The sequence below is a fragment of the Papaver somniferum genome, chromosome 11 (assembly GCF_003573695.1).
Source record: "Papaver somniferum cultivar HN1 chromosome 11, ASM357369v1, whole genome shotgun sequence".
NCBI classification, from domain to species: Eukaryota; Viridiplantae; Streptophyta; class Magnoliopsida; order Ranunculales; family Papaveraceae; genus Papaver; species Papaver somniferum.
The window spans coordinates 80,981,351-81,053,439 of NC_039368.1; the positions used below are offsets into that span (position 1 = coordinate 80,981,351).

The 72,089-nt window shown below is 35.9% G+C and overlaps 3 protein-coding genes, 1 non-coding gene and 2 pseudogenes across 4 annotated transcripts; 1 reads left to right on the forward strand and 5 right to left on the reverse strand.

Moving 5' to 3' along the window:
- Positions 1-17,526: 17,526 nt before the first annotated feature.
- LOC113325654 lies at positions 17,527-17,662 on the reverse strand (annotated as a pseudogene).
- Positions 17,663-18,359: 697 nt separating this feature from the next.
- On the forward strand, positions 18,360-19,248 carry LOC113324660 (F-box protein At1g67340-like). The gene is made up of 2 exons (XM_026572958.1): positions 18,360-18,538; positions 18,666-19,248. The coding sequence occupies exons 1-2, from the start codon at positions 18,360-18,362 to the stop codon at positions 19,246-19,248; spliced, it is 762 nt and encodes a 253-aa protein (XP_026428743.1).
- Positions 19,249-20,055: 807 nt separating this feature from the next.
- Positions 20,056-20,993, reverse strand: LOC113323611. Its single transcript, XM_026571929.1, has 3 exons — positions 20,654-20,993; positions 20,398-20,488; positions 20,056-20,296 (listed from the first exon to the last, which is right to left on the reverse strand). Exons 1-3 carry the CDS (start codon positions 20,859-20,861, stop codon positions 20,293-20,295), a joined length of 303 nt encoding a protein of 100 aa, XP_026427714.1. The 5' UTR covers positions 20,862-20,993; the 3' UTR covers positions 20,056-20,292.
- A 3,651-nt stretch (positions 20,994-24,644) lies between these two features.
- LOC113325577 lies at positions 24,645-24,779 on the reverse strand (annotated as a pseudogene).
- Positions 24,780-36,859: 12,080 nt separating this feature from the next.
- Positions 36,860-37,051, reverse strand: LOC113325650. Its single transcript, XR_003348103.1, has one exon. It is a non-coding gene; the product is annotated as a U2 spliceosomal RNA (small nuclear RNA).
- Positions 37,052-37,685: 634 nt separating this feature from the next.
- Positions 37,686-44,560, reverse strand: LOC113321691 (V-type proton ATPase subunit a1-like). Its single transcript, XM_026569597.1, has 18 exons — positions 44,221-44,560; positions 43,361-43,405; positions 43,007-43,129; positions 42,704-42,811; positions 42,218-42,331; positions 41,959-42,132; positions 41,720-41,857; positions 41,325-41,432; positions 41,089-41,196; positions 40,852-41,000; positions 40,469-40,622; positions 40,191-40,351; positions 39,672-39,878; positions 39,393-39,576; positions 39,217-39,300; positions 38,702-38,895; positions 38,562-38,621; positions 37,686-38,340 (listed from the first exon to the last, which is right to left on the reverse strand). The coding sequence occupies exons 1-18, from the start codon at positions 44,359-44,361 to the stop codon at positions 38,136-38,138; spliced, it is 2,457 nt and encodes an 818-aa protein (XP_026425382.1). The 5' UTR covers positions 44,362-44,560; the 3' UTR covers positions 37,686-38,135.
- Positions 44,561-72,089: the final 27,529 nt, after the last annotated feature.

The window sequence follows — 72,089 nt, forward strand, 5'->3', positions numbered from 1 at the left end:
CTAAACTTTATATTAGGTATTCTCAACGCCATAAGCACCATTCTCATTAACATTTCTGATAATTAGTGTAACCAGTTTAAGTGATCACCAGGTAAAAAATCAAAAGCCGTGTATCACTTGTTTATGCATCTGGTAGATATTTTTGGTAACATAAAATGGAGAGAAACGGTCTTGTGTGGCTTATAGTATCTTAGCCAAGATTGATTTCAGCGTATTTGCTTTCCAACGATTTTGCGATTATGATCTCGTGGTATTAATTCGATTATCTATTTTCTTTGAAGAAAACGAACAAAGGGTCTCACTATTTACCAATATTAAGCACTAGTCAGTTTCCACTTACCAATTGATTGTGATTCTAAAATCTACTTAAGACTGATCGATTTCGTAAGATTGATCAACAAAATTACTTCAGCAGAAAGAATCAGATTTACGGTTTTCGGGATCAAGGGTAAAATTAAAACATAATAAAAAAGAGAAGATGGGGAGGTTAATTTGGTTTACCCACGTTAACGAGGTGTAATATATTATAATAGGGTTATACGTAGTTATAGTATAAGTTGCATTTAGTCACTTCCTTACCCCGTATACTAATAGTTTAACTACTGCTAACTTCTACAAATTTTGGATTTGTATACCTATTCAAAGAATTTTTTTATCAACCCTTGAAAGTTGTTCTCCCCAAAATCGGTTGGATAACGAAGCTATCATAAAATCAAAGTTATGATAAATTACCGAATTTAGCATTTTTAAAACATTTTGCAAGTTACATTGTATTTTGATTACATTTTTTTAAGCAACTACGAAAAAAAAATGTTAAAGAGTATAAGCGGCCTTCGGATGATACATTTTCTAAACTGTTGTTAGCTAACAAAGTACTATTTTTGATTAAATTTTTCAATTACTTTTGATTACTTATTAGAGTTTTATCTACACGAACAATTTGAATTGTTATCTTTTCGTGTATGATTTATATTTCTTCACATATATATATATTTTCTTTAAAGTCCATTTTTCGAAAGTTCGTCCCAAGTCTCCGAGCATGGTGCATCCCAATAGTTGCATAAGATGAAGAGCAAGCGGAATCAATAACTTCATTTGAAGAAATTAAAATAATAAGGAATATGCATATCAAAAATCTTGTTTCCTCTAATATTCAGTGAACCCTAAACCTCTCTAACACAACATTTTTTTTTCTTTTTCTTCCATGGGTTCTTCCACTTCTTCTTCGATTATCACTAGTAAAACCAAGATCCAACACCTTGTATCAACCAAACTTGATTTTGGTAACTACCTCATATGGCGTGCCCAATTCGTTTATATTTTTCGCAATCATAAACTCATGAATTTTTCGATGAAACTCATCCATGCCCTTCAGAATTCTTAATAGTACCGGTATAATTACAAATGAAAAATACGATACTTAAAAGGAAGAACATAGCTTACGTATGGTCATATGGATTTCTCCACTTTTTCCGACCCCATTTAGCATTGGTAACTCGTCTTTAAATATCTGGAACAATTTGTAATCCTAACGAAGGTAGTGTTAAAATCACAAAGACATACTATACAAAGATACACAATAAGGGGAAAATTTGGTCTTGGAGATAATTAACGTGTGAGCATTTCCATGCTCACCAAAGTTGAAAATTATAGAGCATATTTATATGGTGTGATCCTATTGTTGGATGTTCTACTGGGCATTCGAAAAGCACAATTGGGAGGCGATGGACTTTTTCTAAATCCTTCAACGGGTTATGTTATTTTCATGAAGTTCACTTCCCCAAACATGTATTTTCCATGGTTATCTATTTCTTCTATTTTTTTTTGTTAAACTTTGAATGATTGGAACTCATTAATTTTTTTTCAGTTGAGTCTGATTGTTTTCTTATTCATTTGTATTCATTAGGGGTGTGCAACGGACGGACGGTTGCGGATTAGGGGTCACCCGTAACCAAACCGTCAAAGTTGCGGATTTGGAAAATTGAACCGTGACCGGCCCAATCACCCGCGGATTTGACCTTTGTGGATCAGCGGATTCTACGGACCGGTTGCGGATTAACCGCGGACTAGGGGTAAAAAAAAAGTAAAAGAAACAAAAATACCAAGTTTATAAACTAAGTTAGTGCAGCGGATGATCAATGTGCTGGCCAAAATACACATTCTAGGGACTTTGCAGCGGATGATCAATGTGTTGTGTAGTGTGTTCGACGCTACATTGCAGTTTGTAGAAAGCCCATTGGTGTGTCCAGGTAGCATGCTTCAACTGCCAATGCCAATATCTCGATGAAGCTTGTCCAACAGCATGGTTCGACTGCCGATTTGTCAATGAAGCTTACCAGGGAGAAGAGTCTGTCTCAAAATTCACCATATGAAGCTTACTGACACATGGGCTTTTCTTTGTACTTGATCTTTATACCCGAGCATGAAGATATAACTTAGTTGGGTTTAGTGATCATCTCGGGCTTATCTTACTCAAATGCGGTGCGGGTGAATCCGCGGTTTTCAATATTCAACCGCATCCAAACCGCTAAAACGTGCGGATTTGAGAATCACATCCGTGTCCGTCACATACGTCTTGCGGTTTGGACGAAATCCGTAATTTTGCGGACTGGTACGGGTTAAATCCGCGGTTCCGGTTTTTATGCTCACCCCTAATATTCATACTCTCTTGCATTTGTGATTCTGATTATTTTCTCCTTATTATTTTTCCATCTGCATTTTCAGTTTGCTCCAAATAAAGTTCCTTAATGCTAGTGGAAATGAATATTGAGAATCATAAATCATATATTCTATACCAAATGAGAAACTTATCTTACGGTTAACCGCCTATAGATTTTGTTCTTTATATGAATTATAATGTGTTGTATGTTTTAAAAATCATCCATTTCATTCATACTCTGTCAAGGTTCCCGCGTTCTAAAAGCGTTCACGTTGTCTCATATTTGGTTTCATAAAATTGATATTGTCATGTAGGGAAAGCAGCAGTTGAGCATAATAACACTTTCAAATACTTTATTCTTTTGTCATATCAATCAGGTAGGGGACTCATCGTCTTCGGATAACTAATTTGTTAGTGCGATTCTGCGCATTTTTTCCTCGGTATCAAACATAGATTCTACAAAAAAAAAATCCCAATATTCATGTGCTTAGAAACATCCCTTTCTCCATTCGGCCGTGTGTATTTTAGATGCTTAAATAGTTCAGTTTTATATTGACCTTCTAAGTTACATGGCTTGGTAACCACCCAGATATAATCTATGGCTCATAGTTTTTCTTTCTATTTAATTTCATTTCACCACAAGAATCACAAGCTAACCTTCTCATTTTTAGTCTTTGACCTCTTACTAATTTTTATCCTTGAATGAGTTACATTTTATTCGTTATATTCTCAAACTTTGATCACATTGCTAAATATCTTATCTCAACTTTGCTGTTGTGAATTTTTAGAATTTTAGTCTTTTGTGGATCAGTGAAAACAATACCGTGGTTTTCAAACAGTACTATTATAAATGAAAAAAAGAAGATGTTTCTTTTGCGCACATGTCTACTGTTGTAAGGTAGAACAAAGAAGATATTGATAATAAGCACATTTTCACCGTTATAATTTTTTCATCAAGACTCTTTTCCTACCTTACTAAGAGGTTTTCTTGGGTATGCTTATATGATTTTAAATTTTCTGGTAACAAACGCAAAAATTATGTCAATTGATGAGTCACAATATTATAATCAACATAAATTAAAATATGACAAAATTTGATTGTAAGAATCATTACATATAAGAGATTCTAATGTTATCAGGTTAAGTGGTTAACCATTTGACGGACTAGCTAACCATGGTTTCATCATTTTTATGTAGCGAATAACCTCACATTTGGAAGGTAAAGACCGTAGAATGTCTAAGAGTTTTGATGTACTGAAGATACATCTTATGTGAGTATTATAGATTTCCATCTGAAATGGTTTAACATTATATAATATAATGGCTTAACTAAGTAAATTAGAAACCATAAATTAACATTTGTTGTGTTATTGAATTCGTAAGATCATAGAATGTGATATTTATTATTCAGTTCATACCGGGTTTTAATCTTTTTGGAACATTCTTAAAGAGAAAAAAGTCAACAAGGATATGGACATTTTTAATGCATACCCAACTATCCCGGATGAAACTAAAATAGTTCCATATTTTGGTTTTGAACGGTCACTTAAATAAGGGAAATTCAGAAGGACGGTATCAATTTAAATAATCCATTAGAACCTTTGTAAACTATAAAACACATAACATTGTTTTGTTTTGTTTTTTGGAAAGAGAGTGTGAAAATTAATTATGATAAATTCGCGGATTGAGGATATAACTTTAACATATTTGGAAAGATATGAAAGTATCAAGCATACTAGAAATAAATCAAATGTGGCTATATGAGAAAGGATTTGTAGACTGAAGATCGGAAATATCAATCTATTTTTTCTTCGGTTTTGATAAGGAGGGTAATACGATAAATAATAACTATTGAATCTAATATCCAAACATCGTAAAATTCATATTCAAATAAAAATTATGGTACAGATTAAGCCTTATTTCTTTATATAAAGAAGACATAAAGTGTAAGGTGTTAAAAAAAAGTGTCCAAGAATTTTCTTTGGCTCCGCTCACAAACTTGATATTTGAGAACCATGTGATTCTCAAAGTGATAGGAAGTCGATTGATGAATAAAGTAATAAAATCGAACGAAAGGGAATTTTGAGAAGCATGTGATCTTCCCAGAGGAGTGATAGTAACTCCATAATTCCATGTGATTCTCCATAATCTGTTAAAATAATCAGTTCATTTTATCTGAACACCGGTGATGAGTCAGTAGTTCGAGTTGTTATTGTAACTTCATCCCAAAGCATATTTTTTCTCATGCTATCATCATCTAAATTAGGTCATTGTAATTGAAGGTTAGTGCTTTAACTTTTGAACTTACAAGGTTTTAGAATTTCTTGAATTTTCCAAAATTAGGTTCTTTTTACTTTTTTTGATTTTTATGCAACTAAGTTTTATTTTTTATGCTTAGCAAGACAAGTATTATACTGATTTTAATACATAAAACAATTTAAGCAAAAGTCATGATATGTAGAGCTTGAAAATGTATTCTATCTTGATGTAAATATACTGTGTGCATTAATATCAACCTAAATACCAAATTGTATCTCATGAGTTATAAACATAACGCCGCACAATGTGATTTTTTTTTTCTCTGCGAATAATTACAAATGAATGGCATTTTTATTGATCATTTTACATAATTTCGGAGTTTCCATTCAAATTCTCATCGAATAAGCTCTCACGTAGTAGCAAGCGCAAGCAAGTTTCTGTAGTATGTTATGCAATTAATTGACTTGTCTACATTTTTTTTTAATTTGTTATTTTATAGAAAAATATTGTTACAGATCTAGCATATCAATTCTGCTTTCACGAGGTATTCGATAGTTTTGATGAAATAAAAGATTCCAATGATAAGGGTAAACTGCTTTGAACTGAATATTGACATTCTTAAGTATAACTTTTGTCTAAAGTATCCTCAATTGAGTACCATGATATAATAAATACATATATCAATATTTTAAAGGTAATTTAAGTGATATTAACAATAACTAATGTACGGGGAATTTTCCAATTTTTCGTACCATATATAAATTATCATTAATAAGAGATAAAACAACTTAAGGATTACAAAGAGTCCTTTCGAAACACAACATACTACTACAATACTAAGGTTGGAAACATAATATATATATCAAAATAATAACAAAAAAAGAACTACTGATTTGGCAAAGGATAAAGAGTATTTTAATGGAGGGAAGTCTATGATTTTTATGTATATGCAGAGAGGGTGGAATTTCATGATTGAAAAATTATCTAGATTAGGTTTACATGAACCTAAACCTATTCATAATTTCAAGGATCTATGGATGACGATACACTTCAATTGTTTCTAGAAATTATTTACAGAATATATTTGATAAACATCTCGAAGTTTATATTTTCATATTTTACTTTTGGTATTTCACAAGACACTGTTATTGTGGATTTTATACAACTATTTAATAAACATGGCATTAATTCGTCATTCGAATGCTAATTTTCACAATGATTTTACCTTTCACTTTACATATTTGTCTTCCTTACCAAAAAAATCCTGACTTTATCCTTAAAACAGGAGACTTTTGGTCAATTTCATAAAATTACTCGTAACCGAACACAGAACAAAATTCAATAATAAAACAAAGATTGGAAATCAATGAACCAAAATTTTGAGAACTAAGAAAAATTATGTTAGAGCATAGCTAGGTTGAACCCAGCAAGCGTTGGTATGTCAAGTTTGGTTGTCATATTTTAGTATCAAAACTTGTCTAGACTCGCTTGATTAATTAAATACCAGAGTCAACTTCGTTTAGGTTAGAATAGAAAGTCTAGGAATGTTGAGACATACAAGTATTTCTCCGAAGACCTGAAGAATGAGAAGAAGTAACGACTGCAACAATGATATCATCCTTCCACTTGAGGTTAGTAATACTGACTTGACTTGTTTCCATTCCTAACTTATCTTTCAAGTCGTATAATATTGAAAACATAACATGTGAAGCTGTATATATATAATATTCTAGTGATTATACTTGGTCATATCATTATGATAAAAGTGTCAAGGAATCTATTGAATTACGAAGTATAAACGCTTATCTTTTTGAACTTCTTAAATACGACATCAACATAATCTTTGTATTTAGTTACTTGATTATATGTAATCTATAGGCGTTGATTTCATCATAGGAAACAATGTTTTATAACATCTTTTTTAAAGGAAGTACATATACGAACTTGTTTTGTAATCGAAAGGAAATCAGGATTGGTCTAGTTCTTTATTGAATTTTTGAATGATCAATACAAGATGACAAGGTAGAACCCATCTTAACTTATGTTGAGAATTGAGGTACCGGTCATAGCCTATAGTGTGTAGCAAGTTGTAATCGGCCACAAGCTACTTTGTGGAGAAAGGTGTAACCGGTCACAAGCTACATTAGGAAGTTAGTTATAATCGGTCACAAGCTACTTTTTTGAAGCAACGTGTAACCGGTCACAAGCTAACTTGGGAAGTAAGGTGTACCCGATCACAAGCTACCTTTGGGAAGCATGGTATAACCGGACACAACCTAGTTTGGGAAGCATGGTATAACCAATCACAACTTATATTGTGAGTCATGGTACAACCGATCCTAAGGAGAAAAACCGAGTTTCCAATATTCAGATATCCCTCTATGTTTTATGTGATCTTGGAATTAGGGTTTGTTGAGAGAAACTTCTAGATGTCGACACATGTACATACCTATTATCATTAATTGTTCAAAGATATTCCTTGATGCTCTAGGAGATCTCATACTGAAATATTGCAAAACATTTAAAATAATTTTCGTAATATATGTTTTAATTACCAGCAATTAAAGCATATCCTCTGGAAAATATTATTAGCTAATATGCAACACTAATAATATAAGTTTTTTATGAGAGATTTTGGAAATATGGTTTGTCATTTAAGTGGAAATAGGAAAACCGAAATCAGGTACTTTAATGTTAATATTTTGAGAATATTTTCGGTTTTGGAATTTCCTTGTTGTCTAAACAACCTTGGTCTATAAATACTTGACTTTGCATTTCTTGCGAACTATCCTAAGATCCAGGAAAACTTCATTCTTGCTGGATCCATCTATCCAGAGATGAAAGTACCCTAATTAGGAGAAATCTCTTACGACCGCTCGTTTAACGATTTCTGTGGGATCAAGAAGCTCTACGAGTACCGTAGGTGGGAAACTAAAGTGCAGTGTTATTTTTGTTTTCAATTATTGATTTGATTGATTAACGGTTGTTGAAACTTTGATTGCACCTAGTTTGTGTATTCTTGAGAACATTCTCTTCTGATATAAGGATCACTCAAACTAGATCAAAGTATCGACGTGATCTTTAGAAACATTTTCATATATAAAGACATCTTGTGATAATACATTGTTAGCAGACTTCGTTCTGTGTGTGGTTGATCACAAGAAAAATCAAGTTGTATTGTGCATGTTATTGACGGAAATAGAAGATTTGAAAATGAAAAAGAGTTTCTTATTAGTTCTCGTATCTTATGGATTTAGTGCACAAACCTTGATCGGATGGGATCCAACTAGAATCATGTTTGTCTTTGATAGACTTGATTGTCTAGTTGTGTAAGACCGACATCGCTTTATAGTTATTCTTTGAGTTCTATGTTGATTGATTGCGAATCTAGATATTGGTTATCTCGGTAATCAAATTTTAGATTGATCTAACTAGACAAAGAAGTTTATTAGTTTAAAGGGAAGAGCCTTTGTCAACAACTCAATAATATATTTTAGCAAAGATTGATTAAAATGGTTACCAAACAGATTCTTCCTTTACTATTTGGAATACGATCCAAAGGACTTGATATTCACGTGCGTGACTTTAGAAATCAAAGGCGCAGGGATACTAAGGAAACTAAGTATCTAGGGGTAAGTCTACTTGGTCTCAACTATATGAAGTTGGTATTAGATTTTGTATAACGGATTCATTCTAAGAGTATTCAAAACTGGATAAGGTCCCGGGGGTTTTCTGCATTTGCGGTTTACTCGTTAACAAAATCTTGTTGTGTCATTTACTTTACTTTCGCATTATAATTTGTTTATTATAATAAAGTAAATTACACTTGTACATTAATCTGAATTACTTGATATTGATCCTAATAGTCAATCAGTTTTATTACCGTAACTAATGTCAAGTAAATATCTTGTTCTCGTATTGTCTCAACCTCGTCCGCAGAAAATCACACTAGGTATAGGACTTAAGTTGTATTGTCTCGACTCAGTCCATAAACGGTCACTTAAAATATAAGACTCATATATTGATATATAAAAGATTATGGTGTATTTGGGTACCCTCGTCTTTTTAATTGGTATCAGAGCAGGCAAACACGAAAAAGATCTAACAATCTGTGTTTGGTGCGATCCAACCTGTAAGACTGGAATCTAAAAATGGTTTTGAAAATGACTCAATTAACGTAAAACAAGATATCAAGAGTTTTGAATTAACACTTGATGATGGCATCTACGAATTAATATCTGAAAAAGCTCATGGAATCATCTCAAAAAAATTTATTAGACAAGTTAATCTTGTTAATGATGTAGAAATTGATGACAACTGGGGAAAACGCCTACAAGAAAAGTTGGACGAAATTTCTGATGGTGGTGACTCAGATATTGATCGAGATGTAGAAAATGATATCTCAGAATACTCTAAACTATTGTCCTTTGACAAATAAAAAACTGAGAACTTCGGATTTTGTTGGTTTTATGACTCCTCTTTGTCGTGAGAACAAGAAACTAAAGTATTTAATAGAAGGATATTATAGTGGTTATCGCCTCACTGAAACTCTTCTTAGAGATCGTACAAAAGATCTAAATTCAAAGAAACTTGAATGTAAAAATCTTCGGAGAGATCACTTTTTGTCGAAAAATAAACTTGTTAAATATCAAGAAAGGATTAACTCTCAACAAAAGAGTTTTGAAGAGAAGGAAGGTGAATATCTCTCACGAGAAAAACACCTTGAGGTTGACCTAACTGGTGCTCTTAATAAAATCAAGATGTGGGAAGAAGAAAATTTGGACCTGAAAAAGCTCAATGATAGCTCAAAAATTTAAACTCAATATTATAAGAAAGTGGAAATCATCGTGATACACGAGGATTAGGATACAAGGGAATAAATGCTTCAAACATTAGCAAATAGGTAAAATTTGTCAAAGCTATAAATTGTTCTCAATCAGAGGCTTCCAATGATATCAAAGATGCTCTTATTTCTTGTAAAGAAGTAAAATCTATCATCCTCAGATTCATGTTCAACCATATTCTTCAAGTGCATCCGTCAAAGAAAGCACTTCTGCTAATGTCAAGAAAGCAACAATCTTGATCAAAGATAAGAAGAAGAAGAAATATCGTCGATCTCAAATGCAAGTGGATCCACAAAAAGGTAACATTAAAAATCACACTTCTTATGTTACTAAGACTGGTCATTATGTATATGGGGTTTCAGTTTGTGACATCAAATTAATAAACCCTAGCGGAGAATATATTGGGATAAATGCAGATTCCCATTTTGTAAATTTAATTTATTAGACAATGGATGTTTAACTGGGATTACCAGTATTACATAAAATCAATTTGATTGAAATAATAAAATTTTCGAATGAACAAGATACAGATGATAACAAAAAAAGGCCAAGCGGTTGAATGTGTAACATGCTATGAAACTTGAATGTATAACATGCATGTATTAATTGATATATGATAGAAGTTTTCTCAATAGATGATTATTGAAATCAACAAGTTCATTGGAAAAAGATATGACTATGGGACATGGAGATAACATAGTTCCTTATAAGATGATAAAGTTATCAGCTGTACATATGATATGATGTTATGAACGGGAAATTCTTCACACTTCACTCTATTCACAGATCACATGATGAATATATTATCTCATGAAAACTCAAGCGTAATAACAATGAGATTTTGTTGACAAAGATGAGTTTGATTAAGTCATTTGACAACTAACTGAAAATCAAGATTTAATTACATTAAGGATATGATATCCAGTTATAATAGAGATTAGTGAGATAAATAATGGGGATTACCCGTTTCATAGAGATGTGAATCCAAGAACATAATATGGAGATTTTCTGTGGATCTTGCCGTGAACAATGGCAAGAAATTTGTTTTGGTTTCTTCTATGAAAGATCTAGAAGATAATAATTGTCGACAACTGTCGGCAGAGAAAAAATTCTTGGATGTGAAGAAAATCAAGAAAATAAAAAAAATAAAACAAAATTAGGAAAATTTATTCGACTATAACTATGATGGAGAATAAAAAAATTATGCATTGGGAAAAACAGACTACTATTGATGATTAGCCTGAACAAAATTGATAAAAATGATAACCCAAAAAATAGAAACCGGAAGCAATTGAGCGAATCTCCCCGCTCTGATATCATAATAAATTATAGGTATCGAGGTATCATCGATTAGACAAAATGAATCGAACATAAATAAAGAAGACATGAGAATTAAAGTGGTTCGGCACTGACACCTACATCCACTGAGAAACCCGGAAGGATGAAATGTTATTGATGTTCAACACATACTGAAATTACATTTATAGAGTTAGGAGGATGAAAATATATTACTAATTAATATTAGAATATGCTTATTTAGGAAGTTAAAAGATTACATGCAATATTGTTTTTTTGTAAATTAGGAATTCATTAAAAGAGACTAACTTAAGGCGTTAGCAGCCATGATTACCTCAAAAGTATAGCCATCAAATAAGAATGGTATACAAGAAGAAACAAACAAATTAAAGGTATTAAAAGAAAAGTAAAAGGGGACGGTTGAAAGTAAATGATAAAACCACCAAAAGGTGTTGGACACGCATATATTGCCTCGTTAAAAACCTTGACGAGGAAAACCCATAACCAAAAGGATAAAATCTCGACGAAGGAAAAGAGCACAGCGCGATAAGTCCTAAAAACTTTCCTAGAACTAAAAATGCAAAGACAACCAAAACCTTTATAATTCTTCAGGAGACTAGGAAACATGCATTCTCCATCGATACCCAATGAGTAGTCTTCTAATACTGACGATGTGTAAGGATCCGCAAACAAGTTGTGAAAATTGAGCATCTTTGCTCGAGATAATACTATCAAGATGGATTCCTGAGCCATTCTATCACGAACATGTATGATAAAAGTGTCACTACGGCCTATACAGGAAAGAGATCTCTTCTTAATGATTGAGGATGACGGTTTATCCTTTTCCGCAATCGAAGATTTTGTTGGTGAAGGTAGTATCTTCGACAAAATGTAACCAAGTTGAACACAGCCAGTATTGATTTCAGCATCATGTTGTTTCACAAGAGTCTTCAATTTCCTATTCCAAGATGCACAAAGGTAGGTTAAAGTGCACACTAACATTACACAATCACAATTCATCTTAAAGGGAAAAGCTAATAAACAGAAATAACTAATAGATAAGGCTAACACCATCAAGAAAATTTGACCTAGTTAAAAAAACCTATTATGAAAGGGAAGATGAAACTGTACAAGATGAGTGCAAGTTAAAAAGATTAGTCTAATGTCCAGTGTCAACTAATCCAGGGTAAAAATTGCACACATAGAAAAGGAGAGAGCAAATAATACAAAGTAAAATTAGAGACGATTAACAACTTAATGTTAAGAAAAGCTAAGGAAATTAACAGATATTACATCACTGTAAAAGCTAGTGAATCTGAATGACATGCATCATAAACAAATAAGATTAAATTGACAATTTAAAGAAAAAAACAAAGAGAAGAGTGGAAGAAATAGGCCCCTGAATAGCCAAACCAACTTGTGACTCTGGCCAAACACTTGATTCCTGCACTTGGTCACAAAAAATTAGAAAAACACAAGAATAGTAGAACACTGGAAACAAAAACGCAGATGTCAAGGTTATTAAGGATGGACTTACCTGGGGGCTTAGTCATATCAGTGGGGCTAGGATTAGAGACTGAGATTAAGTTCTTCATTCTAACCATTATTTTTCAGGCATAACAAATCACAAAATCTTCAAGAAAAACTTAAAATCATAGGAAAAACTAAAATCCTAACAAGAAAACAGAGACAGAAAGGAGGGAGTTGCAAACAGGCCAACGAAAAGAAAAAAAAAAAGAAAAAACTAGAATAGACTCGCTAAGATAGAGCCAAAACGATGTTAGATCGCATCGAGACAAGAGAGGAAGACTTGGGCAGCATTCAGAACAACCAACAGACAATCAATCCCACTGAAATCCCATGACTAACTTTGAAACATGGAGCACAAATTTAAGAACAAAGGATAAAAGAAAAAAAGAGGGAGATTAAAGCAGAAGATATTGAGCCGCTCCAAAGACTATAAGACAGAGATAAAGATATACAAAACAAGCCAATAACATACTAAGGGGATAAGAAGACAGAGAACCATTATAGAGAAACAGAAGGAAGAAATTTTCAGAGTATCAAAACAAGAGCAAGGGATTAAGAAAGGAACTTTTGCAACAGAATCGAAATAATATGACTTAATCGACTAGCAATAAGCCAAAAAACACAGAAGAAATCAAGCAGGAGAGAAGAAGCAGGACAGGGAAAGAGAACCCATATAACTAAATACGCCGGACAAGAATCAGAGAGAAATAAACAATAAAAGGATTATCTAAGGATTTTCATTTTCATTTGGGGTTCAAAACCCTATTTTTACCCTATTTTAAGGGTCTCAATTTTGAAGACATCTTATCAAACACCAAGATACATAACCCAAATTCACATACCACAAGCAAAAGGAAAAAGGAAGGAGAAAGAGAGAAAGAATAAGAAGCAAGATCTAAAGAGAGAATCATCACAATTTCCAAATGAACAGGAATCAATACAGAAATTAAAGATTAAAGATTCAACTGACAAACAACAGCATCAAAGACCTTAGATATTTCGATTAAGCAAGCAAACAACAGAGGAAAGGAGAAAAAATACCCCAGAAGACTCGATTCCAGAAAGATACAAAGAGAAAAGACAACCATAGAAGCCAAGAAGACTACACCAACAAGTAGAGATCACGATGAAATGATTAAGAACACGATGAACAAAACCCAAACAAGAAAAAGACTAATTATGCCATCAAAATAATAGTGTTTTACATCAGATTTCTCAGATCCATAACTCCTACTCTTGATCTAACTTTCACCCCCAAGCTGTCCTAAAATTTACTCTCTAATGGAGTTAGCCGCCATGGAAGAAAAATTTTCTTCTAGGATTTTTCTGGAGAGCAAGAGGAGAAAAAGAGGAGAGAGGAGGCAACGTTTTCTTATTTACATGCAATATTGTTGTCTTGCAATCTTTAATTATCATCTTGTCACCGGTCATTTGACTTCTATCTACCTCTACGGTCACCTCGGCTCAATGCACGATTATACACGGACGCAATATTCTAATAGTGGGTTTATTGAATTATGAGGCGTCCAATCTAGTTACTGTGATGTTGAGTCCTTGTTTATGTTGCCGAATTCGAGGAAATTGAAGCTGCTGGAGAAGCACTTCAAAAAAGAAATCTAAACATTTTGGAATCCAGGTTTTGCTCGGCATTTGAGTTTTATGCTCTCATAACATTACTAATTTAGCACAAGGTGATGTTTAACACATTGAAACAAACCACACAATCAAGAAAACATCTACATGAAGCAAATAAAGAAATTTAGTTCATTCAAACTCTAACCAATGTATCAAATGTATATGAATTTTTGGCTGATCCCATCCCTTGTCATATCAATTCATTTTATGAATCAAAATTAGGAAGGTAACCTTTTCTTTCACATCTCATTGTAAACCAAATGAGTAAAAATTTATAAGCCATTTTCCTTCCGTTGGTTGGCTGGCACTGGCAGGCCCTGAAACTAGCGACTGCAAGTCTCAGTTGAGAGTAGAAATGATAATGAATTAGTCTCACAGGGATTAGAAACCACAACTCTACTCAAATTGCTGTGTCTAAAACTAGCACTTCACTCTCCCAAATAACTCACGCAGACGTGCGGTAAGCCTTTCGCCTTTTACTAAAGAATACCGTGTGCTTGCCGTTTCTAAGCGGCATACGCCTATTTTTGAAGGGTTTCTCTTTCCCGAGAGGGACCCACCAATCCTCCAAATCCAAGTTTTCTATCCCAAGGCTTAATTCCTGGAACCAAACATCGAGTTTTTTTTTCTCAACCGAGGAGAGATTTCAATTGGGAATTGGTAGGCAGAAGACTTCAGTTTTTGTTTCTATGATGATAGCTTCAGGTGGTTTACCCTTGAGCTTGAAAGTTCTCTCATATCTCCTCGAGCCATAAGGTCCAAAAGACAGCCGCATAGAGACGAATCCATAGCTCCTTTGCAGCTCCATGTAGATGATTTGACTTCCAGTTAGAGATAAAGGCAGGCAAAGCAGGAGTAAAGACAATTCCAGATTTTTTGAGAATAAGAACAATTGAGAAACAAATGATTGCTAGTTTCTTCATGCGTTCGACAAAGAACACAGATATTGGCTACACAGTTCCGTTTGTGCCACCATGACTTTCATACCTCTGATTCTCAACAGAAACTGTAAAAACTGTTGAGCCACTGCCATAGTATGTCACTGTTCGTAGAACTGTTGGAGTCCCGTTCATATTGGTCACACCAATTGTAAGGGGAGTTGGTGGGTTTTTGCAAGCGATTGATTTTGTAGTGAGATTCCAGGATTGTGCAGGGGCATTGTGGTACCATAAGTACATATGGAATCGATTATGTCGTTGGAGCTGAAATCTTGGGATCTAGAGCTGCTTGAGAATTTACGTTTATAGTCGAATGGTGCCGTGGGAGAACCAATCTGATCTTTTACCATGGGTCTCCAAGTAATATCCATCACAGAAAACATAAGATGATGTATATTTTTGCAAATTGAGGTACCAGTGAGATAATCTTGTGTTGGAATATTTTCAACGCCGCTAACCAAAGGGGGGTCCTGGGGGGCAACGCCCCCGGAAGAATTTTTTGAACTGAAGGTTTTATTTGGCCGATAAAAGCCTGTTCGAAAATTTCGAATCCAAAAGACACCATTGATGTCTGTTGATGAAGGAACCTGACGGTTCGTGAATAGAAACCTGTTGGCGAATAAAAAAAAAACCTATTCCCAACAGGTGCAAAACCCTTTATAAATAGCTTCTCCCAGTTTCGTTTAACATATAAGAAAAATCAATTTGTTTTCTCTGTTTCAAAAAGCATCATCAGAAATCAGAAATCTCTTTGTGTGTTCTTGATTGAATCAAGGGGTACAAACCTTGAATTCAGTTTTCGTTGCAGGGCTTTCATTGTATCCTGAAGGCAATATTTCGCATACCTGTTGTAATCGCCAATTGTTATTGGGAGGGTAGAAATATTTGTCTAAAAGAAATTTATACAAGCCTTGAAAGTTTTGGAGTGCAACACTTTCTTCTCTGTGTCATTCATCCTTTGTGAAACCCTTTTTTTTCCAACATCTTGAATATTAGAAAAGATGGTCATGATTGCTAATTTTATTGAAGGACTCGAAGTAGGGTGGTGACTATATCTGGCTGAAGTGTCCCTATCACGATGTTGGACTAATCAAGAACTACACCCTCCCTCCTCTCTAAAAACACCCTAACTTCAGCAAAGAAAAAAACAGCCACCACTCATTGCTTGCTCGGATTTAGTCCCAGAGGGCTAGATTCGAGCAAGACTTCAGTATATTCTTTTGGTTCTCTTTAGTTTTAGTTGTTTAATTTGGTCATTGAGTAGTATTTTGGGGTTGATGCAGAGGTCAGGTAGCCATGGTTGCTTGAAGTTCTCTTTCCCCATGTCTCTCAATCTCTCTTCTCTTCAATTCTTTGGATTAAAGCTGATCCCATTTTTTATTTTACCCTGCCAATTTCACCTCATCCTAGTTTGAAGAAATGGTGATGAACTTACTTACTACTTCCTTATCTCATCAAATCTCTAAAATCCTATATCAATTTCATCCCTCAAAACCGCTGCATACACACTTTAATCTCAACCAAAATACAACCTCCATCAACAATGTTATAATCCCATATCATACATCTCTTACACCAATCCCATAATCTCTTACAGCATTTCCTTATCTTCAGTTCTTAACCAACAAAGGTGTTGGTTTCTGATGATTAAGGTTCCCATCTTATCTTCAGTTCTTAATCAACAAAGGTGCTGGTTTCTGATGATTAAGCTTCCAAATGTTGTGATCTTCAGTTCTAAATAACCAAAGGTGCTGGTTTCTGTTGATAATAACCGCAGGTTCTGTAATGGTTTGTGATCCGGTGGTGTCCAAATGATAGGCGACGGCGAGTTTGATAACAAGATGTTTTGATTATTAGGGTTTCCATCTCTTCAGGTTGTGGGCTTTTTGTGGGTATCTCTAACAAACTTTAGTTTGTAATGGGTCTATTGGGCTAGGATGAGCTTATGTCTTGGGTGTTCTTATATTTTACAATTTGTAAGAGTCTATATCTGGCTGAAGTAACGCATGCAATATGGATAACGTATTTCTCTGCATCAATTGCTAATTGTGACCATGCTGCCAATATTCTAACACCAGGTGTCAGTTATATCTGGCTGCAAAAGTAAACCCAGATTAAGAAACAAGAAATTGAGATTTTCCTTGACATGGAAAAGGAGCATCAATAAACACAAATTGGAAACTTAGTAGGGTGACATTTAAGCAAGGGACAAAGCTCAGAAGTTCCAGATCCTTAACTGTTCAGGCTCGACTCCCAGTGTATCAGAAGTTCTGATTTACCAGAGCCTTAACTGTCAGGCTCGAGTCCCAGTATATCCATCTATGGGAAAGTAGTACAAGCAGGTCTGACAAGAAGTTGCAGCATCAAATAAAAATTAGGTATTCTCGACGGCCTCAAGAGACCCAAGGCCGAGAAGGGGGTTTGGAAATAGTTTTCAACCAGCAATTGACGCGCCTCGGTTATTACCTCATTAGCTAAGTCATTGCCCCAAGCGCAAAGATACCAACAACGGATAGCATGAACTGGTTTTTATAATACCATCATCCACATCCCTGACTCTAATACTAGTGATGTGGGACTAACTAACTGCAGAATTGAGGAAAAGCATTCCTCATTAGCTGTTGGAATGATTCCACTATTGGTTTTGTGTCTTCCTCCGACATTGATGGCGCAGAAAATGGAATTTTGGCTTTGCTGGAAATAATTGAAGAGTCTCTGGCTTCTTCGAGAGCACTCTGTGGAAATTCTTCTTTTTGTATGCAATAGTTGTCGAGAGAAATACTGCGAGTTGATTTTGGGAGGAGGAGAAATACCAGGACTACCTACTACAAGTCTACAACTGTGTACGGATGGGACGAGGAGAGCAAAGGAGACAGCTCGAGATCTGTTACTATTGTTGAGAGATTCTTCGAATTTGGAGGAGGCAATTGAGGAATAGATTTTTCGAGCAGATTATGGAAGTTTATATTCCTAGTTGAAGTAGTATTTAGTGTGCACCGCCATGACTTGCTAGATTTGTAAAATTTGTAAAACCTTGTACTAGTACGAAACCAACTCCTAGACGAACTCAGTTTCATTCATCGATCTATGCTTACCTATATAAATACAAACAAACAGCTTACTTCCATGCACTCATAAGCTTCTCTTCTCCTCTTCTTTCTCTTTAAAATTTAATCCAAGCATACTTTGACCATAAAGATGATGAAGTTTATATCCAGTTTACTGTCAAGATTATTACATGCATACGGCAATTCAAAAACCAATAGTAATTCGTCTGGAGAGGCTCCCATTAACTCTATACCACGTGAGGTGTTTACGGAGATATTAGCGAAAGTTGCATCTGCATCTTTGGCCGATCACTTCAACGCAAACCAAAGGTATGGAATTTCAAACCAAAATCTTTGTTTAGATAAACATGCACGTTGTTTTGATATCTCTATACCAAAGCTTTTAATTAATGTTTCCTGCATGATGATTAATACTCCATATGGTTTTGTATTTCAGTTGTAAACTTTTCCATGAAGCTGGATGCGATAATCTCATCTTTCAACATGCCTCTGTCGAACAACTACCAATAATCCAATGGTACCCGAAGCCCGAGATTTCTACATTCTTGAAACAATGTGAAGAAGCGCAGAACCCAGAAGTTCTGTATAGGCAAGGAATGGTGGAATTCTTCCATAACAACGAAACTGAATTAGGGAAAGAGTTATTGCAGAAATCAGCAAATCTCGGGCACGTAGTTGCTGCATATGTTCTTGGTATCATATTAATTGATGCTGGTGATGATGATGAAGATGTTCTCAGAGGGAAACAATTACTGACACAGAAAAGCAGGTGCACGAGAAATAAGAGATCAAGAAGTGGAGAGATTGACGAGTGTCGAAAGAAAGCAAAGAAGAGCATTGATGGAATGTGGGTAAATAACTCGTTAAGTGGTGCAAAGAAATATAGCTGCAACAATCTAGAGTGCACAGCCAGAAATCAAACTTACGAAGCGGATAATCAAGTGCTTGAATGCGAAACATGTAACTGCAACAAAGAAGTAGCTTATTTTTACGATATGTTGGGTATCATGAACAACTAGTCATGTTTTCAATTCTGTATTTTGTTAATTGAATCAAATAATTTCCGAGCTTCCTACATGGGCTTCTCATATGTTTCTGTATTTTATTTTCTTCGTAAAATTCTACGAGTGGTTCCGTTATTTTCGTGAAATTCTACCACTTACAATTTTGTACAATTTCGCGTTACTCTTGATAGTATGAGAACATGACTTCAAAATGAAACATCCACAAGTACAAACTTAGTTTCATGACCGTAAATCAATGTACTAAATTTTCTGAATAGACAAGTGCTTAAGAAGGATTTTGCATTAAATTTGGTGTTAGATCGGGTCGTAAATAATAAGAATCAATCTTGTCAGACATTCTTAGACAGCACAGCACTTACCATGGACGAAATCTCTGAAAATGAAATAGAAAAGATTAAATCCTAACACCGAAAAAGATACAGCGGGAGAAAAAAAAAGGGTTTGGGAATCTGTCAGACAACCGAAAAAGATACATTTTACCTGAACAGGCTTAACTAGTCGGACATCATTGATCTGAATCGTCATGTAACTTGGTTTGACTAGTTGATAACCTATAATGTATGATGGGAACTACTTGGTTAAATTTTTTGCTACCTCGTCTGAACAAAAACAAAACTTTTGAACGAGATAGAGTGTGCTTCCTTGGGACTGAGAACAAATGTGACCAAAAGAACCAGCAATTTCAAGTCGGCAATAATCCATTGAACAGGTTCTCTTCTCTGCAATATGCATTATGGCAGTATGGACTATCCTAGACCATGTGCAGCCAATATCTCAGCTGAAAGACATGGAACACAAATAGGACTTAAAAAACAAGAAATTTGGAGATTGAGCTTATAAGGCCAATAGTTGATTTTCTAAGAGCAATCGAAACAATAATTCAATGTGAACTAAGCAACATTACAGAATGTTTTTGTCAGAGTAGTACTTCAAGTGTATGTTGAAAACGAAAAATTAAGCTTCCTTGGATCTTCAGAATGCTAACCATGGCAATCGAACTTAGAATCTTTTGTAACCGCAGCATAGGTTGACAAACATTCATCTACAATGAAAAGCAATTCCAAAATCCATTCAGTTGTAATCAAAACATTCATCCAATTCTTGTCTTGCAAATGATATAAGAAGCTTGTAGATAGAGATTACCTAGCAAACGGCTTAAATGTGAGAGTAACTACATGTCTGCCTGGAATTGTCTTTGATTTCTGGACATTAATACGATGATCATCGCGTGAACCTCCATTCAAATAACAAAACAAAGAACACCCATCAATTCACTACTAAGATACACACATTCTAGAACTACGGCAGCAGCTAAAGAGTTGATTTCTTTGAGGAATAAAAAGAAACAGTAAGCGTGCAACAAAGAATGAGGAATGAATTAGGATGAAAATGAAATTACCTTTTTCCCTTGGAGGTAACCTAGATCTTATAGATGGTTCATCATCTTCAGAACGATGATATGCTTGCGGTTTCTCTTTCGATGAGGACGACGAAAGGAACCAAGGAGAACAAGACGACGAGGGATGCTTCAGTGGTGACATAGTAGTAGTAGTAGTGAGGGATCGAAAGATAAGATGTGAAGATTTCCTTGCAATCATCGTCGCCATTTCCGGTCTATTTGATTATCGAATCTCTAATCTTCTTGTCTTCTCCTCTGATCTCGACACGAACCAGTAAAACTGAATCTGAGATGTTAATACCAATACTGGTTAAGGGCGCCACACCTACTATTCCCTAACTATTTGCCATGGGCCACTTACCGGACCGAATAAGGCTGGGGTTAGTAAAACTTTTATTTTTCCAAAAGCACTTTCAAAACCTATATATGTCAATAATTTTTGAAATTGGTGTTTATTAAAGAAATATTAAAGTATTTTTTACCCAAAGGATTTTCCAAATTCCTTAATTTTTAAAAGACAGGGAGGATGAGCTTTTAAAAACTACAAAAACATAAGTTTTGGTCCCACCAAAATTTAATGTTTGATTTTATCCTTTTTGTGCTTATTTTATTTTGTAAATTGACAAAAATCATCCATAAATATATGTACAATCAATTTTTTATTTCTTCTATTTTTGTCCATATTCTTTAAATATTATTATATTTTATTTTCAAACTATTTTATGATACCATTTTATTTAATTTGTCAAAAATAAAAATAAATATTAAATAATTACTTAGTTTTAGTTTTAGTTTAATTTTTAGTTTATTAAAAAGTAGTTAAGTAAAATAATTTTTTTAACAATAATAATAATAGTACAATTAGTAAATTTAATATTTTAAATATTTATATCTAATAGTAAAAAATTTGTTATTTTTAAACCCAATAAAATTGAATAAAACTATTTCCAGAATCATGTCTATTTTTGTCATTTGCCACTATAACAGTGGTTGCATCTCATTTTACCAAAGACACTTTGATTATTTTTTTAATCAGCTCTAACTTTAATTAATATTTTACCAAACGTCTAACTGTTTTTTTCTCACAGCACAGCAAAGCAAAGCAACGCACAACAGAAAAGTGCTTTTATAAAAGCCACAACAATACCAAACTAAGCCTAGGACTGGTATCTGGATACCATAAGTGAAAACTACAGACACACCCATTATTAAGACTTTGATCACTGTGAAACCCATGCTCAGAAAACTACAGGCGCGCACCCATTTTCTGGAAGAAATTATTCTCAAACCCACAATTTTAAAAATTATGTTTAATAGTCGAATTACACTTCTTCTTCAGTTCCTTTTCCTCTTCCTCCAACCGTGAAGTAATCGTTAAAATCTCTGGTACAGGTTCAGGATTTGTCTCACAAAACCTTTATCTTCATGGGTTCTTTAGTGCTTCGATCAAATTACCGGCAGATTATATAGCCGGGGTTGTCGTTTCCTTTTACGTGATTCCATGGCTCCTTTGATTGATTGATTCTAGGAGTAATTAACACAGGAAATCAAGTCCTCTGTTTTTCTAATTTTTGATTGGAATTTGGATTTAAAATCGAAGTACAACAAAGACTTAAAATCGAGTTTAATGATAGAGTGATTCTCGCCTCGTTTAGTTGAATATGATCTCTTTATCGTCTTTTTTCTCCTTTTATGATTCACCGGTTGTTAGGAATCATGTTTATATAGAGCAGTGAATGAAGAAATAATTTAGGCACACAACCTGTTTCTTATATGACCTAAATCAGTTTCATAGATACATATTGGCATCTATATTCTTACATGTTTATTTACTCATGTTGATCTGTTTAGCAGAAAATTGAACTTCACCGTTGCGGTTCATCACAGAGTGAATCATGGGATTGAGAGAAACCCCGACCCTAGGATGTGCAGGCTGGGATAGTGGTGGTTAATTATTGATCTTTTGGATACTGAAAAAATTGTTGTCAGCCTGTTACTTTTAATCCGTCCTTGCTTTCGATTTATGGTTCCCCAGTTCGATCACACTTTCTACGAATGCAACAACTTAATTTTAATACTCGATTATATCTCCTTTGTTTGTATCTTGGTATATATGATCATTAATTCTTTGTTGAACAAGATGATAGATAGTTTAACCAGGAACAAACATGCATGACACCATACATGTGGCATGTCATTTGGTTTCGTCATCTAGTTCTCCAAGTGACACATGTTGTTGCATTCAAAGCAGTACATACATGGAATTATAATTAGATTTGCTTGCTCTGTCTGGTCTAATCATCTCCTGTTTCCAATGTCGTTGAAAGCTAGAGGACACCGTTGATATAGGGAACCTTGAATATTTACTGGGGCACTTGGTTTTCCTTGGAATGAGACAGCAATGAGATTGGTGATGCAACTATTATTGTAGGTGGCTGATAAGTTATGCAGCCTTTTCTTTTTTTTGCATGACTTGTTATGCAGTATGGAGAATAGTTGCATAACACGTTATGCAGCTATTTTTTGTTAGTATTGAAACCGACAAAAAAAAGGCTGCATAACACGTTATGCACCTATAATAATATCTGCATAACATGTTATGCAATCGAGAAAATGAATGCATAACCTGTTATGCATCGAAAATATGATTGCATAACGCATTATGCATCGAGAAAATTGTTGCACAATCTTTTATGCATGAGAAAATAGATGCTTAACCTTATATGCATCCGTAAATATGGATGCATTATGCATCAATTTTTTTATGTACGCACTAAAATCAACCAAAACAATGGTTACATAACTTGTTATAGATGCATAACTTTGTTATCCAAATGCATAATTTGTTATGCAGTGGAGAAAATGGTTGCATAATGTGTTATGCATCTTTTTTGGAGGCTGCATAATGAATATGCAGTCAGTTTTCGAAAATTTTCCCTAAAACGATGATCACCTCCGATTTTTTCATGAAAAACAAAAATTTGACATTGTTGTTTGTACTCGTTGTGTAGCTCTCTTTAAAATATTTCCAACGATATAAAAATTTTAAAATTCCAAGGCGCGGATTTTTAGATATGTTATATCCAAGTTGCGTTGTCAATTATACCCCTGAAAAATTAGGATGCATAACGAGTTATCCCTGAAAAACAGTATGTGTAACACGTCATGCGGATGCATAAATCATCATGCAGACAGGTTTTAATAATTTTGGATAATTATGAGTGTGACAGAAATATTTATGGGTATCACGGTATCCAAAATTAATTGTGGACCTGATAATGAGAATATTTTTTTTTTGGGTCTCCCCTTCATTTTACTATAATAAAGAAGTTCGCAACTACAAGATGACCATTTGCAAGGAATTAGAAAAACCATATTCCTTTTTTTTTGGTCGATCAAAAAACCATATTCCTTGATATGGGTCGTCTGTTTTGGGCAATGACTGATGATTAGGATGAAGAGTACTGGGGTATGAGCAACTACAGCAGGGGACATGAAGACGATTCTTGTTGTTGAATTCTACTACAACTTAAGCAATGACATGGATGCTTAATCTAATCTCTTTCTGATGATGCTATTTCTAACTGCTTGTCTTCTCCCATGAACTAGATTTGATAATAAGAGAGGGAAAAAGAACATGCGAGTGCAGCAGGGAATTCAGAAAACACGGTAAATCAAATTACAGAGACAAAACAACTGTAGAGTTCCAACTCAGGTATGACCACCTCTATTTTTATCAGCGAGAGCACAACCAAATCAGGCAAACAATTCATTATAGCTTGGGGGATTATCTTTTTCTTACAGAAACAAAGAGAATATCGAACCCCTTGCATTCTTCTTCAATCAAAGAATCCCTTAATCAGAGACGGCAACGGGATGCACCTCCTTAATCAGTAGTTAGACGAGCAAAAAGGCTTCAAGTTATTGCTGTTGTGTCCATTGCTTCCTGCAACCTTAATTTCCGATAACTAGAGACTCGACAACTGAAAAGGTTTGAACAAATTATGACGTAGACTCTGCCCCGTAGGACAGATTTTAGGCGAGCGCCCTTCCAAAGTCCAATGGAAGTCACTAGCCTAGGCCATGACCCTTCTTGATCAGCCATAGACCCTGTCCAGGTAACTATGTTTTGTGGATGCATTTCAAGCTTCTCTTATAGGCCTGTTTTCCTTCGGCCTTTTCATGTGTGACCAATATGCGATTATTGTTACCTTTGATTTCTTCATTCTTTTCATGGGCAGAGGTTGGGCCTATAATCTCTTTGGCAACATTGCACCAAAAAGCAATACGTCTCTTTAGCCATATCAAGGAGCACAATACCGGAGTATGGGTGTGAGATTATTGCTTTTGAACTGGTAACTTCTGAAAAGCAGTCTACAGAACTAGCTACAGTATAAGTGCATTATAGGATTTACGCTGGCACAACATTTTGGTGTTTGCTAATGAGCCTGGAATGACATGATCTCTAACATTGTTTTCTGAAAATTTAGTCATTTTAAAGTACCCGAACAGGATGAACTAAGATTTCCCAGTCAGAAGTTCATTAGCATTGGTGCAAGGCTTCAATTTTTTGAAAAACCCCTTTAAATGCTATAGCATGGCCAGCAAATCCATAATCCATTCCTCTGGTCTAGATTATATAACGAAAAAATTTACAGTGCCACTCTGTCATACAACAAATTTAAAGGAGTATCTATCCAGTTACCTGGACCTTGGGTGGAGTGTGAAAAAGAGTTTTCACTGTTGATTTTTGGAAGCCCGTTTTTTTAAAGTACTAAGATTTTCCAATTGGAGTTCTCCAAAATGATACAGGTTAAAGTTGGAAGTTCATTAGCATCAGTGCAAGACTTCAAATTTTTCAAAAAACCCCTTTAAATGCTATAGCCTGGAGAGCAAATCTGTTCCTTTTGTCTAGATTACAGTGCCACTCTCTTCAAGCTTATTATTAACACGAAGGAAATGTTCAAGTGCAGTTGGGGTGAGCGTAACTGGTCACGGGCTCAGTTGAAGATTTTTTTTCCAACTTGGCATTTAGCGTTTTAGATTCTAGCTTTCCTTGAGCTTTCTAAATATGTGGATATTTCAGTATCTTTCATCATTTCAATGAAATTGTAATTCAGGTGCTCACAGTTGGTTCGAAAGCACGACACTCAAATCAAATGCAAAGCAAAAATTGAAATCCATAATTTTCAGATTTCTTACTCTAAGATACACAGCATCAGGTCTGTCTCTAGTCAAAGACATCGAACACAAACAGGACATAAAGAACATTCAAGCACAAATACAAGGAGTTGGATATATTCAAGATGATGAAGCATGAAAAAATATAGACCGCACAAATGAAGAAATTTGACAATGATGCAACCTTAGCACTGGTTATGAGCCTAATTGACCTTCCCTTTAGACGACATGTGCAGATGTTTATCTTAGTTTTGGTGGGTGTGCGCCAGGCAATTGCAGTAATGATAGTACCATCCAATGTTTATGGTAGAAATTGATGTTTAGTCCCAAAGTTACTGGGTTTGGGACGCTTTAGTCCTCTCATCTCAGGCCTAGTACTCTCTAGTCCATAAAAGCCCCGTCTCAAACAATTTAATCCAAATATGGACGAGTTAGTCCAAAATTTGGGACCGATCCCGATTTTCCTGTATTTCCAATATCCCGTAACTACCCTTGAGACGATTCCATACATAAAACGAGGATTTGAAATCGAAAATTTCAGATCTCAAACATGAGTTCAAAACAGGGAGCCGGACAGAGAAGAAATTCGTAGGCGATTTAACAGTTTCAGAGAGAAATTTGGTTGTGATTCAACTTCAGGTTACTGGTAAAGTGTAGTTACGGGATTATTTTTGATCTCAAATTTGAATTCACGTCAGATTTCAGAGATAGATCGATCCAGAATTCAACTTCAGTTTCAGCGATTTAACAGTTTCATAGAGGTTAGGTTGGATTTCATCGTTTCTGATATTTAACGGAATTCAAATTCAGGTTAGTTCTGTTTTTGCTTCATCGTTGAATCTCTTTTCTGATATTTAGTTTTTTTTTTGTTGATTTTATCCGTTGATGATATGAATTCAATCTGTTACATCTTATTGTTTGTATGTTATTGATTTTATTTTTGGTGTATTTTAGCTTTTGATTTTCTTTAAATGATTTTGATTACTGTTTTTTGGTGTTTGGTGTTATGATGCATGATATGAAATCGAACTGATATTAGATAACATGCTTTTGGTTTATTCAATTATGTGTTCTAGTAAGATTCTGAAGCTTATATCTTCGATTAATCGATGGAGTAGTTTTGATTTGAAGTTCACTGTTATTTGATTTTTTCCTTCGCTTAAATGTGTACTTTCCTGTACACTCTTCAAGTTTTAGGTTATGCGAATCTGAAACTATTATTATATCTTTTGTTATATGTAGGTGTATCAAATATGTCTGAGAAGTTTGTTCATGCTGTTTTGAATCATGGTGAACATTCTTCTGCGTTTCGTGTTAATACTTTAATCACCGTTGATGAATTGAAGCATTTTTCCTGTAAGAAGTGGAGGTCTTTGTCCCCTTTGAGTATACGTTTTTCCTATATGGATACTAATCAAGTAGTTTTTATACAAGGTGATATACAACTTCAAGGTTTAGTTGCTCTTGTTATTCAGATGAACAATGAAGATTTCTATTTGAATGTTGATGTGATTCCGAAGCATACTGGTTGTAGCACTAGTTCAAGGTCTTTGTCTCGTTCTAATTCTGGTTGTAGCAGTAGTTCTGGTGCTAGTACTTCAAACTTTTGTGTAAGTGAAAGCCCTAAGCTTGTAAGGGTGGTCGATCATGACGCGGACAAGGCCAAGCCTCTCATTATCGATGAATGGCGTTATGTTTTTGACAATATTGGTAGAGAATTTGTGGGTGGTGTTAAAGCTGTAAGGATTGTTGTTGATCAATACAAGATGTGTACTGGTTACAAGATTCTTATTATTAAAAACGAAAAGACTCGTTTTACTGCGAAGTGCGAAGAATATGGTTGTGGTTGGAGGATTCACTTTGGGCCTGTGAATGGTGACATTTCTCGGTTTGTGCTGAAAGATTCTAAGGTTATTCACAAGTTAGTGGTGTTCACTTGTTTTTCTGATCCATGTTATTGATTTTTAGGTTTTAATATGTAGACTTGTTTTAGGTGTACATTGTGGTGCACATTACTTGTTGTAGGCTTTTTGGGTGGCACTTGTGGTGTAACTTTCATATTCTTGCTTGGTATGTGCTTTCCTTTTGCATGTGTGTTGTTGTTTTTGAGATTTTATTAAGTGTACAATGTGGTGCACACTACTCATTCCAGTTTTTTTTTGTAGTTGTGGTATTGGTTTGAGGTTGAAGAGTCCTGTGGTGACAACCAAGTTAGTTAAGCATTTGATCGTTGATAATATACAGGGTGATCCCACTTTAAAACCCAAACAGATCATGTCACTCTTTAAGAAGACTTATGGGTCCATTATTAAGTATCACCATGCCCGTTGAGGGAAAGAAGCTGTATTTGAAGATCAATATGGTGACGACGAGAAGTCGTATAGCGATTTAAATTGGTATGTGAACGCCATTGAGCAAACTAATCTTTATAGATTTGTGAAACTTGAAGTTGATGAAGAAACTGGAAGATTTAAGCGGATTTTCATCTGTTTCGGTGCTTGCAAGCATAGCTATAGGTATCTCAGGCCCATGAGTTACTTGGACGCTACTTTCCTCATTGGTAGATTCAGGGGTACTTTGATGGCTGCAACATGTGTCAATGGAAATGATGGTTTTTACCAATATGCCTTTGCTATTGTTTTATCTGAAAACAAATACAATTAGTTTTGGTTTCTGGATAATCTTTAACAAGTGGTCGATGATCGTCCGATTGTTTTCCTTAGTGATCGTCACGAAGGACTTCTGCAAGGCATTACAAGAGCATTTCCTGGTTCATATCACAGCTATTGCTTTTACCACATCAAGTGCAATCTCCCTATTGGAAAAGGTGATGCGAATTACAATGTCGTTATTGATTTGTTTTACAAAGCTGCTTACTCTTACACAGCAGCGAACTTTGAAGAAGCTTTGCGGGGCATGCATGCAATTGGTTGTGGACATGTTGCTAATTATCTCAGGACCATTCCAAAGGAGAAATGGGCAAATGCATTTTTCCCTGTATGCATATATGCTGCTCAGTCTTCATCTATTGTCGAGTCATTCAATAACTGGATTCTTGAGTTCAAAAAGCTGCCTGCTTTTGCTCTTCTCGATGCGATACGGTGAGTTTTATGTTTAGTGTTTCATTCATTTGTTTTTTACTGTCGCACACATGGATTTGCTTGATGTGTACATACTTTTACACATGTTATATCTGTATTTTGCAACTGTGTGTACATTATTGTACACATGTTTTATTTGTATTTATTCTATATCATGTTTTAATTTTATGTTTTGTGTTTTTATTATCTTAGTTTGAAGGTTTCTAAGAGAAGGTAGAAGGTCTTGAAAATTTTAATACTAGGCTCACTCCCGTATACGAGGATTTACTAAACGAGAACATCAACATTGGTCGTACTTGGACTGTTCTTGAGTCTATGGAAAGATTGTATGAAGTCAGGTCTCCCCGCACTCATTCTGTAGATCTGTTGGAGAGAACTTGTACGTGTCACAGGTGGCAAGTAAATGTTTTTCCCTACGCACATGCTTGTGCTTCCATTCAATCTACAAGGGAGGACATCTATTCATTTGTTGAGCCATACTTTACCACTGAATGGTACAACAGGATATACCAAGAGATCATCTTGCCAATCCCCAATTATAACAAGCCGCAGTCTTATGATCCTAGTGATAGGATTATTGTTCCTATTCTTGTGCCTCCACCTGGTAGACGAAGAGAACAGCGTTTCAAGAAGGCTTGGGAGAAGCAAAAGAGGCCTATGATGTGCACAAAGTGCTTCACTCTTGGTCACCACAACAGAGCTACCTGCCCCATGCCTTGATTCTTTTTATTATGTTTGATTTATTTGAAAGATTCTTTGTTTTTTGGTTTTTACTTTTGGTAATGTCTTTTCATTTTTCTATTCATGGATAATTAGTGTCGGGATCTGTGTACCATTATGTACACCTTCCTGTACACTTCACTTTTCTTACCTGTCTTTTTACATGTGTAGCATTATGTACACCTTGTTGTACAATGGATGCTACTAGTTTATTTTTTTAGTAATATTCTATCTTTTCAGTTCTAATGCCAGTAATTAGTTTTTATTTTTGTTGTTTAATGATTGATACTGGGTTATTACTTTTTCTATTTTATGTTTCTGTTAGTACATGTGTACCATTATGTACACCTTCCTGTACCACTGCCTGTCAGATTTTCTACTCTGTCAGAAACTTTGCACAATCATGTACACCTTAATATTTCCTAACCTGTAATACATACTTTAGTACTGACACAAGTCTATTTTCAGAACATCAATATTGAAACTAATAAAAAACATTAATTCAAGATCTTTATAATAGTGAAAGTCTTAAACAGAAAGTTGAAAACTTAAATTTGTCTGAAGATTAAAAATGTTTAGAAGAAATTCAGAAAGTGATCTTGAATGAAGATTAAAAACTCTTCTTCCTCTTCAATAGTTTCTTTCCTGTAGTCTTGCGCCACTGATTATGCTCCTCGTCCTTCGCTATATCCCACACCTTTTCATACCATCCGACTTTTGTCAACATCTTGGCCACCAATTTTGATCTCATTTGCTGACAAATGTCTTCGGCTCTCTGCTGACCTTTTTCCATACCTTTTGTTGTCTTCATACTTCGTTTCATAAAGTAACAAGTATATATTAGACAGTCCGGGTTGATTCCTTGTGAAGGGCATGTCATGATGTTTAATTCGTGCTCTTCTATAGGTGGGTAACCCTTCAATGCTCTCTTCTTATTGAGTTCCACTTGTACCACATCTGCTAGTTTCTTTGCATCGTCTTTATATGACTGCTCATTTTCTGAGTGTAACGAATTATACCATTTCCATTCCTTAGCTTCGAAATCAAAATTCAAAAGCGACCAGTGTAATCCCATCCTCGTTTGATCTGTAGAGTGATTGATAGGGATTACAAGAACTTCCAGATTCTCAGGCATGTCCCGTATGAAATCAACCACAAGCTTTTGCACCTCGCTGGTGACATTATACTTGACATAGTACTGCAATTAATAATTTGTTAGAAAACAAAATTAATTAGGATCACCTTAATCAGAAAACTAACAAGCATGTACACTACTACAAAAAACTAACAAATCAAACATTGTAGGCCTGAAAACAGACCGTATATCCATGTATGATATACAGGTGTACACCTATGTACACACCTATATAAATCTAACAATCAAGAATTAGCAAACCATGTGTCAATCATAGATGCATATTGGTGTACATCTATGTACATAGCTAAATAAATCTAAGAATCAACACTTAACAGACCATGTGTCAATCATATATGCATATTGGTGTATATCAATGTACACAACTAAAGAAATCTAAAAACACATAGAACACGCCATGTCAATTAGGTGTACAACTATGTACACAATATTAAAGTAACTATATATGACATTTCTTATTTGTTTTGAGAAACTTACACATGCAGTAGGACTGATAATTTCACAGCTCAGATACTTTTTGTCATCTGGATGACGAATGCTATCTCTGACAAGTGCTCTTCTACGTCGATGGATGTAGAAATGGAGTACCTCTTGGTCCAGATATTTGTTGAACATCAGTTCACGAAGTACTCTTCCAACAATCAAAATATCTTCCTTGACTGTTGGATCATCCAGTCTTGTTAGTTTCCAAGCTACAGAGCTACGGAAATATAAAGGAAATGTTAACACGGTGTACAAAGTTGTGCACATAATTTTTTTTATAAGATTCAATCATGGTGTTTTGTGAACTTACTCCATGCTTGCATAATCGAAGAATTTTTGTACCCTTTTTTTGTCCTGTCCTGGTTGCATAGCATGGTATAGTGGTGATAGACGAACATCTGGCAATGGATTATGAGGACGATATACATCTCCCTTTCTCTTTATTGGGGAATGATAGCTTGGTTCTTATCCCTCTTTGATCCCCTTGCCTTTTGGATCTGCTTTTATTACAACTCGTTTGGTTTTACCCTCGGAAATGAATTTAGGATCTAGCTTTATTTTTGCATTTCTCTTTTGTGGTGTCTTGGACAACTCGCCAGCGGCTTGTGTCTTCAACATCTCTGCTTCCTTCATCCTCCCTGATCTTGTCCTCACTGGAGTCGTCTTCTCTTCTTCTACCTCTTGGCTGCTAAAAAATTTACTAGGATTTTATTTAATGAACTGAACTGCTTCTTCAATGATCCTTTCTCGTACATCTTCATTGGATAATGATTTTTGCGACGACTCTTATTTTGGATCTTCTTGGCTCAATAATGCAAAGCTTGGACAATCGTGGAGGATCAGGGTTGCCATCTTTTCCTTCACTTCAGATGGTGCCGTTCTGTAACAACCTTTTTCAAGCTTTACGAATACAGTTTCAGACAAGTTATCTAGAAGGTCCTCAATTGATGTATAAGTCTCATTCTGTGATTATTCTCCTTGTGTGAGTAAAAGGACTTCTTTAGGATCCAACTGACATATGGCTTCAGCTGCAATTATAGTAGCTTCATCAATTTCAGTTGTTCGAGTGCCATCCATCACATTCTGGTCATCAAGGTTCACTTGGTCTTGTTTATCTTCATTGATTACACTTGTCTTTGGCATAGAAGTACTGAAAAATGAAATTTGTATGAGAATTTTCAATGGTGTACAAAGTTTTACACCAATGTACAGGTATGTACACAAATTCAGAAGAAGTCATAAAGGTGTACATCCTTGTACACACATATTGAAAACATAAAATATATATATATAAGCTGAGATCATTTTCTTTATACCTTTGCTTGTTAGCAGCTTCACACCCAGCTACTTTGTCAATTTCATCAGTTTGAGCTGTATCCTGGTCATTAAGGTTCATATGCTCTTCTTGACCTTCAGGGATTTCAACTTCCTTTGGCAGAAGAGTGCTGAAAAAAATGCAATTTTTTTTGAAAATGAGAAATCACTAAGGTGTAAATCTTGATACACACACAGAAGAAATCACTAAGGTGTACATATTGGTATACATATATAGAAAATGAGAAGAAATGCGAGCTACACATATACCTCGGCTTGTTACCATTTTCATACTCAACTCCTTGGCTTGTTCCATCCTTGCCATCCTCTTCTTCATTTGCCTCATTGGTCTTTGGTGAAGGAGTGCTAAAAAGATTCAAGTTTTGAGAAAAGGTATTAGGTTTCACACACTGGTGTACGACTATGTACACACATAAAAAAAGAAATGACTTGCAAATTTAAAAAAAGTGATGTTGTACCTTTGTTTTTCAGGAGTTTCAGACGGAAATTCATTCCTTTCAAATTCAGTTCTATGCTCGTCATCACCACCTTTTCTACCCTCTTTGTCATTGTCATGATCATGCATATCACCACCCTTAATACCCTCCTTGTCATTGTCATTGTCATCACCATCATCATTATGATCATGCATGTCACCATCTTCATTGTGCTCCTCCTTGTCATTGTCATCACCATCATCATCATCTTCCTTGTGCTCCTCCTCAACCTTGTCATCCTCCTCCTCATCATCCTCATCCTCCTCAATCACATCATCTTTCTTGTGCCCCTCCCCATCATCCTCATCCTCCTCCTCATCATCATCATAATCCTCCTCATCCTCCTAAATCTCCTCATCCTCCTCAGTTTCAAGCCGTATTTCCTTTGCGCATTTAAAGATTTCAGCAAAGTTTAATTACGGAAATCATTAGTTTCTCTATCTGTCAAGATCATTAGACCAACTTCATTAACTTTTAGTCTTTTATCTTCAATGAAACTAAGAAGCCTTTCTTGCCTATCTAGAACTTCAGTAAGCTCCTCATCCAACTCCTTTCTTCGCATATCTGAAATGCGCAGCTTTTCCTTCACATCATATATGCTACTTTCCTGTTTCTGCCTCCGGTACTCATCTAAAAGCAATCGCTCTTCATCAGTATAAGCGTTCACCCATCCTGGTTGCATCTGAAAACATGCCAAAGTATCAACATTGATCACAGGTGTACAATTTTGTACATATGTTGTAAGAGTGTACATTATTGTACACAAGACAAATTTCTTAAAATCTATCAACAATGTACAATCCTGTACACCTTATTAAAGGTGTATATCAATGTACATATACTATTCTAAGAAAGTTTTTTGAGATACCTTTTTCATGGCATCATTCAGGTCTTTCTCGATTGTATTACCGACGTCGCTGATGATCCACCTAAGAAGCCTTAGCATACCTTCCTCATTGCTTGGCTTCATGATTTTGTTGTGTTCAGCAAACTAATGCTGCATTAACAAATAGGTGAATAGTTGGAAATGTAAGAGAAAGGAACAAACACAATGAACAAAATTATTTAAAATGGTGAATGGATATATCAGGTGTACAACTGTGAACTCACCAACAGATAAAGCACACAACCATTAACTTTAAGTGGTGAATCCTGATGTTTCTTAATGCTCTCCATGAGATACTCATTTATATGAACTGGCCAGCAAGTTCTCTTTATCCTATCCAAAGACTCAAAAAAGTGTACAAACTGGTTCTTGCTAATCATACTTCTGTTTGCCTGGGTAAAAAAGACCGTGATACACAAGTACATAGTAAACAACACCACTAAGTCTTCAGCATTTCTTTCAATCTCCATTTTCGACTTTGGTTTTAGCTTCATGATACGTACGATTTCCTCCTCCACATCTTTTTTTCCCATCTCAGTTTGTTTCTTAAGAGTCAATCTGTTTATCAGCGGACCATTTTTTTTTCGGCTGCAGTTTTTACATATTCCCCTTTTTCAACTTCCATTGGCACCATCTTAATCCCATAAAATAGAAACAAATCCTCAGGTTCACTCTTTACTGCCACTTGCTTGTTCTTCTTGGTAGTATCAAACATGAAATAATGTCCACCTGAGTCACAAATTTCATGGCGGCACTGTCTCACAATTTTCAGAATTGAGTTTGGGTTCTTAGTCCATATATCATCTCTCTTTTTACTTGTATCTTTCTCATCTTTCCGGTATGCATTTTTTTGGACAAAGATATCTACAACAGGCCAGAATGATCCTTCTTTTTGCTTCTCTAGTTGATAATTGGTGAACCATACTTTTTCTCCTCTTTTTGTTTCATCTTCCTCAAGGTTTCTATTCACAAAGTCACTGAAGGCATGGAAACTTGACCTATATGGTTTGCTGGTATCTACGAAAATGAACCAAGAAGAATAATACATTCATTATACTCATACAAGTACAAATCATATCACTGTATGCATAAATAGGACCATATCAAACAGGTGTATAGCTGTGTACACTCCTACAGAAAACTAACTAAAGCAACATTTGTTCCCACACAACATGCCATAAATCAATGTGCGTGTAAAAATCTTTACACTCATACAGAAATCTATCAAAAACAGCTTTAAAACACACACAACAGGCAAAATAAAGGTGAAATAGCATGTTGGTGCAAAGATGTGTACACCAGCACCAAAAACGATGGGATAATATGTTGAGAACATACACATTAGTCCATAAGAATATGAAATAGCATGTTGGTGAAAAGATATGTACACCAGTAAACACAAGTGACGGCAAAACAGGTTGACAACACACACAACATGCCATATGAAAGTGAAATAGCATGCTGGTGCAAAGATGTGTACACCAGCACCAAAAACGATGGGATAATATGTTGACAACATACACATTAGTCCATAAGAATATGAAATAGCATGTTGGTGCAAAGATATGTACACCAGTAAACACAAGTGACGGCAAAACAGGTTGACAACATACACAACATGCCATATGAAAGTGAAATAGCATGTTGGTGCAAAGGTGTGTACACCGGTAAACACAAGTGACGGCACAACACATACATTAGGCCATATGAATTTGAAATAGCATGCTGGTGTACAAACCAGTACACTGCTACAGAAACATCTTTAAAACAGACAGAACATGACATGAATCACTGCAACAACATTGTGGTGTACTAGTATGTACACACCAGCAACAATTCCAATAAAAATTGCTAAAAAAAACAGGTAGAACTGGACATGAATCACTACAACAACATGGCGGTGTACAGATCTGTACACATGTACAATAAATTGAATAAAAATTGCTCAAAAATAGAAAGAACTGGACTTGAATTGTTACCATTTTTTGAGATAACAGATGTTGAAGGCTTTGGAGACTTTGGAGGTTTTGGAGGATTTGAAGGCTTTGATTTCTTCTTAGCTGGTGATTTTTTGAAGTTTCTGGTACTGAAATTGATGTTGAATCTTCTAATGATCTCTTCAATCTCGTTTTTGGTCATGTTGATTTCCGAATCTCTTCTGCAGCAACTGATGGTGTTGGGGATGAAATTGGTGTTGAATCTTTTAATGCTGACTTTGATCTCGTTCTTGGTGATGTTGATTTTTGAATTTCTTCTACCGCAACTGTTGGAATTTCTTTTTCAGTTGATGTTGAATCTTCCACTGTTGGTGGTGCATTTTTCTTTGAAGCTATTTTTTTTCCTTTCAACATGATGTTACTGATTGTTCAACCATCTAGTTGTTTTGATTAGTAAGATATTAGAGTTTTTGATTGAAAGTTTCTTTGAATTGAAAATTTTCTAGGGTTCAAAATGTTGAGATATGAGTAGTTTTGATTTTTTTCTTCTGCTTTTCAGTCTTCAAAAGAAAAAGAAGGAATAAATGATTTGTCCGTTACGCCGTTTAATTCAGTTTTTTTCCAAGCTACGTGTCACAACTACATTTATGGTGTCAGTAACAAAATTGTATCCATTCGCTGCACGTGTGCTTTATGAAAAGCGTATGAAGGATAGCAACGTCTTTATATATTTTTTGGACTAATCAGTTCCTACTGATTAGTTGGATAATCTTTTCTTTTCGGGGCAGTTTTGGACTGAACCGTAATATTGGTGGGGGTGTGCGAGGCCTATAGTTGGATCGTATTGGTTGGTGGGGGTATGGCCTTTAGTTGGATCGGATCAGAGTGGACTAATCTTTTCTTTTTTTGTAACTGAACCGTTTTTTAATATTGGGGGTGCGCCAGGCCTCTGCAGTAGTGCAACACAGAGGCGATGCATGAGAACCCCAGCAGCTTGCTGTTGTGGTGGGAACTCCCCCATAAAAAAAAAAACTAATTTAATATCGTGTGAGCCGATATCAGATATTAAACTGATAAGTAAAGACTACACTTGATCTAAGGTATGGTCAGCGTAGATTTTTATACCGTCTTGTTTGCATACCTCTTCTCTAGCCTGGTCTATGTGGGACTAAAGCATAAGATCACCTGGACAATGGGAGTGAGATGAGGTTCCAGCTTTATACAAGTACTGCTTGGGTTTTTTCCTGCAATCTAATTGGGACCTTTCCTATATTTTCAACCCTAGTGTTTATCAGGACCACCTGTACCATTGGGAGGTGAACCCATGGCTTGGCCAGAGGTGGCGAATTCATCGCCTGCAGAATCCTGGAGGTGAAAGGGTATCGAATCTTCAATAGGTGCAAAGAGATTTTTCATGGATGAGATCAAGATAAGATATTTTCTCTGTAATGTAGCAAGACTAACGAAAAGAGGTAATTTTGTCAAGAGTAACTGTTTGTAAACATGAAAGTTCAACAGATTCATGAGATATACAAATTAGAGTACAATATACACATCAAATTCAAAGACATCCGGTTAAATAGAGTTGTTCTTGTATTTGCATGGAAATTAGAGTGAAAGGTTGTCATTATGACAACAAGTTCGTATTATGAGATATAAATAACTATTTACCAATACACATCAAATGAGAGTAATAACCTAAGAAGAAAAATATGCCCATGAAACATAAATTTGAATGCAAAAGAGAATGTCCATTATGCCTATGAAGCAGTACCAATTTTTTCTGCAAAATTCACACTTCTTGTGTGTAAAAATCATTATAATTTGCTCCTCTGATGATCTGATACAGAGCAGTTACATTGTATTTTATGATTACTTTTTTTTAGTTCCTTAATTCTTAGCCTCAAAAAGGAAAAATAATACATGAGTGTGGATCTAACAACAGCCTCAAATAGAAACTTTACATATGCTCTTTTCTATACCCAAAATACCTTCTGAAAGAAATTTGGAAAATGAATTTTACATTTACGGTTTTAAAATGGCAGGACAAAGGAGAATCAACCTTTGCAGCTCTCGATAGACTTCAATCGAGATCCATCACTGTGTATATATTCTTGGTTCTCTTCTTTTCTTCACTTTGTATTTTCAGTTGGAGGTTAAACAAGAAAGGCATTGTGTTGATGCTTGCGATGGAAATATAACACTGGTCATTCTTCTTCGTCGGCCAAGGTGGAAAAGGCAAAGGGTTTGAACTTGTACCCATCACCATAGTAGAACTTGTTCTGAAATTCCACCCAGTGGAGACGCAAGGCATGCAGTAAGGCGCTAAGGGTTTCCATCCCGAGTAATACGGAAGCTGTGGCAGACACAAAAACCAAAAGTCCTACCAACCGAATTGCGGGATTATCATACCTGTGAACATCATAATTTCACTCATTATTGTTTCACCAAGGATCCCTTTTAGAATGAGTTTACAGGTTCATGTGATACACAATGTCTAAATTTGACTCATTTTATATAAGACGTATAGCCAAGTTGTGGTCTGTTATAATGCACAGTTTCATAAAATAGAGTAGAAAAATCTGCACGAAGAAAACAACCGAGATCTGCAATATGATAAAGTTCTAACTCACCCCCAGGCAAGGAGAAGGACTTTCTCATAGAAAACAGTTGACAGCTCCGAGTGGGCCAAGCTGTTATCAGTAGAAGTAATGAACATGAGCATAGCTTAAAATCATGTAATGAAATCAATATGACAAGCAAAACAAAATACCTTAGAGCCCACAGACGAAGGTATGATGCAGTATTTGAAACTGCACCCAGAACAAACTCAATAGAGTGTATCATTTGATGCACGAAAACCTCACTGAAATTGAAATCTTCGTGATGTTGCCTTGCAGAATCAGGCTCCACTTCAAGATCCATTTCTGAGGTGCCAAGCATTCCATATGTACGACCTTGAAATCTCTATAAACATCACATAAAATAAATTTAGTAACCAAGGATATTCAGTGTTTACGAAGTAAATTTAGTAATTAGGAGTTTCAGTGTTTATGAAGTTATCCACGTTCATTTTCCTTTGTTTACTTAGTAAGAATGTACGATATATGGCTTACTTGAGTAACTCATTGACAGAAAAAGATAACCTTACCAATTTGCTGAGTGAGGTGTGAAATGAATGGAAATATCAAATATACGAGAAATCGGATAAAGCAAGACTAAACAAGGAATGGAACTAAGATTCACTCCGAGTAATAAGATGCACCAATAAGCTAAGATGCAGTATACCTCAGAATGTTGCTTCTTCAAAATAAAAGGCTTTGGAAAGAGCATCCAAGGAACAGCGACAAAAGCCAAAAGTAACAACACTATCTGCAAGAAGAATTTGGCATACCAAAATGAAGACCAGAAACAATAGTATTAGCGTCAACTAAAACTATAGGAAGAGTGGATATGGAAATTGCCTGCAGAGGTCTCTGGCCTGGAAACAACTGATTGTCTCCAAGATCATCAGTGGGACTCAAGAACATATAAATCATCACATGATAGAGATCTGCCTGAGATCCTGTGCACCACTTTATGACAATGAGGAGTGCCAGATACCCAAAGAGGCTGTTAAGAAATATCACTTGCGGTATAAACTGGTACCTGTGGACAGCGAGACAATATCAAAATGCTATTCTCTATAAAGATGGAGTGGAGTTAAAGAGAAGAACCGAAGGGAGAAAGAAAGACCGACACACCTTACATCTATTGAACTTCCAAAGAACCTTGCATTGAAATAACTCATTATGATTCCTAAGTTCATCTGAGTCACACCAAATAAAATTGACATCTTCATTTTAAGGGAGTTAAGAAAAGGTAGCTCTGAACGACTTCCACGCCAGCTAGGATCCAGACCGAATGGGTATGGATCACGGTATTTAATCAATCCAATGGTACGTGCCTCACTGATACAACAACACGGATGTACACACAATCAAGTTACTCTCATATACCTTGTCATGGCAGCAGACTAGCAATATAACATCTTAGGAGGGTACAATATAATCATGTATCTCCATGGTTAATGTGGTAGTTATGCAGTAGCATAAACTGGGGAAAGGTTGTTAATGCATCTTGATTCACATTTATAGTTGAAGCACACAAGGTGAGAGGGAAAAAAGTTCATTATTTTTATTAATACCAGCCGGGTTACAGTGGGTGTGTAGCCAGTTGTTCTAGATTCTGCATTGAGAAAGCATAACTATCTATAATCGTACCTGCATTGAGTATCTCGGCATTTATAAGCACTCTGACCGAATATATGAAATGGAACAGAGAAGAATTCGTTGTAGATTAAACCGCAATAAATAGAAAAGATAGACATCAAAAGAAGCACGTAACGCCCACCAAATGCCATCTCCAAGAAGCTGCCAAGTTTCTGACCAAAAAAAAGTGAAAATTGCAAATCAAACAAGAATCTAAGTCTTTGCCTGGTTCTAAAGATGCTTCAAAACCTACAACTTCACAAAGCACAGAAATATATAAGAAGAGATACCTGAGATGCCAGTTTGCGCTCTTGAGCTATAAGAATTAAAGCACCAATCAACAGGCATAAGCCATGACCCCAGTCCCCAAACATCACAGCAAAAAGAAATGGAAAAGTAATAACAGTATAAACTGCAGGATTTGCTTCTTGGTATCTAGCAAAACTGTAAAGCAAGATCATTGTGTAAGAATTTTAATCAATATGATCCCAAAATGCAATGGTACATATGTAAAAAGAGTCAATTGTATCTGTAAGTAATCCAACCAAACTGGAATCACTGAAGAGAAAGGGCTACATTTCAAGCACAAATCTCCATTCAGGGATGATCTCTGATGCTAGCAAAACTTTTCAGTAAAAGGGATAAGTATGTGATAATAAATATAACTACATACCCATATGCATCAACAATTTCCTGATAGGCGCTAGTGAAGTTGTTGGTTTTAAAATAGGTAGGCGGTGATTCCATGGTATCCATCATGTGAAATATTATTCCCACTTGTGTATTGCTATCAATTGTTGCTCGCTGCAGTGCATCTTGAATCTGTTGAACATACGCATCCATACTTCCAGTTAGTATCACCTGATAACAAGCATTGACAAATTAATGAATCAGATGTAAGAAAAATTACCTGAGGTTTTGCAAATGTTGGGCACCATCCCTCTCCAACAAGACATTTCTTCGTGACATCAAAGTTGAGCATATTCAAAATATCATACACAGCTTTCTCCTTTCTTACCTAAAAAAGTGAAGATGAAGGGAAAACCATACATCCACAATGATAGTAAAAGTTAGCTGCTCATCTGGAATAGTATTGCACTGCAGCTACTAAGTTGCTCTAACGAACATGAATTGTATTTTACTCACCATGATTATCCACTTTCGCAAGTAGAATCCAATTTCAGTAAGGGCTTTATCTCGATGACGTGTCCCAGCATCTAGTGTGGTTTCTAACTCGGACAGTCTGGCTGAAACCTGCAAGATAAATGTCGAACTTAGTGCATAAGAATAATATAGAAGGAATATACACAGAGGTAACTGATAATGCCACGGGCCCACAAACTCAAGATCATGTAAAATAATTTATTGTAATTGATTGTAAAATAGCACAACTAAATAATATCAGATCAAAAGCTATGTTGGAGACCAATTCCGAATGTAATGTGTATCTACATATCTTCTACTAACAAAACGGATTTTCAGCAGAATAACTTCCTCACTTAAGCAAGAGAAATATTGGGCCTTTAAAGAAACCAGAATACCTCTTGGGTTATATGCCTCTGTTTGGTGATATCTTCAGGGACAGGGTAGTAATTTGCACTGAATGCTTCACAAATTTTCAGTATTTTATTTTTTGCTTGCTCCCCTGAAAAGAAAACTACAAACACTGTTTTCTCGACCTGCACATTATAAACAGCGGAAGGAGAAAAATTGGTTATCAACGTAAAATATTTAACCAGTTAACCAAGTGTGTAACTGCAAGTGCATTGAAGACACATACCATTTCACCAGATATAGGGTCTGCGACATACTCTTCAGCTGTTGCCTGATTAAAAAGCATATTGCCTCTTGTAGCACGGAATAGCATCCTCTCAAATCTTAGAACTTTGGACTTGGAGATAATCCCGCTAATAAATCTTAAACTAGGTTGCATAGCTGGCCCAGGGTGCATTTGCTGTCAAATCAATATGAACTAAAAAATCAAAGCAAATTCATTCTAGCGTTCACGTGTTCATGCAAGTAGAATAAGGAAAACGAACCTCCTCAAGCAATGACGCATTCTCCACATAATCATCCTTCAAAAACACATTTTCGTCCAACTCTCTCTCCTGTGCAGTTGAATGGTTCGGAACTGTAACAAGAAATTCACCTGCCTGGAATGATAAAAAATGAGATAGTATGGATTCATGAACCTATACGGTGACACAATAGAGCAATCTACTTTGAAAGGACCATATAGGTTGAGGTTATAATCACAATTATATCACTACCATTTTAGAAGGTGAGATGAACTTAAAAAAACAGCCAGGAAAGTTGGAAAAGTGCAGCGTACATTATGCCATCTGTCTGTGTATCGTTGAGCCATATATCATGACAATAACCAGAGAACAGATGCCTAACAGACCAAATTTTCACATGGGGTCTGTTTTATTTTTTTTCAAAGAGTTTTGAATATCTGTACCAAGATACACTACAACCCTGTTTTCTCAAGCACTGTAATAGTTTTTCAAAGACTATAAATATACCTTATGCAGCACCATCTTGAACTCTAAGAGCTCATTATAAGTTTGTCGTAGTTTCTCACTGTTGGCATTCATTTCAATAAGTTCTGTTTCATGCTCAGAAAGTCGTATCTGAAACCAAATAAAATTAAAATTGATCAGTAATCTGGTAGTCACAGGATGAAAGAAGTAATGTATAGCATAATCCACTAATAAGTGTATGTGTGTTAGAGGAGCACCTAAAGACAAATACAAGTGCTAAATGACCAAGTCAGAGACCCAGGGCTCACTTATAAGAAAGAGAAATTATCCACAACAATAAGTTACCTCTAAATCTTCCAATTCAATATCAGGTTGCATGCCAGGATGAGCAGAAGATGCTAGACCGGCCTTGCTGATTTGATCTTTAAAGAACCGTAACTTCCGTGACATCTCTCCACATCGTTTTACCTAAGCAATAGCTTTCAGACATAAATACCAATAATTGGAATATCAAAGTCTCCTGAAGCAATTTTATTTTATTTCATTTTTGGAGGGTGAAGGTTGGAATTATGGTAAATCTGATCGGTAAAACCAATGCATTATGCTAAGACTAAGACACATCAAGGTATGGTCTGCTTCCAAGTTTTTCAACATAAAAAGAACTTTCATGAGTTAAACTCCAATATGAACTACTCATACCTGATTGACAAAAGTCCGCTGAAAAGGACTTTTACTATCGTTTAACTGTCATCAGAAAAGTTACAGAGTTAGGACATTATATATACAATTACATCAATAGCTTACAAGTGCCTAAAACAGTGAGTCAAAAATTAAAATAAAATGGCATACTAAATGAGTAAATATAGTCATAATCCAATCGTCCATACAACACGAGTCAAGATTAATCAAACTGACTCGGCAATTGGAGACAGCTTACTCGGGAAATGCAGCTTAATCAAACTTATCAAAGCTTACTATCTTCACAGCACCTGGATTGATTTAACCAACACAAAACATGTACTAACAACCATCTTCATAGTCGTTCATCAATTTTTATTTTTACCAGTCACAACGAAATGCACATACCAAACTCTCTCTCCTTAAGTTGGAATCATTTCCATGATCCATATAGTACAATTCAATCAAACAGAGAGTTATAACACAATGTTTTCAAAAATTCACAGAAAATTAAACTTAACACCACTCATATCCTAAGTTGCATGTATGTTTTCAGTTCCACCATGATCCCCTACATCATAAATCTCAACAGAAATCCTAATTTTGCCGTTTTTATCACTTTGATCCAGAACAAGATCTACTCAACTAACATTTCCAACTCTCATTACCGTCAAATACAATAAATTATGTTCTTAATACACCATAAATTCCTAACTTACTACCGACACATTCAAATTTAAACAAACCACCAACCGAATTGCAAAATTTTAACCTGCCGTTATCGATTTAAGATTCGACAAAAAAAAAATCATGACTCTAATCAAAATGCACAGAAATGAAATTAGAGTGAGAGATCTGAAATAAAAATTAGGTCTACTTACATCTTTAAATTGAAGGAGTCCAATTTCCCCAAGATAAGAAACGGCTCTATGAGCAGATTCGACAGGGAATATAAGCTGAACAAATGACATCTTCTCCGAACGCATTAGATCCATGCTCGGCAATCTGTCTATGAACTCCATTTTCCATCAACCGAAACCAAAAATTATTCCTCTAGATCTTCAGATCTGATGAAGAAAATAAACCAAAAAGAGCTTAAAGAGTTTCTCTCTCTAAAGGGAGGGAGGGAGATTTATTTTTGTTGCCTGCCTGCCCCCAGTTCTTGCGTTGCGTTCTTGCTTGCAACTGCTGCCAATTTCGGATTTTCCCACTTCACTTTTCCGAAGCCAGATGACTCCTCCCTTTGGTGATGATCCAGTGGCCACCAAACTTTTTTGATTCTGTGTGTTGGCGGGCCCACCTCTAACTTGCTTAGATTCTAAGATTGCTTAGACTAAAGACCGTGATGATCAGGAGGAGGGTGTTGATATGATCAACGGCTGATAATAGTGGAGGTGGTGAAAAATTATTAGGACAGAGATCCATTTAATGTGTGGCACGTGGCGTTTAATTAAGTTACTGACGTTGTTTTTGTCAATGCCTAGGGGAGATAAAATAAAGAGATGGTTAATGACTTATGAAGTACGGTATTATACGATCCGAGGAATAATCTACGAAAGTTGGAGAAGAAGAAAAGTATAGTTTGGTAGTGGTGAACGAACGGGACGTTCAAATACTTCGTATCTAAGATAGATTTTAGATAGATATAAGTATGTTGATTGATTAAACTTAAGATTTAAAATGGTTTTGTGTAAATAAATGTCCGATAGATAAATGTAGTCCAGCATTTTTAAGAAGGAAGACCCCATTACACTCTTATTTTCACACTATTACACATGTTTAGAGGCATTTATTTAAATCAAAATCAAACAGAAAGGTATTTTGAACCAAATATTTTGGGAATATGTTAGTTTTGCAAAGCTCTACATACTCATTCTGAAATACCAAGCTTTAACATGTACTAGTCTTAACGGTTGAAAATTAGTCGATTTTCAACAGTCAATTTTCAAAATAGTAGGTGGTGGAGTTATACGTTTCGAAATGAGCTCATTTTTTGTGGGTATGTAGATCTTTGTAAGATGAACATATCCCCAAAATATTAGCTTCAAATATTTTACCATTTAATTTTGATTAAGAAAAATGTCTCCAAACGTGTGAGATAATGAAAATAACAATGTGAGGGGATCTTTTTTCTTTTTTAAATTCCATCGTAGTAAACGACTGTGGGCAGAACCCACCTTGTGTGAAAAATGCTTGTTTCTTTGGGAAAGAGTGATATTATGTGAGTTGACACTTGACAATTTACTCAGAAGTGGGCACAAATGTCCTACGTTAAAACATCATTGACTAAGGGCGAACCTCGATTAAATAAGAAATCCAACTCTTCCCAGAGACGGATCCAGAAATCTAGAACCATTAGATATTTCACTTAGCGTATAACTGGAGTTTTATATGAAATTACATTATGATCATTACTTGAGCTTATTGGCTAAGTTCTTAGAGTGCTTGTGTGATTACCAGTTAGTCTATGATAACAGCGATCGATTCAAGAACCAGTGGATCCAGGAATACAAGGTAGGCGTGGCTTGTCATCAAATCAGGTGGGAACTCTGTAAACTTCTTGTAATCATTTAGTTTCTTTTCAACTACGAGCATGGTGCATCTTTACTTTTATGAGCATATTTGCGTGTAATTAGATGGGTATGTTGTGTAATATGCGTTGTTTGGATTCTCCAAATGTTATATCTATTTTATACCTATTATAGCCCAGATAAGGCAATATCGTAATCGAGGCTTCGGCTCTCAATATAATTCTTTCACAATTTCTTGTGAGAATCTATTCGTATGCATATTATGCTGGATTGTAAAATCTTCGGGACTTATTATGGTAGTTTCCTGAATCATGGTTTGTATGGGCACTCTATGTGTATGACGTTATTATTGGAGTATGGAGTTATTATGCCGTCGTCTTATCCAATGAGTTTGGCGGGGTCTGAGTGACATATTTTTGGTTATTCTAGTTTCATTTTTGTGGATCATTCGGTGGTGGTCTTTCACGGTTATTGTTATTATGGTATGCAATATCTGAGGAGGTGGGGTTAGAATAACTTTTTCTTTCATAAATGTTATATTACAATGTTTGTTGATTGTTGATTGAATAATTAGATGAGTGTTTGTGTGATATACCCGCGATGAGTGAATATATTCTCCCCACAGCTCCTTGTTAAGTCTTATTTAGCAAGTGAAGTGTAAATATTAGATAGCACGAGAAGTGCAATGTAGCTATCTAGCGCGTAAAGCGTAATAGTATTACTTTTTATTTTATATCCTAATTTATGTCGTTAATAGCTCAGATGAGGCAATATTATATCGAGGTATTTGGGGAATATACTCTTATGCATGTTATGCACGGTGACATGCTTAATTATTATTCTTTCGAACTGTGAAGCATATTAGTGATTACTTGAAAGTTATATGTTTTCCATTGGGCACCATTCGGGATGATGTGCTCACTCGTTCCCACTTCAGTTTCAGTAATCAGAGGAAAAGGTGCGCGTGAAGATATCCATTTTCGTATCTTAAAGCTTTTATCGTATTAGATATTTTGCATATCTTTTATATATGTATGTTTTGATAATCTGTAAAAAAACACATTATTATATTTATCACTCGAGAGATTTTCATTTATATAATATCAGAGTATATGGGTTTGTTTTGGGATTAGCTTATGTAATTAAAGTCTTCAGCCCGACATTCGATGGAATTAGTCACCTCGTAGAATCATATAATAATAGACGGAATAACTGTGGGTCATCTGAATCAAGTAATATTATCACAAATGAAAGGAACGGGCCAAGAAAATGAACAAACCGAGCACATACTTAAAAATGTCTTGTTAAAGACAATTACATTTAGTTGTGGTTCGGGCACTATAAAAGGGTCCAAATGTTTTCATTAGTTGGGTTTCCTCATAGGCAGGATCCTGAGGATCGGGTTGTCGAGTCTAGAAAAATTCAAATAAAACTCAGAAGCACATAATAATAACATGAGTAAGTGTGGATCCTCAAAGTCAAGCAGATTTGACTCACACGATTGACCATGATGGAAGTGGTGATCATTCTTAAGCAAATGTGTTGATTCTAATTTTCTAAAATAATTAGGCTTAGTCTCAAAACTTAATAACTGACACATTCAAAATTCATACGTTCCCACAACTGGGAGAAAATTTTTTAGTGGGAAAACAAAGTCAATCTTATTGTCACATGAGTAAACCACAATCAACCAGAAGATGGGTTCCTAACAATTGAAATTCTCTATGAAGATACTTTTGTGAAATGGTAGAGGCATATATTTCAAGTCCACTCCCAAAATTAGAATTTTGGGTGTATTTAAATAGACTAGTCACAATATTCCTAATTTATAAACCATCAGGTTTCTGAAAATGGTCAATTACTTCTTCCAGGTTATAATCTGGTGGTTCATCCTTTAAATGAATCTGATGTATACAAACTGTGGCACTTATGTTCCAATATCCGTTATGATCCACCCTAAGGCTTCCTTATTGTCTTGAAGCACGATCACTAGCTACTCTTAGATGGGCCAAATCGGAGGTTATAATCACATGAAAGTCTCTGATGGGGCCTATGAACACATATTCCATAGAATCTGGTAGTTGTTTAAGGTTCAACTTAGCTGGATCTTCTAAAGAAGGAATTAAGGTAGACTCATAAGTTGTAAATGGATCGATCCTAGCTTTCTATCATCAATATCTAACACATGGATAGAATCTAACAGAGCATTTACTTGTTCAATGTTGCTATCATCATCAAATCCAGGGTAAAATGGGATAAACGACTCTCTGATGGATCTTCGGGCAAGATGTTTGGTAATGACTCATGAACTAAGGTTCCTAACATGTTCACCTCTTAAATGAACGTGTCATCTAGCTCAGAAGGTAGCTTATTGACATTAAAAATATTTATCTCAATAGTCATATTACCAATGGATAGATTCATAATACCATTTCGACAGTTAATGATCGCATTGGACGTTGCTAAAAATGGGAGACTCAAAATCACAGGTATCTGGTTCTCCGGGTCAGGGACAGGTTGGGCATCTATGAAATGACGAGGGTACCCAAGTACACCACAATATTTTCGTTTGATCACAACCTATTCAAAGACCACCGTGTATAAACCTATTTAAGCAACAATCACTAAAGGAATATTTCAACACGGTGTCCACTTGTAACGGGGTTAGTCCGGACTGGCTTAACAATGTGAGAAATCAAAGGCAAGTGGCGAATCAAAATACACCTCGAGTGATCGTCTATGGATACAAGATCGAGACAATATAACAACAAGATGTTCACTTGATAATGGTTACAGTACAAGACAGAAACACTATAAGATCAATATCAAGTGCCTAGTTAACGTACGTACAAGTGTATTTACTTTAATTATAATATACAAACACAATTATAATGCGGAAATAAAGTAAAGCACACACCAGAATTTTATTAAAGAGGAAAACTACAATCTCGAAGAAAAACCTCGGAACCTAGTCCAGTTCTGAATACTCAATGAATTAAGACGCTACAAAAATAAACCTGCAACTTCGTGTAAACGATACCAAGTAATCTAAAATCCTAGTTGAAAAGGCGGGGGTCTAACAACCACACCCAATATTTCGTTTGGCAATATGAGAGGACTTACTCCAATAATATTCCGAGAGTGAAAACTCAATCAAAGAATAATATTAAAGAGTGTTTATCTCTTTTTCTCAAATCAATCAGCAAATCAAACAGATAGAAATCTATGAGCCTGATTGATGTGAGAAATACTTGGACGGTACCAAAGACCAATATACAAGGTCAATCAAAATCATATCCAACAAACAAGGTTGGATTTATCAATAATGATTGATTAACGCACAACCTGTGATATTTCAATTATAAAGATAAACAATATAATGCGGAAAAGAAGTAACACATACACCAGAAATTTTATTAACGAGGAAATCGCAAATGCAGAAAAACCTCGGGACCTAGTCCAGAATAAACACACACTGATTATAAGTTATTACACCAAATCCTACTACATATTCGGACTAGATGTAATACCTGCTTCAGCACTAATAGAACTCCTAGAAGAACACAGATTCTCTTTAGGAATTCTTCTCATATAACTTCTAGCATAACAAAAATTCTCTTTAGAAGTTATTTCCGAAAATCTTCTGACAGAACAAAGTTCTCTTGAAAAGATACAACAACACGGTTGATATTTTTCGGTCTTTTGTTTTCACAAAACACCGAATCGATTTCCCTTTAGATGTAAATCAAGGTTTTGGAAATCTTGTGTTTGTTACGAACAACTACCAGATAAAAGTAGAGATACCGAAACAAACTTGTAGATGAGGGTTTTAACTTACAATCAGTATGCCTACACACAAGGAGTCCATGAACCTGATTTTCATAGTGAACTTGGGCGATTCCAAATATCAATTTCCAAGTTAAGAAAACCCTAATAATTCTACAACAAGAACAACTATAATAAGTCTAGAGATATCTTGTTTAAAACTTCTTAAGGATTTTTACGAGATACCTTAATCGAAGTTTTCTTTCTAGCTTCCGATTTCGACTAAAAAGTGTTGGTATACGATCGGAAACTGAAATCTATCAAAACATAGGGTTTATGATCAACAACTCTTGAATGGTTTTATATCAGAAGAGAAAACCTTATAATAGACAAGAGGTGAAAAACCTAGATTACAAGTTGTATAATCAATCACGAAGATTAAATCCAACTCGGCTTTGTGATCCCCAATACAAAGACTTTTATCTCACTCTTGTTCACGAAGAACATAAGACATGGAAAACAACCTTATGAAGCTTATACCAATTTTCCAAAAGGGGACGAAAATGTGTAGCACTCACGAACCATTTATTTATAGTGAACAAGGTAGCTTGAAAGCTAAGAAAAGTTATTTTCCTTTTTCAAGACTCTCCTAATTTTGGGAGTATTTCCTAAGTTACAACTCTTGTCAAAACATTTAAATAAATTTTGCAGTGGAAATAATAGGGAAAAGTAAGAGATAGAGAGGAGGAGAACTTGGTATTGATAAAGAGGCATCAAACTATTACATACATATAATGTTATCTTATATACTGGAAAGGGAAGATCTATTCATCTAATGGACCGCACATCCATGGGCCACACGCCCTATAACACTCCCCCTTGTGCGGTTCAATAACAAAGCTTTATACATAGTTTTTCACATATAGTGCTTTAAATGTAGTTCTTCAAATTTCGTTCTCTCCTTGATGACTTGTGCCTAAATCAATTGCCTTACTAAAACTTTGACAAGGAAAAAATCAGTGGGACAAAACCTTGGTACAACTCTTCACATGTAGTACTTCACATGTCGTCTCGTACTTTACATGTAGTTCATCACATGCAATACGATCTTCAAAGATCGATGAGTCTAAGTTAATTGCCTCATTAAAACTTCTCCAGAGAAACCCAGTGTGACAAAGCCTGAACTGAAGAGAAATAGTACAATATTAAGAAAAACTTAGAACATAATTGGATTCGAATATGTTGCCTCATTAAAACCTTGACAAGGAAAACCCAGTGGGATAAAACCTTGACGAAGGGAAAAGAGTACAACGTGACAGATGCAAGTAAAGGTGATCTGTTGCAGATGATCACTTTGTTCCGTTGAAGTTGACTAGTTGCTTCACGACTCCTAAGGCAGAAAATCCTTGTGGGCAATTACTTCCCGGTATTTGTTGTTGTCTCATTAAAAACCTTGCTGAGCAACAAAACCCTATGGGAAAAAGTAACCTCGGTGAAGGAAAAGAGTGCAACACACCATTAGATGCTCCCCCTGATGTCAGACAATTTTCATTAGTATAATGCAGTAAAAAGAGTTTATCACACTTTACTTTGGTGACTTGGATGTTTATAAAACCATGTTGTTGATTCTGCAAGTTACGTTGCTTAACGGGCTATCGTGTTTCATTTATTTGATTCAGATATTTTCAATAATATGATGAGTGCCAAATATTGTATATATCTATCCCTTTTTGTTGGCATTTAACTCATCTTTTATGCATTAATTCTACATTTTATCCCATATTCTGTATTTTCATTGTTTTCAAGAATAAATATTTTTATTAATTAATTTTGCATTTTTAGGTAATAAATAAAGTTCGGATGAGTCGCGGAGCGAAAAGAGCAGAAAAGTAGTGAAAAGCCGGGAGAAATTACGCAAGGAAGCCGCGAAGAATGGTGCGCACAACCTCATTTTCTACACACAAAAGCGCCTCCGTTCTCAGCCATCAGATCAGTTCTCAGAAGCATCCGACGGTCGCTCCTTCATAGAGCATCAAAATCTGATGTCTCTGCCGAGCACCACAGCGCTGAAATTCCAAGCCTTCAGATTAGATGGTAGTTGAATCCAACGGTCGCTCCCTTGCTGTGCATCGAAGTTTGATATCTCCGCCTCACACTACAGTACCTAACTCCATCAAGTACCGTTCATTTTGTTGTATCATATAATCTGACGGTCGCTCATCGCTTACCTCCGCATCGCCGTCCGATCTACCTACCAGCTTCGCATCCAATGACTCAGCGTCACAGAACATCAAGACTCGATGAAGCCGCCTTACACCCTATCACCCGAACCCATCCACCTAACCAAACACCCTTCTCTCCCAAACCATCGAACTCTTTCTTCTCCACTACCCCCTCTGCAGAACCATCACCCTGCAACTGCCGCACCACCATCATCACCACCAACTCCACTGCCACCACCACACCTCCACCATCATCACCCTATCACCCAACAACCAATACCATCTACTCCCATCTCCCTAGTCCATATAATTCCTCAATTTTTGCACGTTCTCTTTCAGAAACCCTAGGCGTGCAAAATTGGTAAATTAGGTTGAGCTAGAGTGAAATTGAAGGCATGGAGTGATACAGGGGAGTCAGAGAAAGGATGGGTTGACGTCAATTTGACGTTTAGGTGAGCTAATTTCACTGTTGAAATTTGGGGATTTTTCTATAAACCCTAATTTTATAATTTTGAGAAATTTGGGTCTGTGACTATAAATAGGAACTGTGGGTGTGTTGTAGAAACTATGTTTGGATTAGCCAACATCCAGGACTTTCATGTCCTGTTAAATGTTAACTTTAGTTCATTTTTCAAATTCAGTTCATGTCCTGTTAAATGTTTATGTTTAGTTTTCAATTTCAATTTCCTGCTTCAATATTCAGTTATGTTCATGTTAGTTGTGTTAGTATCCTGTTAGTTCAATTGTGTTAGTTTTAATTCCATTTATTGTCATATCCTGTTTAATTTCCTGTTAAATGTGTTCTGTTTGGTGTGATGTTTGTGCCTTTAATTTCAGTTGTTTCATGTTCTTGTGATGTACTGTGTTTCAATTCATTGTCAAGAAGTGATGGTATGCTAGGTTAGAGCTTTCAATACACTGTTTTGATTGAGCAGTGGGGAGAAACTAGTGCTCACTAGTGACAATGAGCAAGCTAGTTTTCTTCCCACTCCATTTGTATGCTTAACTCTATTGCATTGTTATGATTGAGCAATGGGAGGAATTAGTGCTCATAGCAAGCTAATTCTCCTCCCATTCCATTGATATGCCTAGAACCACTGCCTTGGCCTTGTATTGTCATCACTGTTAGCCTTCCTATCTCCCCTGCCCTTGGCCTTAGGCCTTGGTTTGTTTTATCATTTTTCTTTGCTGTCTAGTATTTGCTTTGTTTAGTTTTTGCATTGTTCTCTGCTTGTTTTCTTCATTGTCTTCATTGTCTTGTTTTATTTACTGCATTGCCTTTGCTTTACTGCCTTTGTTCTTTGCTCCCTGTTCTTTCCCTTCATTGCCTTGTTTTGCCCTGCTGCTGCTGCTGCCTTCTTTTCTTTGCTGCTGCAGCTCCCTTCTCTTATTCCACTGCTGCTGCAGCAACAGAGTTGCTGTCTTCTTGGCCTTGTGCTGGGCACTGCTTCTGTTGTCTGCAGCTGCTGTTGCTTCCCTTGCAGTTGTCTGCAGCTGCTGCTGCAACTCTGTTGTTGCTACTTTCTTTCTCCTGCCCTGGTGCACCACTGCTGTGCATTGCCTTTGCTTTCCCTCTTTCTGCTGCAGCTGCTGTTGCTGTTGCCTTCCCTTGCAGCTGCCCTGCTGTGCAGACTTGCTACTACTCCTGCCAAGCCAAGTCCAGTTCTTGTAGCCAAGCTCAGATCCCATCCAACTGAGCCAAAGTCCAAATCAGTGAAGCCCAAAGGCCCAGATTCTTGACTGAAACAAAAGCCCAAGGTTTAGTGCACTGAGGCCCATTTCATTTAAGACCAAAGCCCAAATTCATTAAGGCCCAATCCAATTCAGGCTTAACCAAAAGCTTAAGTTTAAGGCCAAAGCCCATTTGCATTTCAAAGACCAACTGAGCCCAAGCTCAGTTCATTTTATTGTTATCAACCCATTAGCACTCAAAGCCCAATTTAAGCCAAAAGGCTTCAAAACCCAATAGCAAATTAGGAACCCAATTAGCTAGAAACACTTCCAAAACACACCCGATCTCTGTGGATCGACCCGTACTTGCACGAGCTACAACCGACGACCGTGCACTTGCGGTATTACTGTAGGCCCCCGTTTTTATTGCGCATAATTTTATACCCTTTCAAGGCCTACCAAGTTTTTGGCGCCGCTGCCGGGGATTGGTGCTGTGTTTTATCTGTGTTTTTCTTTAGCTATTTTGTATTTCATTGCATAGCATTTGCATCTGCATCTGCTTCATTTCATTTGTTGTTGGACCTGCTGATTCTGAACCTGTTTTTCCTCTGCTGGGACGCCACCAAGGAAAAGAACCAAAACCCAACTGGGTTTTTGCAACAATATCAGAGCAGCTGGGCTGTGCTAAAAAGGTAAGCCTAAACCCATTCCATTGAGAGAACCCAACCTGTGGGCTTCCAAAATTATTTAATTGTGGGCTTGTAATAATTAACCCAATTTTTTTGGGCTTTTTATTTTCCTATTTTGGGTTTGTAATAATTATTTTTGGGCTTGTTGTGGGCTTGTATTTATTTTGTGTGGGCTTGTTTAAATTCTTTCATTGGACTTGTATTTTGAACTCTGGGTTTAAACCCAGCTGAGCTTGTAAGCATCAATTGGACTTGTATTCCACTCGAAAGTGGACCTCGAAACCAAAGTTTTAAAACAAACGTCGGGCCTTAACCAACTGGGCCAAATTAAACTTTCAAAATTAAAACTTAGTGTTTCGTGGGCCGCAGCCTTCCATCCATTTCATTAGAGGCTTGCACAGTGGGCTTGCTCCCATACAAAAACCAAATTTTATTTTATTTAAAAAAAAAAAAAAAAAAAAAAAACCTTTTGTTCCTTTTGTATATATTTTGCTAATCCAATTTGATCTCGGCTAAAATATGTTGGATTTTTGCCTTGAATAACGGAGTTTTAATTCTGCTTTCGCCGAAATCGGGTATTCTCTCTCCTTTTACTCTACTCAGCATGTCCCTTTCCATATGTTGCATTTTAATTCTTTCCATATTTTGAAACATTGAGGACAATGTTTAGTTTAGGTTTGGGGGTATAGAGTAGATACCATGATAATTTGCCATAATTGAAAACGAACTCCTTCTTCTTTTTTGAAAAAATTGAAAAATTCCAAAAAAATTGAAAAATCAAATTCAAAAAAATTAAAAAAAATTGAAAGAAAAATCATAAAAAATGGAGCTCATTTACCTTGAAATGTTGACTCTTGTGCAAATATGTATTTTTATTAGGAGTCTTAGTCTAGATATTTAGGCACCCTGATTCTAGCACAATTCACATAGTGATAAGAAATTTGCACGCGCACGATCTACCAATACATGTATGGCCTCGATCTTCAAGGTGTTTGATAGGAAGTTACGATTGCCAATCACTTTAGAATACTGAACGAAACTTGACTAGCTTGTTCTTTGGTTGGTTGGGATAGAAGGTGGAGGTTACATTAAGAAAGACAACCATCGAATTTAACTGGGTGCATCAAAAAGGGCTACCTCTTGCAAAGTGTCATGTAATCTTTTGTTTCCTTTTGTATATGTATCAAAAGTGTTTCCGTAGTTAAAAAAAAAAAAAAAAAATCATCAAGTATTTATCAATTCCATTCTCTCTTGTTCCAAAAATAAAAAGAGAATAGTCAATGTAAATAAGAGTCATGTAAATAGTCATTTTGTTGTTTTATTGTAATAAGCAAGGAGGGTGTATGCCATTGATGTACAACGCGAGTAATTGTGAAATACCTCCAACTCATTCACAATTCTCGTAAAGTCCGGACAGCTAGCTAGATTTCGACCTCAGTTCTTAGCCTGAGAAACTATCTCTTGGTGATTAGTAGTCATAACTTCAGATCTTTCTTTACACATGTGTAGATACACTTTACACTCTTATCACATGTCTTTTTTTGTTATCAGTGCTAGGATTGTGCCTTCGATAGCTAGATTGACATCTCCATTTTGTTGTGAGCTTAAACTGTTTTGCACATGTCACATTTGATGGAATATGAGCTTATATTTTGACCTAGAACTTTGTAGGTACGTTCTAAGCAAACCTTCACGAGACTTCAACTCGTCCACTAGGGACACTTAGTGGTTTAAAAGGCTTAGTGCATACGCTAAATGCATTCGAGAGACCAGCGACAGTGGTATAGTTAGGATTTCCTTAGTTTTGTTTTACTTGAGGACAAGTAAAATTCAGGTTTGGGGGTATTTGATGAGTGCCAAATATTGTATATATTTATTCCTTTTTGTTGGCATTTTAACTCATCTTTTATGCATTAATTCTACATTTTATCCCATATTCTGTATTTTCATTGTTTTCAAGAATAAATATTTTTATTAATTAATTTTGCATTTTTAGGTAATAAATAAAGTTCGGATGAGTCGCGGAGCGAAAAGAGCAGAAAAGTAGTGAAAAGCCGGGAGAAATTACGCAAGGAAACCGCGAAGAATGGTGCGCACAACCTCATTTTCTACACACAAAAGCGCCTCCGTTCTCAGCCATCAGATCAGTTCTCAGAAGCATCCGACGGTCGCTCCTTCATAGAGCATCAAAATCTGATGTCTCTGCCGAGCACCACAGCGCTGAAATTCCAAGCCTTCAGATTAGATGGTAGTTGAATCCAACGGTCGCTCCCTTGCTGTGCATCGAAGTTTGATATCTCCGCCTCACACTACAGTACCTAACTCCATCAAGTACCGTTCATTTTGTTGTATCATATAATCTGACGGTCGCTCATCGCTTACCTCCGCATCGCCGTCCGATCTACCTACCAGCTTCGCATCCAATGACTCAGCGTCACAGAACATCAAGACTCGATGAAGCCGCCTTACACCCTATCACCCGAACCCATCCACCTAACCAAACACCCTTCTCTCCCAAACCATCGAACTCTTTCTTCTCCACTACCCCTCTGCAGAACCATCACCCTGCAACTGCCGCACCACCATCATCACCACCAACTCCACTGCCACCACCACACCTCCACCATCATCACCCTATCACCCAACAACCAATACCATCTACTCCCATCTCCCTAGTCCATCTAATTCCTCAATTTTTGCACGTTCTCTTTCAGAAACCCTAGGCGTGCAAAATTGGTAAATTAGGTTGAGCTAGAGTGAAATTGAAGGCATGGAGTGATACAGGGGAGTCAGAGAAAGGATGGGTCGACGTCAATTTGACGTTTAGGTGAGCTAATTTCACTGTTGAAATTTGGGGATTTTTCTATAAACCCTAATTTTATAATTTTGAGAAATTTGGGTCTGTGACTATAAATAGGAACTGTGGGTGTGTTGTAGAAACTATGTTTGGATTAGCCAACATCCAGGACTTTCATGTCCTGTTAAATGTTAACTTTAGTTCATTTTTCAAATTCAGTTCATGTCCTGTTAAATGTTTATGTTTAGTTTTCAATTTCAATTTCCTGCTTCAATATTCAGTTATGTTCATGTTAGTTGTGTTAGTATCCTGTTAGTTCAATTGTGTTAGTTTTAATTCCATTTATTGTCATATCCTGTTTAATTTCCTGTTAAATGTGTTCTGTTTGGTGTGATGTTTGTGCCTTTAATTTCAGTTGTTTCATGTTCTTGTGATGTACTGTGTTTCAATTCATTGTCAAGAAGTGATGGTATGCTAGGTTAGAGCTTTCAATACACTGTTTTGATTGAGCAGTGGGGAGAAACTAGTGCTCACTAGTGACAATGAGCAAGCTAGTTTTCTTCCCACTCCATTTGTATGCTTAACTCTATTGCATTGTTATGATTGAGCAATGGGAGGAATTAGTGCTCATAGCAAGCTAATTCTCCTCCCATTCCATTGATATGCCTAGAACCACTGCCTTGGCCTTGTATTGTCATCACTGTTAGCCTTCCTATCTCCCCTGCCCTTGGCCTTAGGCCTTGGTTTGTTTTATCATTTTTCTTTGCTGTCTAGTATTTGCTTTGTTTAGTTTTTGCATTGTTCTCTGCTTGTTTTCTTCATTGTCTTCATTGTCTTGTTTTATTTACTGCATTGCCTTTGCTTTACTGCCTTTGTTCTTTGCTCCTTGTTCTTTCCCTTCATTGCCTTGTTTTGCCCTGCTGCTGCTGCTGCCTTCTTTTCTTTGCTGCTGCAGCTCCCTTCTCTTATTCCACTGCTGCTGCAGCAACAGAGTTGCTGTCTTCTTGGCCTTGTGCTGGGCACTGCTTCTGTTGTCTGCAGCTGCTGTTGCTTCCCCTGCTATTGTTGCTGTTGTTGAAGCTGGTTAAGGCCTAAGTCCTGCTGCTGCTGCTTCCTCTTCAAAGCTCAAGTTCAGTCCAGTTCAAAGCCTAGTTCTCAGTTCTAAGCCCACTGTCCATTGTTTGTACAAACTGAAGCCCAGGTTTGAACCAAAAGTTGAAGCCCAGTTCATTAAAAATCAAAACCCAATTCACTCTTGGAGCAGAGGCCCAGCCAATTAAACCACAAGCCTAGATCATTTCAGCACCTAGCCAACTGAGCCCAAGGCTCAGCTCATTTCAGGCCCAGCTCAACCCAAAAGCCCAAAACAAGGTTTAAGACCTAAAGCCCATAGTCCATATTTCTGAGCCCAAGCTCAGTTCAGCCCAACAGTTCCAAAGGGTATTCAAAGCCCATTGATATTCAAGACCCCTTTGGTATTCAAAGCCCATTAGCAAATTTAGAACCCAAAATAGCTAGAAACTCCAAAACACACCCAGTCTCTGTGGATCGACCCGTACTTGCACGAGCTACAACTGACGACCGTGCACTTGCGGTATTACTGTAGGCCCGCGTTTCTTTGCGCTTTAATTTTATACATATCTCCGGACCCACCAAGTTTTTGGCCGGGGATAATTTTTAGGACCCTTTTCAAAGCCTACCATAATATCAACGCGATATTTATGTCTTCATCGTTCAACATACTTGATGCTTTTATTATTGTCTCGCTAAAAACCTTGTCGAGTAACAAAACCCTTTGGGAAAAACTATTCTCGATCGAAGGGAAAAAGAGTACAACACAGCTTCAATTTCGAAGTAAATTATGTCGACATCATATCCTTGGATCCTCCCCCTGATGTCGGCATCTCCCCCTTATTACTTTCAGAGTTGTTCCAGACTGTTCCTTTAGTCATGTGCTTTTCGAAACTGAATATCGGTAATGATCTAGAAAATAGTTTACCGTATCTCCCCCTGATACTTTCGTTAGAGAAGAGATTATTGTTCCTTTATAATCAACAACCTTTGGATTGCACTTTCTTTAGAATTCTTTTTTATGTATTTACATGGATAAAACAAATATATGTCAATGGTTACTTTTCAGTACATGATTACATTTATTGTACCATTCTAATGACGTTGCGTTGGCGCTGATCTATATCTAGCTAACAAGTTCATTGAGGATGTAACACTTGGTCGAGTACATTATGCTAAGTACAATAACGCGTGTATTATACTTAGATAAGGAAAGTTCATTTCCCGTCCCAACTTCGTCATCTTCCTTTAGACGAATTGATCATTTATGTACATTTGAAACTCGACTAATCATGGGAGTGCTAGCAGCATGCACGTCCTTTTTAAATTTCCTGACAATGGACATATGAAAACTGGTGGAATAATATACCACAAGCTCGGTCTTCTAGTTTAGAACATAGATAAGATCAATATTTCCCAGGATTTTCATCTCAATTTCAAATTTTGAATAGCTTGTAAGATCTCTTATTCCATTAAGATTACTTATCATGTCCATACCTTCGACATAGATAGCTATAATTCTGAATCAATAACTTATTTAATATGCATGGCATAAAACCGTACTTGTTTATCCCTTCCCAATCAAATAGTCACTTAGACGGGTATACCACATCCGCCTGATTGTTTAAATCAATAAGTGAGTGTTCCAGTGTAACTGCAAACACACTCCGTAGTTTAGAGTCATACGACTTGGGAAGCAAAAGGCCATCATGCAGTTTCGCAAATATCTTTGAGTCTAAATCTCCAGAGATATAACCACAACTACTATGTTTCAAGTTCTTTGGAAACTACCACGCAAACTAATTAATTGAACATTATGATGTTCAAAAGAGTAAGTGATCCAGGGGTTTGTGAGAAACCTCGCGCCACAAGGTGATTCTTTATACTTTAAGACCTCATTCTTCTCACCACATTTTGTGACAAATAACCACATATGTCCCACGGGCTTTACACTAGGTTGGTTCGCACTACCACACCAAATACCCGTATATTTGTCAAAGAACTAAGTTCTACCTGGATTGCGCAGGCCAAATATATGATATTTATTTGAAATTAATCAAAATAAAGCATGGTTCGATCTCATTGTGCTCTACTTCTGGAGCAACTATTTATGGATTATATCATTATTGTGCACGCATGATCCTTCCATTGACTCATGTGCATTCTCATAATCTGTCAGGATTTCATTATTCTCTAGAATCATTTAAAACTTCGAAGCATCCTCCAATATTAATTCATGGACATAGTCTGAGACAATCAAATGAGATGATTTCATTAATGATACAAATTAGGTTGTGCCTTACTCATCTACTTCCTTTATGGGTGAGCATTAATCGAACCTGGTGGTCTCTCCATCTTCCTTTATGGAGCCACGGCCTCAACTACACTTTCACCAAGTGTAGTTGCAACACCTTAGTGTATGGTGTATATCCCTTATTGAGGATTTGTAACCTTGCAGGTAGGTTTGCAGCTGGTATGTGTGATCTCATCACTTTAACGACATCAATGTACATTCTGAAAATCGATTATTCTTTGTCACTTCACATTTACATTTATGGAGTACAAGAACCAATATGAGAAACAGTGGGAACACACCACGACAATTCCTGTCGTTCCCTTTGAAAATACTTTTTCTTATCTCCCCCTAATTAATGACGGGAAGACTGTCTCATTAAAGTGATAACCCGCAAATCTAGCGGTAAGAGATCTCCTGCCAAAAAGGTTTAAAATGCGGATAATTGTTGGGAACTCATTTCCAACATAATACTTAACAGTTTTGAAGACTCATCATAGTACGATGTGGAGTATTAGTGGCACATATATAGTGCAATCAAAAATGTGTAATAACACGAATCTCATGATTAAATCCAGTTACCACTTGGTACGCAGAAAAGATTGACTAATATTGGGTTCTAAAACGAATTTAAGTAAAGGTGCGTTTTTAATATTGCGTATCCCTTAAGTAGTTAAAGGTAGGTTTGCTCGCATAACCATGCCTTAGACATCATCTGTAACCTTTGGTGATAGCCTTTGCGAGACCATGAGGTATAGGATGCCCTGCATTGATCCTATTAAATATGTAATAACCATCAAATCCTTTTGATATGAACTAGCTAGCATTTACAAAGGGTGGTGAGCCTTTACATGTATAATATGTTCTAGTAGTTTTCTAAACGCAAAACTTCTTGGGAACTATAACTAGTTCAAAATGTCAAAATATTCACCATAGTCATAAGTCACTTTAATGTTCCGCATTCTGCATGAATATTTTTCTAAATTTTACCTTGATTTCTATGTAATATAGATTGTTTACCATTTGCATCTCAGGATGGTCTCGATCCTGTTTTACTGAAGACCTTGTAAAATGAGCAATAAGCTTTCTTACTTAAAAGCAATAGGCGGGGATGTTGTGCATCTAGTACTTTAGAAAACACTTATTGAGAGATATGACGTCATTTCACATTTTGTCAATCTTTCTCTCATTTTTGTTCACTCAAATAAATTGATGTTCGTATGAGTCCTTTCAAAACGATCATCATGTCACAACCAAAGTGGTTTTATGGTTATGCCCAAATCCTGTATAAGTCAATTCCCAACATTTCATCGTCGGAGCCAATATGGATTCAATAATCCAAATACTATAGTGATTTACATTTCACTAGATTGACTCACTAGTTTCTCTAATACATTAGAGACTATAAAAGATGCATTCAATTACATTCTCATCACTGTGATCGAGTTTCCACATGATATCCACTTGCATGGGTTTCTGTGAAATTTAACAAGGTGTAATTATCTCTTGGTATATGTAGAGATTTTGTGACGTCTTTGTTCTATCTTGAAAACAAAGTTTGAGTAGTGCTTCGCTCTATGATCCAATCCTCGTAGTTACATTATAAGGAAATAGTTCAACAACTAGTTTAAATTCCTTAGGCTAGTGGAAGAAAAACAACTATGAGTTAGACACTTGGGTCTTGAGAGTTTTAATAAGTTGTGTGGCCTTATTACGGAATAAAAGTGGGATTCAACTCAAGTACTTTAGAGTGAATATATATTACGTGTCACTCAATATATATCAAGTGCTTTAGAGAATTTATGTCTCGTGTTTTCATTCCATAAGTGCAGACGTTGGATCTAGTTCAACTCAATAGGATGTCAATTGGTCTGGAAAAGTTCTTGTTGCCATTAAAGTTGATGTGAAAATTGGTTGTCAATATGATACACACATTACATTGTATATACCAATACCTATGACCAGGTGCATTTCTAACTCTTTCATTTATGATGGGAGCTACAATCACATTTTAGCTGATTCCATACTCGGTTGATATTTGTGTATTGGTGTAATTACTACCGAAGACAAAAGTACATCTTTGTCTCATGATACATATGTCCCTTTTCACATGATTTATACGAGTCGAAACATCTAACCCTCATTATTTCGGGGTTATTTCCATTTTCAATTTTGTTACATTTAGCTTAATTTGAGAAATTTCTTTATCTCAACAGGTCAAGAGAATCTTACAACACATGTCAACCACTTACTAAAGATAGTTCTCTTGTTTTCATACTTTAACATATACTGGTTCGTTAGTATCATGGATGAAGTAGAGAAATGGAAATTTTCTGATTCATATCGCCTTTTGTGAGTTCTTCCACAAAAAATTGGAATATGTGTGATTTTATTTGCAATGTATCTTTTGAAAATAGTAATACCGACTCTTTAATAGTCGGGCCAGTGGATTACGTCCCACAAAACATTTCAAATTTGGGCAGAAAATATCAAATACACAATAATGGTGCTCAAGTACTTTTAAACTCCAAATAAATACATTGGAATTAAGTCGGTACAACCAATTGAACAAAATACACCATTCAACTAAGGCTAATATCATATTCAAGAGAACAAAATAGTATTAAGACCAAAAATTTTAATGATCGATACAAACAATCATATTTTAAATTGACCATTTATATGATGTGGACTTATCTTAAAACAAAAATAAATAAAACTAGGCATATTCTAAAAACAAATAAGTTGGCCTAGCAAGTACTCAACGTAAAAACCCACATTATATTATAGTTACATACCTCGAACTATGGTTCTCGTTGTATATAGCCAGAACCAGAACCACCTTGATTGCGCACAGGCAGAAAACAAGCTGAAATAGAAAAACATGGGACAGAACAGGTTGGACCGGACCGGGACGGGCCGGGCAGGGTTGACTGGACCGGACCGGGTTGGGTTGACTGGACCGAACCTGGTTGCTTAGACCGGACCAGCTGCACTTCTCCTGTTTCTCCTCGAACAAACAATTTACAGAAACTGTTCTTTCCCATTCCAGATCCCATAGAATCACAAAATAGGGCAGATTCCAAAAATTGAAATCAAAAATAGGGAAAAGGAGGAAAGAAAAAAAAATATAGGACAAAACAGATCCAACTAATCTGATTTTATTCCAGCAATTTCAATATTGGCTTGATGTTAATTACAAAACTACCTTGATGTAAATCGTCCATATAAAAAAGAATCTACCAATCCAATCTTGCTCTTGTTATAACATCGTGTTGATAACGTTTTGCAGTGGAAATAATAGGGAAAAGTAAGAGATATAGATAGGAGGAGAACTTGGTATTGATAAAGAGGCATCAAACTATTACATACATATAATGTTCTCTTATATACTAGAAAGGGAAGACCTATTCATCTAATGGACCGCACATCCATGGACCACAGGCCCTATAATAGTAAATAATTAATTAAGCAAATATTGTATTTATATGAATAAATCACAATTTATCTTAGGAAGGAATCACAAACACTTTAATATGGTAATTAAATATGTTTGGAGTAATAGCTATCTTGCCTAGATAAGTAAACATCAAAAACTTGACCAAAAATGGCTTCTAGTCACGTAATTGGGCTCAAGTCCGTGAACCGTTGCAAACAGTTCGTGGATTGTTTCCTACTAACGAACTGTAACAATTACAACAACACTTATAATTGTTACTTTAATAAATCACTCATAACTTCATCGTTATAACTCGGAATTGAGTGATTCTTGGCTCGTTGAATTCGTAAGCTCATTCACTACAACATGAGAACCTTTCCAGGGATAAATTTTATTATCACAAAAGTCGTGGCTCAAATAACCTCGAGTATATATACAAAACTGTACATTTACCGTCATAAGAATTGTTCCATAGAGTGAGCATTTGTTTCTATAGATTAGAAAGGTAGAATTGAACAAGAATCCAAATGAAATAAATATACCTTTGTGTATGAAGTCCTTGTTGATGTCTTCTTGTAGTATTCAAACTTCATCCGTCAAAGATAGCTTCGATTCCACTTCTTAGACTTAATCTAGTCTGAAACTATCTTTAATATATATACTAAATCAAGAATGCATTTTGGCAACTAAAATTGACAACTAACTTGACATACCAACGCTAATGGGTTCAACCGAGCAATGCTCTAACAATCTCCCACTTTGTCAATTTTAGTGACAAAACCATTTTACATATGGATTGTACTTGTTAAAATCATTACAACTCCAAAATCCGACATGCCTTATTTCATTGGTTCTTCAACTATGCATATGTTCATCCTGTACTTGTTGAAGATCCATCATAGTATTATTACACATCATCAAAGTTCAATTGTATCACAACTTTGACAATAATACTACAATAATATGTATCACTCCCCCTTAGTCAATACTTCATCTCACAATGAAAACCACTCCCCCTTACATAATGATCCGTAAACCATATATATATGTAGTGTGAACTACAAAATAATTCTCCTCTTTTTTGTCAATATAAATTGGCAAAGGTACGAAAATCGTGGGATCATAATGAAATTCTCAAAGACATTATTCATGACTAAAAGAGAATATATCAACTTTACTTTAGATGATATCACAGAGTCGAAACTTAGTGACTTCATCAATGATTTTATTAAGATGCAAGTTAACCCATACATGTTCCATAACCGCTTCTCCCCTCAAAGATATAACAATTAAGTACAAGTTCATTTAAGAACTCTCCCCTATAAAATGTCATTCCCGAAAGAACAACAAGAGTACGTGACCTTTCTCTAGGGAGAAGGATTTATATATTGGATTTTAGAAATCCCACAAGGAGATACGAGTTAAGGACCAATCATTGAAAGTCTCTCATGAGATCGTCTTACAAGAGAATATAACTATCTCATGGTAACAAAACACAATATGTAATCATGAAGATAAAGTATTGTGATCATATTTTCTAAGATACAAACTTGTATAAACAAGAATTGATATGCCTAGAAGGAATAACAACCTTTTCCACAAGGATTTACACCAAGAATGGTTACCATAAGAGTATGAAAAAGTTTCTTTGACAATAAATACCAACATCCAATGGCTTTGATTATTACTTCTTACCTGTTATACTTAATAATTTCAATCACAAATCTAGTTAGGTAATTAAGAATCATACACGTGGTATCTAGCCATATTCGTCTTAATCATAATTAGATCAAATGACTCAAATAAAACTAGTTCTAGAATTGTTCAATTGCTATATTTTCATAGAAGTATACAAGAACACGATTGAAGCAAAATCGGTTTGATTCACTCGAATCAATTCATGAACATTATAGCCACGGTTTACAAAGAATGCATTCCTTAATATATAAATGTATTAGTTCATGTACACAACCGATTTTAGAACTTTAACCTTCAAGTATGCAAACGGGTACGCATACTTGAAATACCCGGACTGAGTTTGGGTTTCGCCAGTATGAGAACGGGTACGCATACCTCCAATCCCAGAAGAAAATATCGGACATGAACCTTACGCCAGTACGCATACGGGTACGCATACTTAGGTTCTCAGACTTCTCAAACCAACAGGTACGCATACGGGTACGAATACTATGGTTCCCGGACATGGATTACATATGTGCAAGAGTACACAACATGTCACAATCCAATAATGGTTAAGTGTTCTAAACTCTTATTTCAATCATTGAAACTTTCTTAGAGGATGACAATAGTCGTTTTCACACACTATTAGCATCAAAGCAATTTTCAAGTTATTGAAATAATCATAACCAAACATTCCAAGTCTACATCAAATGATTGTATCAAACAAACCATGTAATATGTTACTCGACGATTTTCACATGATCACCTTTTGACTTTCGTCAAGAATATAATATGAACTTGGCTTACCAACACATATTTCGAGAAATATGTAAGCGAGTTAGACTCAGCTCGAAACAATAAATTGTTCCACATATTCAAAAATTACCCAACATAATATGTGCGCCCCAATTCTTTTGCAATCACACATTTACAAGGGCTTCTTAGTGAGGATGCACTTCTAACACAATCAGGTTATGTTGAGGTGAATAAAATCTTGCTCACCACAGGTATTCAAAACAAAATCATGCATAGATTCTAGAAATTTAACAACTTCCTTGAAACTTTTAATAATTGTTGCATACCTTTTTAATATGTTATCCCTTGTCGAAATCTTGTCAGAGAGATCCTTCTTAATAGCACTCGTTTCTTTATTGATCTTCTTTGGTACCCATTTCTGAGCAGCTTTTGGAGCAACTTATTTATTTTTCTCCCAAATATAATTATGAAACTTCTTAGGGGGGATACTAGAAGAACTGATATTATGAGACTCAGTTTTTTTCCAGTTTGGAATATCAGATCTTATCATATTTACAGAACCAGATCTGGATTTATCTCGTTTAAGAAATCTGCAATTTCTTTGCAAGTGACCTGGTTTTCCACAATAAAAGTAATGTTTAATAGAACGGAAAAGGTTATGTTTAGTGTTACCTGAATGTGTATGTGCTTGCTTTGGAGATTGACAGAATTTCCTATTTTCGTCATGGGTAGTTGGTAGAGATACTTCACTTTTGTCAACCGTGGAAGGTTTTGGTTCAAAAGAATCTTTAGCTCTGACAAATTTTACCTCTTTGCAAATACCAGGAGCGTCTATTACTTCATAGCCCAATCCTCTTGTATCACGATGAATTCTACATGCTCCTAATATCGAGATTAATTTTTCTGAGCTGCTATTTCTAGACAGACTCTCTTTTAAGCTTGAGTTTTCTTCTTCCAACCTTTTGACCTTTTCAAGTGCAATAACTAGATCATTCTTGGATGCACATTGAACTTTGAGATCTTCTCGTTTCGAATCAAATAACAAATTCATCTCAATGTTCTCCAAGTTATCTATCTTTGCTTGAAGAATATTTTCCCGATCTCGACCTCCGACAATTCCTTCTTTAAGCTTTCGTATTTCGTTGAGATAATCTCTTACACCAATAGAATCAAGTTGGTCTTGAAAGTCTTTATTCCGACTACGAAGTCTGTCGTATTTAACTTTATCACTGAAAATGATGCTTTCAGCTTCCGAGAGTTTATAATGACATTCTTTAAGAAGATTATTAGCAACTGGATGAACATGGAACACTTCTTCGTCAGAATCAGAATCAGTATCCATTTTTTTTCTTCCAAAAGCTAATGCAACCTCGCCTGCGTACTCTTGGTGATCATAATGTTCAGGTCCATCAATAAGAGTAGGCAAAGCTGTTGTATATGCCGATTATCTACGACTCCAGCTAGGACATGCTGAGGAAAAGTTCCCGAAACCACGACAGTTAAAGCATTGTACATCATCATTAGGAGATGTTTCACCTTTGGAATAAATCTTTTTCCTGTCTCTCAAGTTTTTTCTAAATTGTCGTGTAGTAACATCCTTAGCATCTGGCGAACCAGATTTATTCCTAGAGGATTCAGAATTGTTTGCAGCTTTAAAAGAAATCACCTCTTTTCCATACCGGTGTTCATTATCAAAGATCTTTACTTTCCAACAAGAGTATTCCTGGAGAGTGTAGAAAGATCGTTTTCTTCTTCAATGACATGTTTCTTAGACTCGTATCTTGATGGTAGAGACCTGAGAATTTTGCACGTAATAATTTTTTCCGGAATAGTCTTCCTAATGAAAATGAGGAGTTAACTATTTGAGGAAGTCTTTGTTTAAACTCATCAAAGGTTTCTTCATCAGACATGCGAAGGTTTTCCCAGTCAGAAGCTAGATATTGAAGCCTTGATTCTTTCTTTGCGACATTCCATTCGAATACGGTTTCTAAGGTGTCCCAAGTATCTTTAGACTTATTACACGTAGTAACGTGGTGCTGAAGATCTGGGGTAATGGCATGAATGATAGCATTTAATCCTTCAAAATTTTGCTTTGCAGCAAGAATCTCAAGATCATTATAATCACCAATATCCTTTGCAACAGTGACACCGTCTACTGTAACTAATGGAGGATTATAGCCATTAACAATATGAACCCGTGATTGAGAATCTCGCGCTTGAATAAAAGCATGCATATCAATTTTCCACCGTAAATAGTTCGTGCCATCGAAGACTGGAGGTACATTTATAGAGATAACACTTCTTCCCATAACAATCAGATTGCTTCCAACACAGACTTATAAGGTCTTAGCGTGTTTTCCTTCTCTGATACCAATTGGAAAAGCGGGTGTCTAACAACCACACCGAATATTTTGTTTGGCAATATGATAGGACTTACTCCAATAATATTCCGAGAGTGAAAACTCAATCAAAGAATAATACTAAAGAGTTTATCTCTTTTCCTCAAATCAATCAGTAAATCAAACAGATAAAAATCTATGAGCCTGATGGATGTGAGAAATACTTGGACGGTACCAAAGACCAATATCCAAGGTCAATCAAAATCCTATCTAACAAACAAGGTCGGATTTATCAATAATGATTGACTAATGCACAACCTGTGATATTTCAATTATAAATATAAACAATATAATGCGGAAAAGAAATAACACATACACCAGAAAAATTTTGTTAACGAGAAAACCGCAAATGCAGAAAAACCCCGGGACCTAGTCCAGAATAAACACACACTGAATGTAAGTTGTTACACCAAATTCCTACTACCTATTCGGACTAGATGTAATACCTGCTTCAGCACTAATAGAACTCCTAGAAAAACACCAATTCTCTTTAGGAATTCTTCTCGTATAACTTTTAGCAGAACACAAATTCTCTTTAGAAGTTATTCTCGAAAATCTTCTGGCACAACAAAGTTCTCTTCAAAAGATACAACAACAAGGTTGAAATTTTTCGATCTTTTGTTTTCACAAAACACCGAATCGATTTCCTTTTAGATGTAAATCAAGGTTTTGGAAATCTTGTGTTTGTTTCAAACAACTACCAGATAAAAGTAGAGATACCGAAACAAACTTGTAGATTAGGGTTTTGATTTACAATCAGTATGCCTACACACAAGGAGTCCGTGAACCTGATTTTCGTAAGTGAACTTGGGCGATTCTAAAGATCAATTTCCAAGTTAATAAAACCCTAATAATTATAAAACAAGAACAACTAGAATAAATCTAGAGATATCTTGTTTAAAACTTCTTAAGGATTTTTACGAGATACCTTAATCGAAGTTTTCTTTCTAGCTTCCGATTTCGACTAACAAGTGTTAGTATATACGATCGGAAACTGAAATCTATCAAAACCTAGGTTTATGATCAACAACTCTTGAATGGTTTTATATCAGAAGAGAAAACCTTAGAATAGACAAGAGGTGAAAAACATAGATTACAAGTTGTATAATCAATCACGAAGATTAAATCCAACTCGGCTTTGTGATCCCCAATACAAAGACTTTTATCTCACTCTTGTTCACGAAGAACAGAAGACATGGAAAACAACCTTATGAAGCTGACACCAATTTTCCAGAAGGGGATGAAAATGTGTAGCACTCACGAACCATTTATTTATAGTGAACAAGGTAGCTTGAAAGCTAAGAAATCTATTTTCCTTTTTCAAGATTCTCCTAATTTTGGGAGTCTTTCTGTTAGAGCATTGCTCGGTCGAACTCGCATGCATTGCTATCTCAAGCATGTTTGTCAATGTTAGTGATCAAAACTATAAAGTCTTGATTTCTAGTCTATTATAGCTAAGGTCTCGGACTAGGATAGAAAATGTAGCTGAGCTCAAGAACTCCATGGCGATCATCATATAAAACGAAGGACTACTCAAGGAACCGGTGAATCTTCATCAACTAAAAGGTATGTGGAGACTTAGACTTATTTATCACTCAAAAGTCTATCTACTCTATCTCCTATGTTGAGACAAAAGTCGTTTTGCTATATAGGCTTAGATTATACACATTTGATATTTCGAGCTGAGTTTATCCCGCCTATCTATTTATCGAAATATGTGTTGGTAAGCTTTCGCTTTAACCAAGTTCATCTTTACCTAGTGACGAAAGTCATGATATGTTTCAATCACTTTGAGAATTTCTCTGACGAAAAATGGTTTGTGAATAACAACTATATAACGTCCTATGAGAATGTTTCAATGATTGAAATGAGAGTTTCGATTATATAACCGCTGATGGATATAAGCATTGTTGTGGAAACACATATATGTATAAGTCATATTCCTTGAACCAAAGTTTGCGAACTTTGTTGATCAAGAGAACCGGAATTGTTTGCACAATTTGCGAACTCAGTCCGTGAACTAGCGGAAGTTCTCATCCGAGAATATCTGCTGGAGTTTGAAAACTCACTCAGCAAGCTCAGTCCATGAACTTGCGAAGTTCTCAAACCCGAGAATTTCTGTTAGAGTTTGTGAACTCCTTCCGGGAACTTAATTCCGCGAACCCAGTCCGCGAACTTGAGTAGGTTATGTCTAAAAACGATTGTTCTTGAACTCATATTTATATTGATTAAGGAATGTGAAAAAGCAGGGGTCTAACAACACCACCCAATATTTCGCTTAGCAATCTGTATGGACTAACTCCAATATACTTTAATAGAGAATCAACTAGACAGTCAGACTCCATTTAGATTAAAGTATATCGAGGATTTAATATCTCTCTCTTGTTTTGATTTACTCAAGCTAATAGAAATCAGCGAATCTTTAATCAAAAACAAGGAATAACTTGGATAGTACCAAAGACCATTATCCAAGGATCAGTCAATATCAATCAACAACCAAAGGTCTGATTTCCAATTGATTGATTCAAACGCACAACCTGTATTATTTCAATTATAAAGAGAAAACAATATAATGTGAAAATTGAAATAACAGAGACACCAGAAATTTTGTTAACGAGGAAACCGCAAATGCAGAAAACCCCCGGGACCTAGTCAATATTTAACACACACTGTATTAAGCCGCTACAGACACTCGCCTACTCCAAGATAACTTCGGATTGGACTGTAGTTGAACCCCAATTAATCTCCCACTGATCCAAGGTACAATTATGCTCCTACGCCTCTGATCCCAGCAGGATACTGCGCACTTGATTCCCTTAGCTGATCTCACCCACAACTAAGAGTTGCTACGATCCAAAATCTCAGGCTTTAAAAATAAACAAATTTGTCTCCCACAGACAAGTCTATCAAAGGATCAATCTCTCTCCCACAGATAAACCCTAAAGGTTTTGTTCCGTCTTTTGATAATAATCAAGGTGAACATGAATCAATTGATAATCCAGTCTTATATTCCCGAAGAACAGCCTAGATTAATCAATCACCTCACATCAATCTTAATCGTATAGTAGCGAAACAAGATGTTGTGGAATCACAAACGATGAGACGAAGGTGTTTGTGATTACTTTTTATATCTTTCCTATCGGAGATATCAAATCTCAAGCCAATCAATATGATTGTACTCATACGATAGAAGATGCAAGATCAGATCACACAACTACGATAAAAGTAGTATCGGTCTGGCTTCACAATCCCAATGAAGTCTTTAAGTCGTTTAACCCGATTTGAGAAAAGAAAACCAGAGGATTAAAGGAGAATCGACTCTAGTATGCAAACTAGTATCACACGTAAGGTGTGGGGATTAGTTTTGCACAATACTAAATGTCTCCTATATATAGTCTTTCAAATCAGGGTTTTGCCCTGGTTACAAAGCAAACAAT

Excerpts from the sequence above, each read along its gene's own strand:
- LOC113321691 (XM_026569597.1), bottom strand. The coding sequence starts at position 44,361 with ATGGAGTTCATAGACAGATTGCCGAGCATGGATCTAATGCGTTCGGAG. Across the intron at positions 40,352-40,468 it reads AGCGCAAACTGGCATCTCAG|AAACTTGGCAGCTTCTTGGA; the intron begins GTATCTCTTCTT and ends TTTTTTGGTCAG. Across the intron at positions 38,622-38,701 it reads CTTCGTCTGTGGGCTCTAAG|CTTGGCCCACTCGGAGCTGT; the intron begins GTATTTTGTTTT and ends TACTGATAACAG.
- LOC113324660 (XM_026572958.1), top strand. The coding sequence starts at position 18,360 with ATGATGAAGTTTATATCCAGTTTACTGTCAAGATTATTACATGCATAC. Across the intron at positions 18,539-18,665 it reads CACTTCAACGCAAACCAAAG|TTGTAAACTTTTCCATGAAG; the intron begins GTATGGAATTTC and ends TTTGTATTTCAG.
- LOC113323611 (XM_026571929.1), bottom strand. The coding sequence starts at position 20,861 with ATGGCGACGATGATTGCAAGGAAATCTTCACATCTTATCTTTCGATCC. Across the intron at positions 20,489-20,653 it reads GTTACCTCCAAGGGAAAAAG|GTTCACGCGATGATCATCGT; the intron begins GTAATTTCATTT and ends ATTTGAATGGAG.